At 35.1% G+C, this 72,089-nt stretch overlaps 1 protein-coding gene and 1 non-coding gene across 2 annotated transcripts; one reads left to right on the forward strand and one right to left on the reverse strand.

Moving 5' to 3' along the window:
• Positions 1–31,437: 31,437 nt before the first annotated feature.
• Positions 31,438–31,543, forward strand: LOC121217108 (small nucleolar RNA R71). The gene has a single exon (XR_005913313.1). It is a non-coding gene; the product is annotated as a small nucleolar RNA R71 (small nucleolar RNA).
• An 18,401-nt stretch (positions 31,544–49,944) lies between these two features.
• LOC107892532 (uncharacterized) lies at positions 49,945–52,418 on the reverse strand. Its single transcript, XM_016817605.2, has 5 exons — positions 52,154–52,418; positions 51,169–51,292; positions 50,700–50,796; positions 50,337–50,423; positions 49,945–50,210 (listed from the first exon to the last, which is right to left on the reverse strand). Exons 1-5 carry the CDS (start codon positions 52,215–52,217, stop codon positions 50,076–50,078), a joined length of 507 nt encoding a protein of 168 aa, XP_016673094.1. The 5' UTR covers positions 52,218–52,418; the 3' UTR covers positions 49,945–50,075.
• Positions 52,419–72,089: the final 19,671 nt, after the last annotated feature.

Consider the following 72,089-nt stretch of genomic DNA (forward strand, 5'->3'; position numbering starts at 1 on the left):
CTTTTACCCAAAAACCAAGATGGTGAAGTGAGATGATTAAAATCTTCTTTTGTTTTCTTTGACAGTGGTGCAAAAAAGGACTTAGAAAAGCTTCTTTTACTAAATTCCCGACCCTTCATTCCTCTCTATTTCTTGTGATTATAAATTTCATCCATCTTGAGCTCGATCAGATAAAATAACAAACTTCCGTATTTCTATCCCTTCAATTGACATTTTAATTTCATCATTTAATCCATCTTCGAAATGATTGAACATTTCTTCCTTGTTTGGCACAATTTCACGAGCATACTTGCTGATATGTACAAACTCTCTTTCATACTCAGCTACTGATTTGTTTCTCTGCTTCAACTCAAGAAATTCTTTCTTTATCCAATCCAGGCATCGTTTACTAACATATGTCTTTTTAAACTGCTGTTAACGTTGACCACCAATTGTAGACTTTTTCTTTAAGTAAAGATACGAAACATCTAAGATAATTATTAGGAGAACAAGCCATTTCATCGAAGACTTGCTGAATATTTTCGAGCCAATACTCAGCTTTAGCTGGATCATCTTCCGTTCTACCCTGAAACTCTTCAGCACCACATTTTATGACTTTATCAATGGGAATCCTGTGACTCGTTTCAATTGTTCGAGGAGGTGTAGGTAACATAGGAGGTATAATAGGGGGTGGAGGTTGTTGAGCCACAGGAGTGGTTCGTATAAATTCTATGAACCATTGATTCATTAAACTAAATAAAACATTTTTGACTTCATTTTTATACATTTTTGGAATCGATAAACTGTGACTTGCTTCTTGTTCATTAGTCAAAACATTACTATTTCCATATCAGTGTCAGCACAATCAGATTCAGCCGACATCTTTTAATTCTATAAGAAAAATAAGGGTTAGATCAGATCAATTATTATCACACTATCACATGTTTATATGACATGTAATTTCTAGACTTTAACACGCTACGTTCAGTCCAAGAATTGACTAAACCATAGCTATAATACCACTAAATGTAACACCCCAAACCTGTTTTCGCCATGAGATTAAGATTACGAAGTATTACGACACATATTGAAACATTTAACTTCATTAACCCATTTGTATATTAATTTAAATATCAATAATCAAAACTAAATATTATTCATAGCATAAATACATTTACGGGCCGAAAATCGAGTTTAAGGGGCCCTAAAAATAGTTTGGAAACAACCAGAGACTAATTTGAATCAAAACAGAAAAATATGAAAAATGTTGAAAATTTTGAAAATAGAGGTCACGCAGTAGTGAGAAAACGACCAGCCTGTGTGGCCTCGAACATGGTTGTGTGGCTACCCCACACGCTTGTGTGGCTACTCCACACGCTCGTGTTCTCAAGCCATGTAACTAACTATGACCATATAAAAAATCATGCAACTAAAATTAATAAGGCACATGGCTGTGTGACAGCTTGTGTCCCAGGCCATGTGCACCTTAAAAAGCTCCCAAAACAAGGCAAACTTTCATCCAAAAACTTAGGTACCAAGTAAAATCAAAATCAAACATTTCCATACTTTAAAAACACATTCAAACAAGCCTAAAACATTCCAAAACATTCAACCTAAGTGTCCAACCAATGTGTCCTCATTGACACCACAATTCAATTATCAACCTCAATTCATACGTTACACAAAACTAATTTGTATTCAAGTTCATAAGTTCATATATAAAACTCATGCCAAACTTACCATTTCTTTTTATTCATTCACATTCATTCATACCATGACTCAAACACTTACATAAGGTTTATATCAAATGTATAAAACAACTTTATATGAACATAGTCACACCAAGATTAAAGGCACGTATACCTGTAAGCTAATACCAAGCTTAAAAGAGAACATTTGTAATAAGTATCCAAACATATGCAAACACACCTATTACATGCTATATAACCCAAAATAAATGTATCAAAATCTACCAAAATGTATTTGGATAGTGTGACCTTCAAGTTGATTTGATTGCCTGACTCCCCAAAACGTTATCTTTAAGGAACAGGAAAGAACACGAGTAAGCCTCACTAGAGCTTAGTAAGTTCAATGGTTGAAACAATAAACTTATCGTATAAATATATTAATCACAACAATCATTTATAAATGATAATCCTATAAATCACAATCATTCAACAGGCGAGTCTTTATGTCTATACACATATTGTATAATTTGATCGATCATACTAGATCATTCAATATCAACTCACTTTATACCTTCAAAGGATCAAGTAAACATTTATAATATTTAATAACGAAACATATAATCATTAAAAACCTACTCGATGAATGATATAAATGAAAACAGATACATGGTTAACCATCCAGAACACACCAGAACGCTTAAAAGAGCTTAACCAACTGAGAACACACCTAGGCACCAAGTGCCAAGCCCATAGGCTGTACATCCACCCTCAGTAACATACCAGAATCATTGTAAATATAACACGATAGTCCGTAACAAATGCTAGACTTTGGTATATTCAGTGAATAGAAACATGTCAATAATCTTAATCTCATCACAAGTCAAAACCCATACCGTGCACACTAAAGCCTATTGGCATGCTAATTATATCTTATCCTACATTCATTCAGACTCGATAAATCATTGTATTAATAATATTTAAATCATTTACTTTCTCGACTCACAAAAAAATATAACAGTTCAATTATATCTAAAATATCCAATGAACATAACATGACATTTCAAATTAATTTAAACTAAACCGTACGAACGTACCAGGGCCAAACTGTAGTGATAGTAAAAGTTCAGAGACTAATCAACAACTTTCCCTTTTTCCTCAGTTATCTACTTGTTCTTGATCTATTAATAGTTTATTTCAACTTATTAGCCTCAATTTAGCATAATATTCAATTGAATGCATATGATTTCCTATTTATAAATTTTCACATTTATCCCAAACTTTTACATTTTATTCAATTTAATCCCTAATATTAAAACGAGCCTATTTTCGCAATTACTTCATATACCCTACTTTATCAAACCTTTAACCATACATAATCAACCCTTAAATTCTAAAGTTTCACAATAAAATCTTCCAAATTTCACATGTTATCTATTTAGTCCCTAAACTCAAAACTATTCAAATTTACTTTACAAAATAGTTCAAATTCATCATTAAGCTTCAAGCTCAAGCATAAACATTAAGAAAGCTTCAAAAACAACAATGGTGAATTTTTAAAACTTTGAAAATTTCACAAAATAGACCCTAAACCAGCTAGATATCAATACAACAATATTAAAAATGTAAAATTCATGAAAAAAAGATAACAAACACACTTACACGCAAAGGAAAATAACAAACCAAAGCTTCCTTCTTCTCCAACAATGCATTCAGTTTCAAGCCAAAATAAAATGAAGATGATGGCAATTTCTTACATTTTCTTTTGTTTTGATTTTACATTAATTACAAAAATGTCATTACTAACATATTTATAATCAATTTCTATTTACTTACCATCCACTAAATTATCAAATGGCTTAATTGTCATATTAAACCAGCCTATTTTATTTAAATACCCAATTGGCACTAAAACACTAATAACAATTAATTTTTATACTTTTTACGATTTAATCTTCTTTTCTTTAATTAAATATCTAAACATTAAAGTTTCTTAACCAAATTTTAATACTAATGACTTCGTAAATATTAAATAATTAAAATTTTTGGACTGACACGTCAAAATTGTGGTCCCAAAACCACTATTTTTGACACCATTGAGAAAAGGGTTGTTATAGAATAATTGAAAATTGAAATTAAATTATGAAATTGTCTCTGTCTCAATCTGAATATCATACTTGTGTTTATAAAGTGAATTATATAGTATAAACTTAAAGTACTAAGATGCCTTTTTTATTAATATTGCAATTAGGGTTTTTAAACTCTAAACTGCCCTTTTGACGTGTAGTATCACAACCCAAGAATTGTCATGATGTTGCGATGTGGAACACTTGCTCGTTGTGATGTCGCATCTTGTTTATGGGTTTTTCTTACTTCAAAATTTTGTGTCACGACGTCACAGCTTGGTGTCGCAACATTCACTTTTGTGTGTGGGTTTTTTGTTGGATTTGGTGCCCTAAGTGTAATATTTTCCCCTAAGTACACTTGTAATTTCTTGAAAAAATTGGTTAATAAAGTTATTAATGAATTATATTAATATTTGTTGTATTATCTTTACATGGTTTTTGCTTGTAAAGCAAAATGGAAGCAAATGTTGCTCATTGATTGTCTAATGTTTAACTAATATTAAGTGGTATTACATGGTCGAATCGTACTACAGAAATACATGTTGTAGTAGTAGACGAACTTAAACATTCCCTTAGTTTAATAAGAAATGAGAACCGAATGAAAGACTAATATGTTGTCTATAAAGTCCAATTAGGGAGATGCTTTGTCTTGGGCATCGGAGTGGATGACTCCCAGAAGATAGAGACATAAATGTGACTGAATAAACTGATAGTACATCAAACAAGACCCAAGATGAATAGATCTTAAATTCGTTTATGAATTTATTCACTTGTGACGCTCATAATGTGACATACCTAAATCCTGAGTGGATGATGGACTATGTATGTGCGACTCGTACACTTTGATGTAAGTAAAAGCCTGAGTTCGAATTGATAAGGAACCGAAATGTGGTGCATTGGGTGTACGACTTCTGCAGTACATGGCGTCATTTATTTTTGTGATGAATAACTTGATTACTAGTTAATAGTAATTGACTTTTCATGAAGGAAGATATAATGGTTATTATGGGATAAAATAAGATCATATTGGGAGACTGGATATTGTCCCAAAGAGATTAAGGATATCCTATGAGGGTAACACACTTATGACAAGATCATTGGACGAGCATTGAGCAGTTGCTTTTGTAATGGTATTCTGTTGGGGAGAGCTTAGTCATGAAAATAAACCATTCGATCATAGTGATCAAGTTAAGTTGTGAAATATTAAATATATTTTTAGAAATTTTACTAGGGGTAAAATCGTCATAATTTTATTAGAGGTAAAATTGGGATGAGAAAATTATTTAATATATAAATATTGAAGTTTATTTTGGGAAATAGAAAAATAAAATCGGGTTGGATCAAATTACAAAGTATTGGGTCAAAAAGTCTGGGAAGTACTCATAATTGGACTATAATAACAACTTTAAAATATTGTTACTCTACCAAAAAATAGAGAGAATTTTATTCTCAACTATTAATTATTTTTTGCTAAAATAACAATTCTACATGTTTCTATTTGAGAAGAAGGAATTGTTGTTTCCACCTCAAAAAGAAAAGAAAACTTTTTCTAGTTTTGTGTTTTGATTTAATTGATTCGGGCCCAGACTCGAAGTAGTTCGTGGTACGAGAATAGCGAAGAAGAGTGTTTGGTTGAAAGCCAAAAAACATCAAGGATCTACTTATCTAATAACACAAGTACGGTTTTAATTTATGGTTTATTGTTATAAATATCACAAATTAGGTCGATTTTCAAAATTTTGAATTTTCCATTACGCAAGAAAACCATTTTTAAGTCAGATTTTTTCCAACATTTTATTTGTTTTGATGTTTGGTGTCATGAATCAACAACCCGGTGTTGTGACATTCACTTCTAATGTAGCAACCCTTACTCGTGTTCGATGTCGAAACAGGGTACAAGTCATTACCAGACATACACATAAACAATCATACAAAACTAAGACATAAATTTTAGTCCTAATTTAAAACTTCTCATTCACTTGCATATTGTCCCTTATATGGGCCCACGAGGCCCGAAACATACATTGGAAGTGGTTCGGGACTAAATCGAGAACTTTTAGAATTTTTACAACACTTAGAAAATTTTCATGCTTTGGAGAGTCACAAGCCCGTGTGGGTAGACCATCTGGTCACACACACTGTGTGGCTTGGGACATGCCCGTGTTCTCAGCCTATAGAGCTCTTTGTTTATGACGTCATGCACAAAATGTGGTCACACGGCCTGGGCACACGCTCATGTCCTATGGCCATGTCTTTTACATGGTCGTGTCTCAGCCCGTGTTGCCAATTTGAAGCTAAAATTCAAGATGCTGGGGACAAACGGCTAGACTACACGCCTATGTGGGCTGGCCGTGTGTCACACACGGTCTAGACACATGCCCATGTGTCTACCTGTGTGGACAACTTTAAGGCTATTTTTCAAGTCATTTGCCACCCTTAATAACACATGCACACACACATATCTCAAAGGCATTCAACATGGCATTTTTGGATCATCAACTTCACAATTTATAATGCCAACCTTACATGTCGTAGTTTTCATTCACACAATTCCACATTTCAAACTTATGTTAATTTGTATCCATATGCCAATTAGGTCACAAATCAATTATCAAGCACTTGAATCCTATCTACATATCATTCCATATCAACCTACTTAATCATATCACATGAAACTTTAAATGCATGCATGTACATATAATTAGGAATTACAACCCAAATAACCAATATCTGACATATCTCATGGCCATATACAAAATGAATCAATATATCATCACAAGCCAATACATTTGGCTAATCAATATGACACATATACAAAAAGACCAAGTCCCTATACATGCCATACTCAAAATGTTGAGACTAACTATACCAAATAATCCAATCGATAGTGTGAACGTGCCTCTGACATCCTTTGGTCCCCGAGCTAGCGTGGCGATACTATAAGAAAATGGAAAAGAGAGGGAGTAAGCATAAAGGTTAGTAAGCAATAAAAAATATGCATTTTCATACACATGCATAATATAACTTAATTCATCTTATTCTTAATAATCATTGTAGTCATATCCTATCTCCTTCAACTTACATAATGTTCAATAGAACTCAAGATCATGATTCCTTCATTCTCATCTTACCGAAGTTTTATCATTTCGTAATCTCAATAGCTACAAGCTTGGCGTATATACCTGTACCCTTTCAACATGATCATACCTCGTCATTTCTTTGACAAATCCTTGACTACCTATTGAACCACTTAGAATACTAAGGATACTCAGGATTATCATAGACACAATAAGATGCCAATGCCATGTCCCAAATGTGGTCTTACATAGGATCTCAAATCGATGCCATGTCCCAGATATGGTCTTATACAAAAACTCATTTTGATGCCATGTCCCAAACGTAGTCTTACACGAAATCTCATAACAACGCCATATCCCAGATATGGTCTTACATGATAACACATACCGATGCCGATGGCATATCTCTGATATTGTCTTATACGGGATCTCATCAACCCAAATGTCATGATATTTGTACCCTAAGTATTCCTACGGTTCAACCGGCTTTCATCACCTCAATTATTTTTCAGACAACATCAATAATATTCACAAAGACAAATATACAATACATGCAACATTAAATGCTAAATGCATAATAAAATGCTGTAGAAACTTACCTTGGTGCAAAAATGTAGCTAACTATTCGATTTAGTCCACAATCTTGTTCTTTTCTCGGTTTAGGTCTGGACTTCATTTCTCTTGATCTATAATATCAAATTTCACATTATTTAGATCAGTCCATAAATCATACTTTGGAAAAATTACAATTTTGCCCTAAACTTTTATATATTTACACTTTTGCCCCTAAGTGCTTAAAATGAAATGTGTCCAATTTCTTTACTACCCAAGCCTAGCTAATTCATATTCCCTCTTATAACAGCCTACATTTTTCATCAAATCACATTTTTAACACCTATTTTTACATGTTTTACAAACAAGTCCTTTTAGGTGTTTTCATAAAAATCACTTAGAAAAAGGTTTTCATCTAACACCAAACTTCCATATTCCTCAGTTAATCATCAAAATACATGCATGACACATTTAGGTAAATTTTTGAACATGAACCCTAGTTCAAAATAATGGTAGAAATAGCTAGATCAGCTTCAAGGATCTCCAAAATATAAAAAAAAATCAAAAACTAACACCAAAATGACTTACATGTAGATAGTTTATTTTGCTTAAAATTTCAAGCTCCCATAAAGGTTTACTTCTCAAATTTTTGGTAGAGAAAAGATGGAGAAGAAAGATGGCAATCTGTTTTATTTTATTAAACTTTTTTTTTCATCAAATACCAACTTTCACCAAAATTTCACTTTTCATTTATTACACTCCATGTAACGCCCCTAACCCGTACCCGTCGCCGGAGGGTTAAAGAGTATTACCATATACAAAAGGGTCATATCAAGATAATTAGGTATAGTGATTCATTTCTTAAGTTCAATTCACATCAGAAATTTAAAACATTAATTAAATCTCAACCACACATTCACATTAACCATTTGGAACACATACAGTAACTTATCAAGCCATTTTCGCATGGCTAAACATATATACATCATCAAAAAGATAATTATTTAACAACAAAAAGTTAATCCCATACATGCCAATATCGAAATTTAACTACTAGAGTACCAAAAAGCTTAGATAGTGTGGACGACTTTGACTTTGAGATCCCCAAGACCGTAGCTGACGAAAAAAATCTACAAAATAGAGAATTAAGGCAACAAAGTAAGCATTACTATGCTTATTAAGTTTTAAGTCTTTCAACAATTAAAACATGTCACTTAAATCAAACAATGAATATTACCAAACTCTTATTCTAATTACAATCACTAGGCTGAATATTCACAAGTATACCACACATAAAGAGTATTAGCCGAATATAAATTCACAAAGAAATTTTCAGCACATGCTTCACTTTATTTTATGGCTCATACAACTAATTTAATTCACATATTTTCTTATAATGGCAGACATCGATCGAATAGGTCATTTCTCTTACTCATAGATATATTAATCATTCACATAATTTTATCGTTGTTTGATACTAATGACTCACTTTGCAATCAATTCACATATCAGTATATAATACGTACCTGGTCATTTCCATGTATCATACATATTTGATAATAGTTTGCTTTGATCATTTGAATTTGAAATCTCATTCGAATCACCGGCGTTAAGCCTGCTAGGTTTCAAAACCCGAATCCAGTTACTAGCACAAAGCCTGCGGGACTTTAGGCCCGGATATAGTACCAGCACTAAGCCTGCGGGATTTAACCCATATATACTTTACCACATTCTGAGTTTCACATATTTGATGAATCAATAATGGTTTGGCTTTTAATTCTGCTACTAACACATTATCGGTTGAAACGGACAAGTGAACATTCATCGCTCGCAAAGTAAATAGTGACTTGCTACTCAAAGCATCGGCAACCACGTTAGCCTTTCAAAGGTGATAGTCAATAACAAGATCATAATCTTTCAACAATTCAAGCCAACGTCTTTGTCGCAGATTCAAATCTTTTTGAGTCATTAAATATTTGAGGCTTTTATGATCCGAATATACATGACATCTCTCTCCGAATAAGTAATGTCGCCATTTTTCAAAGCAAATACTATGGCAGCTAATTCGAGATCATAAGTCAGATAGTTTTTCTCATGTGGCTTCAATTGCCTCAATGCGTAAGCTACAACTCAACCCTCTTGCATCAATACACAACCCAGCCCATGTAAGGACGCATCACTGTAAATAACAAACTCTTTACCGAATTCAGGCTGCATTAACACTGGGGCTTCCGTCAAAAGCATTTTCAGTTGATCGAAACTTTTCTAGCACTTTTTTGACCATTCGAACTTAATATCTTTCTGAAGTATTGGGGTGGCTATCATCGAGAAACCTTTTACAAATCGTCTGTAGTAACCAGCAAGTCCCAAAAAGCTCCAAACTTCAGTAATATTTCTCGGGGGCTTCCAATCAAGTATGGCTGAAATTTTGCTCGAATCAACTCGAATACCCGATGCAGATACTACATGTCCCAAAAAGCTAACTTCTCTCAACCAGAACTCACATTTACTGAACTTAGCGTATAACTGCTTATCTCGTAAAATCTGCAACACTAATCTCAGGTGCTCGGTGTGTTCAGTTTCATCACGTGAATAAATCAAGATGTCATCTATAAACACAACTACAAATAGGTCCAAATACTGCCTGAAAATTCGGTTCATCAAATCCATAAATACTGCAGAGGCATTAGTGAGCCCAAACGGCATCACTAAGAACTCGTAGTGATCGTATCTCGTTCTGAAAGTAGTTTTAGGTATATCTGAATCTCGAACTCGCAACTGATAATAACCCGATCTCAAATCTATCTTTGAAAAACTGAAGCTCCCTTCAGCTGATCAAACATATCATCAATATGCGGTAACGAATATTTATTCTTTATTGTCATTTTATTCAACTGACGATAGTCGATGCACAATCTCATGGTTCCGTCCTTCTTTTTCACGAACAATACTGGTGCACCCCAAGGTGAGAAACTCGGCCGAGCGAAACCTCTATCCGTCAACTCTTGCAACTGAGTTTTCAATTCCTTCAATTCCGTTGGTGCCATATGATATGGCGCTATCGAAATTGGTGTAGTCCCAGGTACAAGTTCAATACCAAGCTCTACCTCCCGAACAGGTGGTAACCCTAGCAATTACTCGGGTAAAACATCTGGATACTCACAAACCACTGATACTAATTCAAGCTTCTTTTCTGATTCTTTACTATCAAGTACGTACGCAAGATACGCCTCACACCCTTTTTGACATATTTCTGAGCCAACATCGAGGATATAACTGCTGGTAACCCGTTCATATCAGTAGACTCAACTTGAATTATCTCATCATTTGCACATCTCAAATCAATAGTCTTTCTTTTGCAATTCACAACTGCATCATGAATAGTCAACCAATCCATACCGAGAATAACATCAAATTCATTAAACAGTAAAAGCATCAAATCGGCCAGAAAACAGGAACCTCAGATTATCAGGGGACATTTCCTGCACACTTTGTCGACTAACACATATCGACCCAAGGGATTTGACACTCGGATTTCGAACTCAGTAGACTCAACAGGTAGAGTCTTACTGGATGCTAAAGTCTCACATACATATAAATGAGTAGAACCAGGGTCAATCAAAGCAATCACATCAGTATCAAAGAGAGTGAAAGTACCGGTAATAACATCAGGCGAAGAAGCATCCTCGTGTGCGCATATAGCATAAGCTCTAGCAGGAGCACGAACCTCGAATCTGGTTGTAGCATCTCATGACCCTCCCTGACCGCCACTAGTATTCCCCGTATTCCTAGGTGGTCTACCTCGTGCTGTAGTACTCGGTTTCCCACTCTGTTTCACATTTTGCTCGGATAATCTCGGGCAGTCTTTAATAAAATGGTCGGTTGATCCACATTTATAACAGGAGCGGTCATGAAATCTATAGCTCCCCGAATGCCATTTTCCACAATACTTGCACTCGGTCCTATCCCGTCGATCATTTCCAACACTGGCAACTGAAGTGGCTCGTGTACTCACAGGAGGTCGGTCGTGGTCTCGTCTGGAAAAACCTGAAGTATTCTTTGATTGGCCTGAACCATCTCGAAATTTCTTCGATGATTGTTGAAAAGACTTTCCTGAATATCTTTTACGAAATTCTCTAGTTTTGACATCAGTGGCCTAAACCATCTCGAAATTTCTTCAATGATTGTTGAAAAGACTTTCCTGAATATCTTTTACGAAATTCTCCAGTTTTGACATCAGCTTTCTTTTTTTCTTTACTAAGTTCTTCGGCTTTGTAAGCTCGCTCGACAAGTACTACGAACTCTCGTATTTCAAGAATGCCAACAAACATCATTATATCTTCATTCAGCCCATCTTCAAAACATTTACACATAATAGCCTCAGACGATACACATTCCCGAGCATATCTACTAAGTCTGACAAACTTCCGTTCATAATCAGTAACTGACATAGAACCTTGTTTAAGCTCAAGAAATTCTTTTCGTTTCTGATCGATGAACCTCTGACTGATATACTTTTTTCGAAATTCAGTTTGGAAGAACTCCCATGTCACCCACTCTCTGGGTACAACAGAAACCAATGTATTCCACCAATAATAGGCAGAATCACGTAGTAACGATATAGCACATTTCAGACATTCATCGGGTGTGCAAGATAGTTCATCGAATACCCAAATAGTGTTGTCCAACCAAAATTCAGCTTGCTGGGCATCATCACTATCTGTAGCTTTAAATTCAGTAGCCCCGTGCTTTCTGATTCTGTCAACTGGAGGCTTATTTAACCTCGTCTGATCAATTACCGGAGGTATTGTAGGTGCAGGGGACGTATTATTCGGGAGTGGGGGTTGTGGAATAGCTGTATTAGTTCGAATGTATTGGTTGAACCAATCATTCATCACACTATAAAAAGCCTGTCTAGCCTCGTCATTCTGATTTCTTGCAATAGGTTGAGAGTCCATCGGTGCGGGAGCAGGCGCTACACTCTCAACATCATCAGCTACCGCTCGATTGGGATCGATATCTATTACTATACGAAAACACATTTTTAACTGTCAGAAATCGTCACACTATCGTTTAACATTATATGGCATGTATAACTAGATGCATACACGCTACGTTAGTCCTAGAATCGACTAAATCATAGCTCTGATACCAATTAAATGTAACGCCCCTAACCCGTACCCGTTGCCGGAGGGTTAAAGAGTATTACCATATACAAAAAGGTCATAACAAGATAATTAGGTATAGTGATTCATTTCTTAAGTTCAATTCAAATCAGAAATTTAAAACATTAATTAAATCTCAACCACACATTCACATTAACCATTTGGAACACATACAGTAACTTATCAAGCCATTTTCGCATGGCTAAACATATATACATCATCAAAAAGATAATTATTTAACAACAAAAAGTTAAGCCTACACATGCCAATATCGAAATTTAACTACTAGAGTACCAAAAAGCTTAGATAGTGTGGACGACTTTGACTTTGAGATCCCCGAGACCGTAGCTAATGAACAAAATCTACAAAACAGAGAATTAAGGCAACAAAGTAAGCATTACTATGCTTAATAAGTTTTAAGTCTTTCAACAATTAAAACATGTCACTTAAATCGAACAATGAATATTACCAAACTCGTATTCTAATTACAATCACTAGGCTGAATATTCACAAGTATACCATACATAAAGACTATTAGCTGAATATAGATTCACAAAGAAATTTTCAGCACATGCTTCACTTTACTTTATGGCTCATACAACTAATTTAATTCACATATTTTCATATAATGGCAGACATCGATCGAATAGGTCATTTCTCTTACTCATAGATATATTAATCATTCACATAATTTTATCGTTGTTTGATACTAATGACTCACTTTGCAATCAATTCACATATCAGTATATAATACGTACCTGGTCATTTTCATGTATCATACATATTCGATAATAGTTTGCTTTGATCATTTGAATTTGAAATCTCATTCGAATCACCGGCGTTAAGCCTGCTAGGTTTCAAAACCCGAATCCAGTTACTAGCACAAAGCCTGCGGGACTTTAGGCCCGATATAGTACCAGCACTAAGCCTGCGAGATTTAACCTGGATATATTTTACCAGTACGAAGCCTGCGGGATTTAACCCGGATATACAATATATCGAGAGCTAAGCATATTTATCCACATGATAATTCGGTTCATATAACATATCACATTTGTACTTCACTTTCTTCATTCGAGTATAAGCATCCAACGAAAACACACTTTCAATATAACTTTCGGTTCAACACTTTTACGCAAGAACACATAACCATTTCACTATCTCAGCTTAACTCCTAATAACCATTCGATTACATTCCATATACTCAAGTTATTTATTAAACAACCTCATTCAAGTAGAGACAATAGATTGCAATTCATTTATCATGCCTATCTCATTACATCAATTATCTAATAATTATAATTACTCAAAAGTTACCTCGGATATTTTTGAACATTTGCAGATAGGCTATTCGATCACTTTCTCCTTTCCCTTATCTGGTCTAGTTCCTTTTTTCTCTTGAGCTTAATTTAAACAAATGAATTTGTTTAATCATTTCGAACATCAAAGGCCTTTTAAAGCACTTAACCCTTATACTCAATAATGAAACCAAACCATATACCTAATTATTTTATCACATCACCTTAAGCACACATATTAACTATCATACACCCATTTCACATACCAAGTTACAATGAATAAAAATACATACACACTAATAATTTAATTACTTATTTCGACCTTATAGGGTAACTTCAATACATCATGTTTATACAATTTGCCATACACGTACCACATATTTAACAAGCCGAAATTACTCTTACATATTATTTAAGCATGTATATCACCAATCGATTTCATCATATATATCTATAAATTCACTTAAACATAATATGAATACAACACATTCCATTTCGGCTAATACACATATAAACACTAGCCACTAAATATTAACATTTGCATTTCACCATAATAGCCAATTGCCATTAAGAAATTAAGCCACAATTATTCAATTTTACCAAGCTTCAATCTAATTCAACCTATAATAGTTCATTTTAAAGCACATACATTACTAAATTTTATTCAAGTCCACAATCGGCCATAGTACACCCAACATATTAGTCGATTTCCTACTTAGCATCTAATGCATATATATGCCTAATTTGTTTAGCTCAACTTCACCTATCTAACATTATTCATCAAAAGAACATGAAACAAAAACCATTTAACCATCCTTAAAAACAAGCCACAACATTTTAATTTCATCTTATTACTCCTAATAACCGAATACACATACCCATATATATAAAAAAACTCAAATAACACAAAAATCTTCTTTCCAAAGTGCATAAATACATATACATACGGCAACTTCCATTCTTACCTCCCAACAATGAATTCAACTTATTCAATTAAGCTACTTTAACATATAAAAACATCTTCCAAAAACTCATCAAATTAACACAAATTTATCTACTTGCCGAATGGTTTTATTTATTCAAGAATTCATGAATCTAAACTATGAGTTAACTAGACTATACACTTATCAACTTAATCTCATAATCAATTAAAATAAAATCACAATGCATACCTTTAAATTGGAATAGCCATGGTCGAATGCCTTGGTTTCTTTTTCAATCTTTTCTTTCTTAGTTTCGGCAATGAAGAAGAAAGATGAGCATTCTTTAATTTTATTTTCTTTACCTTATTTTACTAATTATTATTTTATTTCAAAATAATGCAAATTATTATAATATTTAATTAAACATATATTACACATCAACAATCATTATGGCCGGCCACCATAATCAAAAATTAGATATTTGACTTGCAAGTCCAAACTTTTTGTGACATGCATTAATAGACCCCTTTTAAATTTACCTATCACCTTTCACAATTATTTCACATAAGTCCTATTTAATAATTTCACATACAAATGACAAAATTAAAGCATGAAACTTTCACATATGCATGTACACATATAATAAGCATAGAATATAAAAATTACTTATTTTTATAACTCAATTTTTTGGTCCCGAAACCACTTCTCGACTAGGGTCAAATTAGGGCTGTCACACTCCATGTACAGCCATTCAGACATATAATGGTCTAATTACTCATTAAGGACCTCAACTTTTAAGTTTTATAGCTATTTAACAAATTTAGCTAATAGAACACAACTTTAGCACTTTATGCGATTTAGTCCTTTTTCACAAATTAAGCATTCAAATGGTAAAATTTCTTAACAAAATTTTTACACAATCATATTATCATGCTGTAGACCTTAGAAGAATATTAAAATAAATTTTATGACCTCATATTTGTGGTCCCAAAACCACTTCTGGCTAGGCCAAAAATCGGGATGTTATAACCCTCCCCCCTTTAGGGATTTTCGTCCCCGAAAATCTTACCGGTAAAAAGATTTGGGTATTGGCTTCTCATTGTTTCCTCAGGTTCCCATGTGGCCTCTTCAACCCCATTTCGTTTCCATAACACTTTTACAAGGGCAATACTTTTATTTCTTAATTGTTTGACCTCCCGAGCTAAAATTTTAACCGGTTCCTCACCATAAGTCATCTCCGGTCGTATCTCCACCTCTGTAGGTGAAATCACGTGTGAAGGGTCAGAACGGTAACAATGTAACATAGACACATAGAACACATTGTGAATCTTTTCTAACTCAGATGGCAAAGCCAACCGATATGCTACCTGCCAATCCTTTCGGTAATCTCATATGGTCCAATAAATCGCGGACTCAACTTGCCTTTCCTGGCAAATCTCAAAACTGTCTTCCGCAGAGACACTTTTAGGAATACTTTATCACCAACCTGAAACTCAATCTTTTTTCATTTCAAATCTGCGTAGGATTTCTGTCTATTCGAAGCGGCTTTCAAGCAATCACGAATTACCTTTACTTTTTCTTCAGTTTCCTTCACTAAATCGGCTCTATGAATCTAATTCTCTCTGAGTTCAGGCCAATACAAAGGCGTTCGACACTTACGCACATACAATGCCTCATAAGGCGCCATTTCAAACTCCATTGAAAACTATTGTTGTAGGCAAATTCCACCAACAGTAAATACTTTTTCCAACTACCTTGAAATTCTAGAGTACAACATCGAAGCATGCCTTCAAGAATTTGAATTACCCTTTCTGATTGACCGTCAGTTTGTGGATGGAAAGCGGTACTAAAATTCAATTTCGTACCCAAAGCTTTTTGTAACTTTTTCCAAAACCACGATGTGAATCTTGGGTCCCTATACGAAATAATCAACAAAGGTACTCTATGAAGTCTCACAATTTTAGAAACATACAACTCGTAGCTTATCGAGTGAGTAGTCAATACGTATTGAAATAAAGTGAGCTGATTTCATTAATCGATCAACTACGACCCAAACAACATCTTTCTTTCTCGATGACAACGGCAATCCCGTCACAAAATCCATAGTAGTCCAGTCCCATTTCCATTCGGGAACCATCACAGGCTGAAGAAAACCCGAAGGTTCTTGGTGCTCGGCTTTCACTTACTGAAAAATCAAGCATTTCGAAACAAACTTTGAGATGTCTCTTTTCATACCCAGCCACCAATACAATCTTTTCAAGTCATTATACATCTTGGTACTACCTGGATGGATTGACATATAACTACTATATGCCTCGTGAAGAATTTTCCCAATAAGCTTATCATCTCTAGGTACACAGACCCTATCCTGGAACGCCAAACAACCATTGGAACCAATTCGAAAATCTAATTCATCACCTGACTCACATTGAGCTCTCTTGGTTTACAAATCACTGTCACCTTTCTGAGCTTCACAGATCTCTTGGAGAAACATCGGTCTAGCTCTCAACTCCACTAGTATCGAACCATCATCAGACACGGTCAACTGAGTATTCATAGCTCTCAAGGAAAATAAGGATTTCCTACTCAAGGCATCAGCAACCACGTTCGCCTTACCCTGGTGATAGTCAATAACCAACTCATAATCTTTTATCAATTCTAGCCACCTCCGTTGCCGTAAATTCAAATCTTTTTGAGTCGTCAAGTACTTTAGACTTTTGTGATCGGTGAATACCCGAAACTTCTCACCATACAAGTGATGTCTCCAAATCTTTAACGCAAACACAATGGCAGCTAGCTCTAGATCATGTGCCGGATAATTTTTTTCGTGTGGTTTCAATTGCCTCGAAGCATAGGCTATCACTTTGCCTTTTGCATAAGCACACAACCCAATCCATTTAAGGATGCATCACTATAAACCACAAATTCTTTTCCCGACTTGAGTTGCACTAATATCGGAGCCTCAGTCAACAAAACTTTTAATTTCTCAAAACTCTGTTAGCACTTTTCTGACCATTCAAACTTGATATCTTTTTGCAATAATTTTGTCATCGGAGAGGCAATCATAGAAAATCCTTTAACGAACCTTCCGTAATAGCTGGCTAAGCCCAAAAAGCTTCTAACCTCGGATACATTCCTCGACGATTTCCATTCAGCAATGGCCAAAATCTTACTCGGATCAAGTCAGATTTAATGGCCAAAATCTTACTCGGATCAACTCAGATCCCATCACCCGACACAATATGCCCTAGAAATCTGACTTCTCTAAGCCATAACTCAATTTTTCTAAACTTAGCATACAACTTCTTATCTCTCAAAGTTTGCAAAACAGTCCTCAAATGACCGACATGTTCAGATTCATCACAAGAATAAATTAGGATATCATCAATAAAAACCACAAAAAATTTATCCAAATAAGGTCGAAAAATTTGATTCATTAAATCCATGAAAACCGCAGGAGCATTCATTAGACCAAAAGGCATTATCAAAAATTCATAGTGACCATACCTCGTCTGAAATGTTGTTTTTGACATGTCTGAGTCCTTAACACTCAACTGGTAATAATAGGACCTCAAATCTATCTTGGAAAATACTGTGGCTCCCTTCAGTTGATCAAATAAATCATATATCCTCAACAAAGAGTACTTATTCTTTATCATCACCTTGTTGAGTTATCGGTAATCAATGCATAGCCTCATCGAACCATCTTTCTTTTTCACAAATAAAATTGGTGCACCCCACGGTGAATAACTAGGTCTGGTAAAACCTTTATTCGTCAATTCTTGCAATTGAGTTTTCAACTCCTTTAACTCAGTCGGAGCCATCCTATACGGAGCAATAAAAATGGGTGTCGTACCCAGAAGTAGATTAATGCTAAATTCCACTTCTCTAATCGGAGGCAATCCAAGCAACTCTTCCGGAAAGACGTCTGTATACTCACATACTATCGGTACTGACTCAATCTTTAACTACGACTCTTTTGTATTCAACACAAAAGTAAGATAAGCTTCGTAAACCTTCCTTACAGACTTCTGGGCAGTCATAGAAGAAATCACTAGAGGCAAGCTATCAGACTCATCTGATTCAACTCGAAGAATATCACCATTTTCACATTTTAGTTCAATAATTTTTCTCCCACAGTTTACTACTACATCATGAGTAGTTAACCAATCCATACCAAGAGTTACGTCAAACTCATCAAACGGCAAAAGCATAAGGTTAGCTGAAAAACAGTGTTCTCTAATCATCAAAGGACAATTCTTGCATACTTTGTCAACTAACACACATTTACCTAATGGGTTTGACACTTTTATCATAAATTTGGTAGATTCAACAAGCATGCTCATACTAGACACCAATTTCATACAAATATAGGAATAGGTAGATCTCGGATCAATCAAAGCAATAACAGTAGCATCATAGATAGAAAATTTACTTATAATTACATTTAGAGATAAAGCCTTTTCGTGAGCGTGAATGGCGTACGTCCTTGTAGAAGCTCTGTCATCGAGTCTCACAGTAGACTCTTTAGGGGCACTCTTACTGCTCACTCCATTAACCGGATTTTTCTACGGTCTACCTCAACTAGCAGTGTTACCTGATCTTACACTTTGATATCTCTCCTTTTCTGCCATCTTAGGGCACTCTCCAATAAAGTGTCCTGGGGAACCACATTTGAAATAGGTCCTGTCACTCCCTCGACACTCACCGGGGTGATGTCTACCGCATTATGGACATTCCAGTCTACTTGGTCAAGCATTACCAACACTAGCAATCGAGGTGGTCTGGGCTTTAGTACCCGTATACTGTTTATCTCTATTTCTATTCAGAAACCCAACAGAAGCATGAGAGCGAGAATATAAATCCCTCGACTTCTTCGATGTGGACTGAAAGGACTTGCTCATAGGCCTTTTCCTTGAGTCCCTAGCCTCAGACTTGGCCTTTCTCTTCTCTTTGGCCAATTCCTCGGCCTTACAAGCTCTTTTAACGAGTAGAATTAACTCTTTCAGCTCAAGCATACCAAAAAAATCTGAATGTCTTCGTTTAATCCGTCCTTAGACCTTTTACACATAATGGCTTCGGTCGACACATATTCCCGAGCGTATTAGCTGACTCTCACAAACTCACACTCATATTCAGTTACAGTTATTCTATCTTACTTCAACTCAAGAAACTCTTTTCTTTTCTGATCCATAAATCTCTGACTGATATACTTTTACTGAAACTCCTCGTGGAAAAATTCCCATGTTACCCTCTCCCTCGATACATTCAAAACAAGTTTCTTTCACCGGTGGTAAGCCGAATCTCTAAGCAGTGATACAACACATTTCATGCATTCTTCTGGTGTGCGTGACAATTCCTCAAAAACCCAGATGGTGTTTTTGAGCCAAAACTCTGCTTGTTTCGGATCATCATCAATGCTAGCTCGGAACTCTTCAGCTCTTTGCTTTCGAAATTTATCCACTGGAAGTCTGTTTAGTCTCATAAAATCCATGCCACAGGGTACCACTAGGATAGGCGAGGAAATAGGTAGGGGTGGAGGGGGTTGAGCATTCGGGTTCACTCGAACGAACTTCGTGTACCAAGCATCCATCATGTGGAGAAACGCTTCCCGAGCCCCTTCTCCTCCTCCCTTGCTAACCGTGGGAGTCGGTTTTCAATTGGCATCACCCCTTTAGCGGGAGCCTACACGTTACTTTCTATTTCAGCTGCCATAGCTCGATCGGGATCTATTACTATATGAAAACACAATTTAAAAGGTCAGGAGTCGTCACACTATGATAATTCATTTATGGCATGTATAACTAGACTCGTACACCCACTACATTAGTACGAGAATTGACTAAACTGTATCTTTGATACCACTAAATATAACACCCCTTACCCGTGTTCGATGCTGAAACAAGGTACAAGGCATTATTGGACATACGCACAAACAATCATACAAAACCGAGATATGAATTTTAGTCCCAATTTAAAACTTTTCATTCACTTGCATATTGTCCCTTATATTGGCCCACAAGGCTCAAAACATAAATTGAAAGTGGTTCGGGACTAAATCGAGAACTTTCAAAATTTTTACAACATTTAGAAAATTTTCATGCTTTGGAGAGTCATACGCCCGTGTGGGTAGGCCATGTGGTCTCACATGCCCATGTGGCTTAGGACACGCCCGTGTCCTTAGCCTGTGGAGCTTTCTATTTATGACGTCATGCACAAAATGTGGTCACATAGCCAAGGCACACGTTGGTGTCCTTAGGCCGTATGGCGAATTAAATTCCAAAAATTAGGTGCAGACTTCACACGACCTGGGCACACGCCCATGTCCTATGGTCATGTCTTTTACACGGCCGAGACACACGGTCATGTCTTAGCCCGTGTGGCCAATTTGAAGCTAAAATTCAAGATATAGGGGATACACAGTCGGACTACACACCCATGTGGGCTGGCCGTGTGTGATACCTGCCCGTGTGTCTACCTATGTGGACAACTTTGAGGCTATTTTCCAAGCCATTCGCCACCCTCAATAACATATGCACACACACATATCTCAAAGGCATTCAACATGGCATTTTTGGATCAACAACTTCACAATTTAAAATGCCAACCTTACATGTTATAGTTTTCATTAACACAATTCCACATCTCATACTTATGTTAATTTGTATCCATATGCCAATTAAGTCACAAATCAATTATCAAACACTTGAATCCTATCTACACATCCATCCATATCAACCAACTTAATCATATCACATGAAACTTTAAATGCATGCATGCATGTATAATTAGGGATTACAACCCAAATAACCAATGTGAGTCATATCTCATGGCCATATACAAAGTGAATCAATATATCATCACAAGCCAATACATTTGGCTAATCAATTTGACACATATACAAAAATACCAAGTCCCTATACATGCCATACTCAAAATGTTGAGACTAATTGTACCTAAATAATCCAATCGATAGTGTGAACATGTCTCCGACGTCCTTTGATCCTCGAGCTAGCTTGGTGATACTATAAGAAAATGGAAAAGAGATGGAGTAAGCATAAAACTTAGTAAGCTTGCATATAAATAATAAGCAATAAAAAAATATGCATTTTCATACACATGCATTGTAACACCCCTTACCCATATCCGACGCTGGGACAGGGTTCAAGGTGTTACCAGATTTAAACATTCACAAACATGCAAAACCAGACCACAAAATTTTGTCTAAATTAAAACTTTTCATACACATGCATATCGTCCCTTATACGGGCCTTCGAGGCCTAAAACATACATCAGGGTGGTTTGGGACTAAACCGGGAACTTTCGATAAACTTTGGACAACTTAACAAATTTTCTTGCTTTGGAGAGTCACACACTCGTGTGGATTGGGCCGTGTGGTCACACACGTCTGTGTGGCTTGGGACACGCTCGTGTCCTCAGCCTGTGTAGCTCTCTGTTTGTGACTTCAGCAATGGTCGTGTCCTCCACACGGCTGAGACACAGGGCCATGTCTTTACCCGTATGGCTAACAGTTAGGCTATTTTCCAAACCTTCTATTACCATTAATACCTCACATACTTAAATACATTATAGACACATACATTCTAGCATCAAGTAGATAATTAAACATCCTCCATTAAGACTCAATTGTAATATTCATATGTCGTCATACATATGTTTTGCTTACTCATTTTATACCAAGTCTAAACATACCAATTTACAATCAATTGAACATGTCATTTTGATTATCACTTATACATTTATACCATGCTTGACATTATTTCATATTCACAAATGACATGCTTGCCTAAGTCATTCCACACCAATTTCGTTTTCTAGCATTATTGACTTATTGCCATATCACACTTTTATTCTTTGGTTATGACCACTTCCTTTGGTCATAAGACATTCATCAAGCATACATACCGTAACACTAACCATTCATATCAAACAAATATAATCACATGACCACATCGCAAGGCATCAATACATAGCTTGGATAAATAGGCTTACAAGCCATCACCCATATAAGCCACGTCTCATGGCTAAACACAACGAATCAATTTAAGCCAACATCTTGACCAAATCAGAAGAATATTCAACATAATAACTAAGTTCCTATACATGCCACTCACTCAAATACACCTAAGGTTTATCAATACCCCAACGGTAATAGCTTGATAGTGTGATACTGCCTCCGACGATCTCCAACCCCGAGCCGACCTGACAACATTAAAGAAATGAAAAGGAGAGAGTAAACTTTACGCTTAGTAAGTCCATATGAAAATAATAATCAATATGCCAACATGCTTCTCAAGGTAATACGACTATAATTACACGTTTACTTATTTTCTGGTCATGCTGTTTTTCTCGAGTTATAATTACTGATTTATTTATATCTAGAGCTACGGAACTCCAAATTAAGATCTGCTAATTTTCCCTGAAAATACTCTCATATATCTTTTTACCATAAAATTTTTAGAATTTTTTGTCTATCCAATAAGTACATTTTATTCTTTAAAGTTACCCCTTTTTCGTTGTCTGACAGTTCCGACCCCTCTTCACTAAAATTAATTATCTCATATTACTGGACTCAGATGACATTCCTGTCTATTTCTCTTGAAAATAGAATTATTAAGGATTTTAAGCATATAAATTATAACCTATAACTATTTTTTAAAAAAATTTCAATGATTTTCTCAAATCATAACAGGGGATTTCAAAATCATTCTAACTCTATCTCACAATAATTTAAATATCTCATAATCTGATATTCATTTTCTTACACCATTTCTTCTATGTGAAACTAGACTCAATAATATTTAATTTCATATTTTATTCAGCCTCAAATTCAATTTCCAAAATTTTTTGACGAATTTTCAAAGTTGGACTACAGCTACTGTCCAAAACAGTTTTAGTACAAAAATGATGATGACTAAGTTCATTACTCCGTCATTTCTTTTAAATTAGAAATCTATGCATTTATAAACATATATCTTAGTCCACCAAATTAATACAACATATTTTCACAATACTCATGGGCTTACAATTCGTGGATTTCATATTCAATTGAGTTTTTGTACATACCTGTACTCATTCGTAACATAACTCAAGTTCGTTCTCACCAATGAGATACCTCATTGGGACCATCATCGAATCCTTCCTTGAATTACCCGTTGAACACTAGGAACACTAATAGATACATGGAAACTTGCACATAGTGTCATATATGCAGCTAGAACCAACTCATAGCGCGTAACGTATGTAGCTAAAGCTACCACATATTATGTAATGCTAATATTTGAGCTACTCATGGGTCTGTACACAAAGTCAGCACTTGGACCCCAAAGCATTAACATGATATGCTCGCTCAGTGAGTTACTCACGGGTCTGATCACATAGTCAGCACCCGGACCCAGAATCGTTTATCTCATGAACTCAGACACAACTTATGAGTTCAGACCACATTATTTCTCATGACATATCTCGTGTATCCTATACTATTCCTGAGGTTCAAACGGAGTTTCTTGTCTAATTCAATGTTGTCGCACTTGCTCATAGTGTCATTTATTCTTCCATCATACATTTCATACTTTCATGATAGTAATAAAACATTTAAATGTACATATTATCAAAGCATTAAAATACGCTAGAACATCACATTATTTGCTTATGTACTTACTTGTCGAATCTTCATCAAGAATATCCGTATAATCAATCAGACAATTTATATAATAATAACAATAAACCATTTAATATTCAATTATAACCTTGTATTATTCTTATCACACGAACTTACCTCGAATGAAAATTTCGGCCAATTATTCCATTTTAGTCCATAACCTTGTGCTTTCCAATTTAAGCTCGAATCTCGGTTTTCTTGATCTATAATGATAGAATCCACTATTTTAATCATCATATTAACCAATACATTTCATAATTTATACTTTGGAAAAATGACCATTTTGCCCCTAGACTTTCACAAATTTACGATTTTACCCCTAGACTCGTAAATTAATTTTTGTCAAATTTCCTCACTACCCAAGCCTAGCCGAATTCTTATTATACTAGGAGTAGCCCACAATTCTAATTATTACTCATGCTTATTACTCATTTTGCCATCTTTACAAAATGGTCCATTTTAGGTGTTTTCATGAAAATCCTTTCACAAAAGTTGTTTATTACACAGTCATGACTCATTTTCTTCCATAAAAATTTAGCAAACAACATAAAGATTCACATGGAAAAACCCTATACTTTCAACCATTTTTCATAATAATCCCCCCATTAGCTAGCTCATGCCACAAGGGTCTCAAAAACACAAAAATAAAAAAAATGACCATCAAAATGACTTACTGGTAAGATTTGAAACTGGCTGAAAATTTCAAGCTTCCATGGAATATTTCGGCAGAGAAAGGAAATGGAGAAGAGAAATGACCACTTGTTTTATTTTATTAGTATTTGCTTTTTTCATCAAATACCAAACCATTACCAACTTTGACTATTTTGTCAATTCTTGTCCCCTATGGCCGGCTACCACTAATTTAAAGGTCTATTTTCACTTTAAAGACCCCTATTTATGGCTCTCTAGCTATTTAACACAATTGGCTAGCAAAACAAAAACTTTTGACCCTTATGCAATTTAGTCTTTTTTAGTAATTAAGCTCACAATCGCAAAAATTAATTAACTAAAATTTTCATGCACTTGTATAATCATGCTATGACACATAAAATAATATTAAAAATAATTTCTTCAGCCTCAGAATAGTGGTTCTGAAAACACTGTCCCGACTAGGCCCAAAATCAGGCTGCTACATGCATAATATAACTTAATTCATCTTATTCACAATAATCATTGTAGTCATATCCTATCTCCTTCAACTTACATAATGTTCAATAGAACTCAAGATCATGATTCCTTCATTCTCATCTTACCAAAGTTTTATCATTTTGTAATCACAATAGCTACGAGCTTGGCATACATACTTGTACCCTTTCAACGTGATCATACTGATACGTGACATTCGCGACAAGTTTTAAAAATTTATAATTGATCGTTCTTGAAACTAACTATTATCACGATGAAGGCAAGTGTACCTATCGAACAGTAGTATAGCTTTAGCAAGATCGAATTGCCGAACCTAAAGGAACCAAGAGTACTAGTAATTACTTTCTTTTTATTATCTAGCCTAAAAATTAAGGGATTTGTTTATCTAAACTAATTAACTAAACTAAGGGTGCACAGAGAGAAAATTGGGGAAAAGCTTTTGGGAAAACTCAATTGATTAAGACAATACCCAAGGAAAAATCCACCTAGACTTCGCTTGTTATTTAACTTTGAATCAGACGATTTATTCATTTGACTTGATCAGTAGAAATCCCTAAGTTATATTATTATCTCTCTCGAGACTAATAATGTCTAACCCTAGGTTGATTAATTGAAATCTCTTTCTAATTAACACCCTAGTGTTGCATTAACTAGATCTATAGATTCCCTTATTAGGTTTCACCCTAATCCGGCAAAATCTTGTCACCCTATCTCTAGACGTGCAATCAACCCCGTTTAATTACGACAAATTTACTCTTAGACAGGGACTTTTGCTCCTCTGAATAATCGCATTAACTTGAATCAATATCCTAGAATATTAAAACAAGAATTAAGAACACATAACTAAAAACAAGTCAAATATTTATCATATAATTCAGATAATAATAGCAAGATCCGTCTTAGGTTTCATTCCCCTTAGGTATTTAGGGGGTTTAGTTCATAATTATGAAAGAAAATATCTCAAAAGAATAAAGATAGAAAAACAGAAAACCCAAAAACTCTTGAAGGAAATTGAAGGGAGATCTTCAGTCTTGACAATGAATCCGGCTTCTGAGATGGATCAATCGGCTTTCTTTGAGTAATTCCTTACCTCCTACTCCGTCTCTCCTTTTCTAAGTGCCTCCTCAGGTGTTTAAATAGGCTTTAGAATGCCTAAGAGCCCTCCAAAGTGGCCTTTTTCTGAATAGGACTATACTTGGGCTCGACAGGGACACGCCTGTGTGACACGCCCGTGTGCGATTGCTTCAGACCGTGGTCAAGGCTATTAAATAGGCACGGGCGTGTGGTCTACCCGTGTGAGTCGTGCTTCGATTCTACCAAATGGACACGACTGTGTGGCCTACCAATGTGAGGAGGTTCAGGCCGTGTTGATTTCCCATGTTGACCCATTTTCTCCATTTTTGGTCTGTTTCTCACTCTTTTTAGTCTCCTATGCTCACCTAAGTATAAAACATGAAATTAAAGCATTAGGAGCATCGAATTCACCAAATCTAAGGAGAAATCATCCAAAAATGTGCTAAGCATGGGATAAAAATATGTATAAATTATGGTTTATCAAATACCCCCATACTTAAGCGTTTGCTTATCCTCAAGCAAAATCCTCAACTCACAATCAAAATAAATTCTTCTCAACTTATAATCCCTATCGATAATATCTCAAAATAAACCATAAGTAATCATACATTGAGAATTCAACTAGAAGAACATCAAAGTTTCAAACATTCCAAGTTGAGCACTTTATCACGAAAACATAGGTGTCTCCCCTCATTTAAGTGATTACCTTTGATTCAAAATATTACAAAGTTTAACATCCTCACTAAAGATTCACTCAAATCACTCAAGGTGTTTTAAGGACAATAAATAAAGCACTCATTAGTCAATATGAAAAGTTATTTCCATAGGCTTGCATGAAAATCAAATCTCCACCACTATATATTGAGATGATACGTCAATCAAAAGGTCTTTAGAGGGTTGTAATGTGGCTTTGGTTAGGGGGTGTGGTCACAAGCTGAAAGAAAAGGTTAGAATTGAGATTGAATTGAAAAATTACCTAACCAGAAAAATAACTAATCATCAATTGAATACAAGTGAGCTTCTTCTTAGAATATGGAATTAACACTTAAGCTAAAAAAATGACGAATTACTACTAATATATATGTATTTTTTTTAAGAACAAGTCAAATAACATAGGCTATCGATCAAAAATAAAACATAGCTAAGAAATTTATTCAAATCAGATCTCGACAAAATAGGGATCAAATTAATTTAGGGGATTTTAATAATAATAGGTTAAGGGTTAATGTTGAGGGTAAATCAATGAATGGGTTGTTAGGCTCAAGGGGGTTCACTAAGGGTTAATTGTGAAGGTAGGCTTTTATAGAGTGAGTGGATTAAACCTAAGTGCCTTTATCATCTCGACAAATCAAATCAAATGGTGTGGTCTTAACATGCATAATCAAGCAAGTTCTAGAATAACAATTCAATATTGACGCACTCAAAGCAACAATAAAAGTGAGCATGAAAGAAATAATAGATGCTCTAAAGGCTCAAGATCTCACAAAAATTATGGCTTTTTGATGTTTAATCCTGCGGATTTTAACTCAAGATAATACCTAAACTTGGGGAAACAACCTAAAAAAATTTTAATTCCAAAAAATCAACTTATCATGCTTGATTCTCTAATTTCTTAAAGTTTAAACAATCAATGCTTGAATTCCTATGTTTTAATTCAAGACATATCAATAAAAATCATAAATTAATCAAAATTCATTTTAATAATGATATGAGAAGATCACATGAAAATAAGATAGAATTCAGGGATTTTTCTGATAATGAAATAAATACCCCCCACATTTAAGATGTACATTGTCCTCAATGTACAAAGTTAGATTTAATGAAAAATATAAATATAAGATCATAAGATAGGGATAGAAGTGAAACTTCCTGAATGATGAATGGACTCCTTGAATTGGCGTTATGGAGAATAATCGACCAAGGCAATGATAATATTGGAGAAAGATACTCCGGTGGTGGTAGAGGTTGGGTTCCACAACCATAGTGTCCAGCGAAGAGGTTATCTTGGTGGTCGGGCAGGACATGGTAGTTGTAGAGAACCTTTTCCAGCTTTGGAGCTCTTTACAACTGTGATAGAATCAGGAACTACTTTTAGAAAATATAAAGAAGCATGATTACTCGTAAAGAGATAGGCAAATAAAAATTATAAAATCTCAAGATAAAATAAAAATAGTATTAAAGGGAAATAAAAAGTAATTTCAACATATAAATAAAGATAAAAGTAAAATAAAAAATAAAAATAATAGGTGTTTATAAAGAAATTAGGGCACACGGCCGTGGGGCACGCTCGTGTGCCCTCATTTCAGCCCGTGCGTTTCGTGGCTTTCGAAATTGGGCACATTGCTGCACACGGCCATGTTGGACTGCTGTGTCATTCTTCATTCGCTTCTCCCATGCCCGTGTTGTTTTGACAGGCTCGACCACGGTCGGTGGGCACGGGCATGTCGCACGCCCATGTTAATTTGGCAGGATTGCCCACGTCCATTCGCACGGCCATGGAAACTTATCGAATTCCGTGTTGGGGAAACATTTTTGCTCTGTTTTCACACGGTCGTATCGCACGGTCGTGTCTCCGCTCGTGGTGTGAGCACGGCCTAAGGCACGCCTGTGTGCCTGGCCTGTATAATAGAACACATGTGTTTCAAAAACTCAGTTAGTGATTAGATGTTAGAAACTAAAATTTTAAAGAAGTTAACACTGTTAGTGCTCGGGTTGCCTCCCGAGAAACGCTTATTTATAGTCTAAGCTCGACTTACCTTTCTGCTGCGTGGTCATGGTGGTGTGAGGAGTTTACACTCCTCCTCCCTGTTATCAAGTTTATCAAAATAAGGTTTTAAACGAGTATTATTTACCTTAAAAGTGTCAAATTTAGGATGAAGTACCTCAACTGTACCGTATGGAAAAATATTGAGTACCGTGAGACGAATTTCTTCATTAGATTCAGAAGTGGCAATACGAGGATCTGCTGCATCCAGTAGTACTTTGTCTCCAACCTTAAGTTGATTTGGTGGAATATTGAGCTCATTAAGGTGTGGTTTTGGTTTATGCATCCGCCATTCATCTAGTTCCTCAACTCGTAGCCTTTGTTCTTCATAGATAGGTCCTTCGTTATTGCTTGAACAAGGGTCATATGCGCTCTTCGAACCTGTTTTCTGCACAGAGGATTTCACCACATGATCAGTACAAGTAGTATGATTTATGCAATCACCCTCAATTTTTGAGGTGTTACTCAAATTACGAGCTTGAAGAGCAATTGTTTCATCACCCACATGAAGTGTGAGTTCACCTGTATCAACATCAATTATCATTCTAGCAGTTGCTAAAAAGGGCCTCCCTAAAATTAAAGGCATGTTACTATCCTCCTCTATGTCTAAAACAACGAAATCAACTGGGAATATAAATTTGTCAATTTTAACGAGTACATCTTCAATAATACCCTAGGAAATCTAATTGTTTTATCTGCTAATTGAATGCTCATCCTAGTTTGTTTGGGTTCCCCAAGACCTAGTTGCTTAAACATTGTGTAAGGCATGACATTAATACTAGCCCCTAAATCAGCCAAAACATTTTTAACATTTAAGCTAACAATTAAACAAGGAATCGTAAAACTCCCTGGATCTTTCAATTTGTTGGCTAGCTTGTTCTGTAGAATGGCTGAGCAAATTGCATTTAACTCTACATGCGACGCTTCATCCAACTTTCATTTATTTGCTAAAAGCTCCTTTAAGAATTTGACTGCTTTTGGCATCTGCGAAAGAGCTTCAATAAACGGTAAGTTAATATGAAATTTCTTTAAAAGTTTAAGGAATTTTCCGAATTGTCCGTCTGAGTGGTCTTTCCTTGTCGCATTGGGGCATGGTACACATGGTTTGTACTTTTTACTTACCTGTTTTCGGTCATTGTGGTCGACCTCGCCTTTACCTTTACTTACCATAGTTTCTTGCCTCGGTTCTGGTTCAGGTGCAACTAACCCTTCCTCATCTTGAATGGTAATCGCATTGAGCTGCTCTCTTGGGTTAGATTTAGTGTTACTCGGTAGGCTACCTTGTGGTCGTTCAGATATCAATTTAGTGAGCTGGCCTATCTAAGTTTCGAGACCTTGGATCGACACTAGTTGATTCTTAAGTGTTGTCTCAGTATTCTAAAAATAAGTTTCTGACACCAAGATGAATTTTGTTAGCATCTCCTCAAGGTTCCATTTTTTCTCTTATTGGTAAGGTAGTTGTTGGAAGCCTGGAGGTGGTGGTGGTCTCTGATTCCCTTGGCCTCCCCATGAGAAATTTGGGTGGTTCCTCTATCCTACATTGTAAGTGTTGCTATAGGGATTATTTTGAGGTCGATGATCATTACCCATATAATTTAATTGTTCGTTTTCCATGTTGTGGCCAGAAGGTGGGTATTTTGAATTGCTCATCCCTCCTCCACTTGCATTGCATTGCATTACTGGGTGAACGTGTGAAGAACCAAGAAAACCATCAATTTTTCTACTCAAAAGTTCTACCTGATTAGAGAGCATGGTGACCGAATCGACGTTAAAAATGCCGACTGCTTTCGTTGGCTTTGTCTTCATGACTTGCCACTGATAATTATTCAGTGACATCTCTTCTATAAATTCATAAGCATCCTCAGGTGTCTTATTATTGATAGTTTCACTAGCAGTTACGTCAATCATCTGTCTAGTCGAAGGATTCAGGCCATTTTGAAACGTTTGAACCTGTAGCCAGAGTAGAAACCTATGGTGAGGGCATCTTCTCAAAAGGTCCTTGTATCTCTCCCATGCATCATAGAGTGTTTCGAAATCCATCTGCACAAACGAAGAGATATCATTCTGCAATTTAGCTATTTTAGCCAGCGGAAAATATTTAAATAAAAACTTTCGGTCATTTATTCCCAAGTAGTGATTGACCCTCGTGGTAATGAGTTCAACCACTGTTTAGCTTTGTTCCCCAATGAAAAAGGGAATAACCGAAGGCGAATGGCATCATCAGAAATGCCATTAATTTTAAAAGTGGCACAAAGTTACAAAAACTTCGCCAAGTAAGCGTTGGGATCCTCGTCCTACAAAGCATCAAACTAAACAAATTGTTGTATCATTTGAATTATGTTAGGTTTTAGTTCAAAATTATTTGCAGCAACAACAGGCCTAACTATGCTTAATTCAGTTCCTGTTAAAGAAGGTTTAGCATAATCATACATAGTATGCGGAGCAAGATTCTGATTAGCAGTAATTGCAGGAGGTACTGGATTTTCTTGGTTTTCAGCCATCTCCTTGGTTGTGGTGTGAATATCGCCCTCTTGCTCTTCCTCTGTGTATCTTAAGCATCGCCTTATTTCTCTTCGGTTTCTGCGACCTATGCGATCGATCTCACTATCGAAAAGTAATGGTCCTGACAGGTAAAATTAAACTAAAAAATAAAAGAAAAGTTAGAAAAGTAAAATTAAACTAAAAAATAAATTGCAACAAAAGTAAAAAATGGCTAAAGTAATAAAAATCGAGTGTTCCTAATATCTTAGTTCCCCGACAACGGTGCCAAAAACTTGATACGTGATATTCGCGACAGGTTTTAAAAATTTATAATTGATCGTTCTTGAAACTAACTATTATCACGATGAAGGCAAGTGTACCTATCGAACAGTAGTATAGCTTTAGCAAGACCGGATTTTCGAACAAAAAAGAAACCAAGAGTACTAGTAATTACTTTCTTTTTATTATCTAGCCAAAAAATTAAGGGATTTGTTTATCTAAACTAATTAACTAAACTAAGGGTGCACAGAGAGAAAATTGGGGAAAAGCTTTTGGGAAAACTCGATTGATTAAGATAATACCCAAGGAAAAATCCACCTAGACTTCACTTGTTATTTAACTCTGAATCAGACGATTTATTCATTTGACTTGATCAGTAGAAATCCCTAAGTTCTATTATTATCTTTCTCAAGACTAATAACGTCTAACCCTAGGTTGATTAATTGAAATCTCTTTCTAATTAACACTCTAGTGTTGCATTAACTCGATCTATGGATTCCCTTATTAGGTTTCACCCTAATTCGAAAAAAATCTTGTCACTCTATCTCTAGGCATGCAATCAACTCCACTTAATTACGACAAATTTACTCTTAGACAGGGACTTTTTCTCCTCTGAATAAGCGCATTAACTTGAATCAATATCCTGGAATATTAAAACAAGAATTAAGAATACATAATTAAGAACAAGTTAAATATTTATCATACAATTCAGATAATAACAATAACAAGATCCGTCTTAGGTTTCATTCCCCTTAGGTATTTAAGGGGTTTAGTTCATAATTATGAAAGAAAACATCTCAAAAGAATAAAGATAGCAAAACATAAAGAAAACCCAAAAACTCCTAAAGGAAATTAAAGGGAGATCTTTAGTCTTGACAATGAATCCGGCTTCTGAGATGGATCAATCAGCTTTCTTTGAGTAATTTCTTGCCTCGTACTCCGTCTCTCCTTTTCTAAGTGTCTCCTCAGGTGTTTAAATAGGCTTTAAAATGCCTAAGAGCCCTCCAAAGTGGCCTTTTCCGAATAGGACTATACTTGGGCTCAACAGGGACACGCCCGTATGACATGCTCATGTGCGATTGCTTCAGATTGTGGTCAAGACTATTAAATAGTCATGGGCGTGTGGTCTACCCGTGTGAATCGTGCTTCGATTCTGCCAAATGGACACGGTCGTGTGGCCTACCCGTGTGAGGACGTCCAAGCTGTGTTGATTTCTCATGTTGGCCCATTTTCTCCGTTTTTGGCCCTTTTCTCACTCTTTTTACTCTCCTATGCTCACCTAAGTATAAAACATGAAATTAAAGGATTAGAAGCATCGAATTACCAAATCTAAGGAGAAATCATCCATAAATGTGCTAAGCATGGGATAAAAATATGTATAAATTATGGTTTATCACATACCCCGTCATTTCTTTAACAAATCCTTGGACTACCCGTTGAACCACTTGGAATACTAAGGATACTCGGGATTACCATACACATAATAAGATGCCAATTCCATGTGTCAGACGTGGTCTTACATGGGATCTCACATCGATGTCATATCCCAGATATGGTCTTATACGAAATATCATTTCGATGCCATGTGCTAGACGTGGTCTTACACGAAATCTCATATCAACGCCATATCCCAGATATGGTCTTACATGATAACACTTACTGATGCTGATGCCATATTCCAGATATGATCTTTTACGAGATATCATCAACCCAAATGTCATGATATTTGTACCCTAAGTACTCCTAAGGTTCAACCGGCTTTCATCACCTTAATTCTTTGTCGGACAACATCAATAATATTCACAAAGACAAATATACAATTCATGCAACATTAAATGCTAAATACATAATAAAATGTTGTATCAATTACACACAAACTTACCTCGGTACAAAAATGTAGCTAACTATTCGATTTAGTCAACAACCTTATTCTTTCCTCGGTTTAGGTCCGGACTTCATTTTTCTTGATCTATAAAAGTAAATTTCATTTATTTAATGATCACATTATTAAGATCATACCATAAATCATACTTTAGAAAAATTACAATTTGGCCCCTAAACTTTCACATTTTTACACTTTTTCCCCTAAGCTCGTAAAATGAAATGTGTTTGATTTCTTTATTACCCAAACCTAGCTGATTCACATTCCCTCTTATAACAGCCCACATTTTTCATCAAATAACACTTTTAACACTGTTTTTTACATGTTTTACAAACATGTCCTTTTAGATGTTTTCATGAAAAATCACTTAGAAAAAAATGTTCATCTAACACCAAACTTCCATATTCCTCCATTAATCATCAAAATACATGCATGACACACTTAGGTAAATTTTTTAACATGAACCCTAGCTCAAAATAATGGTAGAAATAGTTAGATCATGCTTCAAGGATCTCAAAAACAAAATATATATATATACATATATCAAAATCTATCACCAAAATGACTTACATGTAGAGGGTTTATTTTGCTGAAAATTTCAAGCTCCCATGGAGGTTTACTTCTCAAATTTTCAGTGGAGAAAAGATGGAGAAGAAAGATGGTCATTTGTTTTATTTTATTAATCTTTGCTTTTTTCATCAAATATCAACTTTCACCAAATTTTGAATTTTCATTTATTACACTCCATTTACAGCCATTCACACATATAATGGCCTAATTACTCATTAAGGATCTCAACTTTTAAGTTCTGTAGCTATTTAACACATTTAGCTAATAGAACACAACTTTAGCACTTTACGCGATTTAGTCTTTTTTCACAAATTAAGCATTCAAAAGGTAAAATTTCTTAACAAAATTTTTACACAATCATATTATCATGCTGTAGACCTCAAAAGAATATTAAAATAAATTTTATGACCTCGGATTTATGGTCCCAAAACCATTGTTCCGACCAGGCCCAAAATTGGGATGTTACATCTGAGTCATTTCCACGGCTGTTTTCAGCTCTATCTTTGATGTTGTGACTTCCATGCTTTATTGTCGCAACATTGGCAGCAAATTCAGGCCTAAGTTACATCTTGAGCTCCCAAATCAACCTACATAACCACATAATCTTATTAAGTATCAAAACATCATAGAAACTATATTTAAAAGCATAGAATACGACTTGAACTAGAAGACATAAATAAATACTTAAAAGGACTTAATTCAACTATTAAACAAGCTCAAATTATGTGAAAAGGGATGTAAATAATAGTGTAATTCGAGGAAAATCAACATCACACGTGAATGCATCCATAAATAGATCTAGGATTTATTTTACTTGGATCTTGCCGATATACTATTAGCCTAGACAAACACATCCATGTCTCTATCTTCTGGGAGTCGCCCACTCCGATATGTAGGACAATGTATCTCTCATTTGGACTTGATAGACGACATAATAGTTTTTTAATCGACTTGGTCAATTTTTGATTAGGCTATGGACCATTCAGATGATCTACTAATATAAGTTGTTTTCTTGCATTATGATCCAACAACATAATGCAGGTTACTATTAGTTAAATGTTAGATAATCAATGAACTAATATTTGGTTTCATTTTGTTTTGCATGCAAAACTGTTGATGACATTATACAAAAAATATTAATAAGAACGATGAAATTTTATTAAATCAATCTGTTCGAAAAATTAAAAATATATTTGACGATATCACTACACTAAGGGCATTCGATCCTAACATTTCCATTTGACTTCAGGAAGTTTCAATTATGTCAAATACAAACAATTCGACCTCTTTTTTATTCAAAATATCATAAAATTAATATTTAATTTCTCAATCTTAAAACATTTTCATGCCAACAAGTTGAACAAACTAGTGGTTAAAACTCTGTGTTGGCACCTTAAGGTTCAGGGTTTAAGTCTTAATTATTTCATCCCCTACCCCAATTTGTAAGCTTGTAATGGTACGAACATTTTCATAATAACAAAATGAAAAAATTGAGTAAGAAATTTTACCACATTGGCAACATGGTAAACTAGAAACCTTAAAGCATCCGTTTTTTGTTTTAAAAGAAGTAGAATATATCATTATATTAAATGAGTTGGTTATATTTAAATAATGTATTTAAAGAAATTGTTTTTTTAGATATAATATAAAGTTGATTTACTAAAGAAAAAAATAAAAAGATATTGATTTATGGTTTATTTTTAGTTTTTTAATTCAAAATTTTAAATAATATATTTAAAGCATTGATATGTATATTAATTTGGACTCAATTTGTATGATAAAATTTTATTTATTATATATTTGAATAATAAATTTATAGTTGATTCACAAAATAACTTACCAGTTAATTTAAAGATTAAAGAAACAAAGTAAAAAAAATAATTTTATTAATTATTGTAATTTTAATTGTAAATGGAGTCATTTGCATGTTAGATTAAAAACTATTAAATCATAACACATCCTTAATGTGGGTAAAAAAATTCACATAGCAAATATATAAAAATTTGATTTAAAAATTAAATATGATTTTGGTTAAAATGGTAAAACTCATATAATAAAGATAATGATGTCTTGAGTCCAAATCTCATCATGTACAAGTATTTTCTAAATCTTATATATGAATAAAAAAACAAAATACTCTCAAAATAATAGTTGTTGATTTGTAAAAGTGATATTTTTTTTGTAATTTTACAACGGTTTGATATTCAGTTGGAGGGTGAAGCCAACTCAGTCACACTTTAAATTAATAGTATAGATACTCAATCTACTTTTTTTAAAAAAAAATTCTATGACACTTTACTGCCAATCATCGGATCTCGGAGTATGACGTCACAATACATTGGCAGAGCAATTCATACTACTTATGAATATACAATTGGATATTATAAATTAATAAAAAAATTATCAATAATTTATTAAATTGAGAAAATATCATAAAGATTAGTAATGCATATACATCTAGCTAACAAATTTTGGTTCGACTCATACCCAAAAAAGTATTCATGAAAGATCAGAGGTGATTCAAAACTAAGTACTAAATAGTGAGTGTCATCGCGACTTGGAAACAAGAGACATCGCGAAGGCCCCACAAGCTTAGCATAATTGCGACGAGGTGAAGTCAAGTCACGAAGTTGGGCAGCAACATCGCGACAATAGTATCATGATATTGTGATGAGACTCCCTATTTGGCACATACTCCAATTTCACTTGTTTTGATTTCAAACTATGCCAAATTCTTACCATGACCTAAAACACCCAAATAATTCACTTACCAACCTCATTAAACCACATAAATATAAAACTTGAATCTAGTTTAAATTTCGACACCTTATATATCCAAAATACCTTGATGAATTCAATAATTTGGCCACTTAAACAAACTAATGAGAACTAACTAATGAAGCAATTGAACATTTATTTTTTTCTACCTCATTTAAGCTAGAAAACATGGAATACATTCAAATGACACCACAAGGACTCAACTAGTCATATTATGATCAAAAGTGACTTAAACTTGTACCAACTTATTGCCATACACTTATACATCAAGTTAACCACCTAATCATGATCCTGGCCAATTCAAACATATCACTCAATATACCACAATCTAAAAAAGCTAAGTTCATGAAAGATCACTCATAAACATGAATATTAACTTACTAATTCACGTATGAAATGTAACACCCCTAAACCATCTCTATAACAGCCAGATTTGGGGGCTAGTCAAAATAGTGGTCTTGGGACCACAAATCCAAAGTCATAGAATTTATTTTATTATTATTTTGGATTCATAGCTTATAATAGTACATGAAAATTTTGGTGAGCTAATTTTGACGTTTGTGAGCCCAATTGCGAAAAAGGACTAAATCGCATAAAGTGCAAAAGTTCTATTTTGATAGCTAAAGGTGTTATTTTATTAGAGAAGCAAAATTTGAGGATTTTAAAGGGTAATTATACCCCTATAAATAGAGTGCCCGGCCATAGGAGACATATGTTGTCAAAATTTTCAAAATTTGTTGGGTTAGGTGACCAATTTTGACTAAAATAGAAATAAAATAAAGAAGGATGATATCATCCCTTACTCATCTCTTTTCTCCACCAAAAATTAGCCATTGAAGGAGGTTTGAGAGCTTAAAATTTTCAGCAACTTGAAACACTCACAAGTAAGTGATTCCATGTCCTTTGTTGATGATTTCTATATTTTTGAGACCCTTGAAGCATGAGCTTTCAAATGAAGGGTATATCTTGCAAAATGGTTGAAGGTCTAGGGTTTTGCCATGAGAGAATTTAGGGTGCTTTCTGAAATTTTATGGAAGAATATGAGTCTTAGTTGTGTAATAGACAACTTTTGTAAAATGTGTTATCATGAAAACACCTAAAGGGACCATTTTGCACAAGTTGTAAAATGAGTAATAAATGTGTGAAATAGAAAGAATTTGGGGTTGCTGTAAGAGTAAAAAGAGTTCAACTAAGTTTAATATGCAAATAAATTCAATAAAAATCAATTTTCGAGCTTAGGGATAAAATGGTCATTTTGCCAAAGTGTAGAGGCAAAATGGTCATTTTACCGAAGATGTGAATTTTTAATTGCTTAAGCTTACTTAGTGATTAAATGAGTGTGTTTTGCTATTATAGATCAAGAAATACCAAATTCGAGCCTAGACCGGGGGAAAGCCAAGCAAATCGACTAAATTGACTAGTCGCCATATTTTGTAATTCAAGGTAAGTTGTATGTAAATAATACAACTACATTACTAATGTATATGTTGAATTGTATTTGAATTAATATAGCATGAATTGCTTGATTGTGGAATTGAGATGGTATGATGATAATAGAGATGATAGAGTTCCTGTTTGAACCTAGGAAATAAATCGGATATTCATGCCGTGACATATGGGTTATTGTTGGCTAGTGTAAGACATGTCCGGGACATGCATCGGCCACATTATGAGAACCAGTGTAAGACCATGTCTGGGACATGGCATCGGCATTGAGACGAAAGCTAGTGTAAGACATGTCTAGGACATGTATCGGCCTCGAGACGTAAGCCAGTGTAAGACATGTCTGGGACATGCATTGACTATGAGATGATAGTCAGTGTAAGACCATGTCTAGGACATGGCATCGACTTGAGATGTGAGCCAGTGTAAGACCATGCCTGGGACATGGCATCGGCACCTTACCCACATTTGAGGCTTAATGAATATCCAATAGTGTTCCAAAAAGTTCAACGGTGAACGTTATGTTCTTAAGCTAATAAGGAAAGTATAACCGTATTGTGAGTGGTACAGGTACCTAATTGGTACGTATGAGATATGAGCTCATTGTACAATATGTGACTAGTATGGATGGTAATAAGTAAGTTATGCTTATGCCCACCTTGGTATCATGAGCATGTGGATCATTGATAAAATGTTGTTGTTGTGTACTTACTTATATGTAACTTACTAAGCTTTATGCTTACTCACTTTCCTTTCCATTTCTTTTCAGTGACGCCTAACTAGCTCAAGGATCACTGGAAGTCAGAGATATCGATCACACTATCAATCGAAGTATTCGGTATAGTTGGATTTATAATTTTGAATATGGCATGTATAGGACTTAGACTTTGTTATTTTGTGTCTTTGAGAATTTGCCAAATGTGTTGGCTTGGGTTGGAAACCCTTTAATTTGTATTAAGCTTTGAATGATAGTTAATATTCATTTTGAGTTTATGAAAGATGCATTCTCATGGTTGAATGAATGTTTATTTTGGCTTATTTAGTTATAGGAGATATACTTGTTTCGATATTGGTTGGTATTTGTATGGAACTATATATGTAAGAGTGACAATGAGGCTTGGTAATAGCCTTCTATTGTCCACACGGGTAGACACACGGACGTGTGTCTAGGCCGTGTGTGACACACGGTCTACCCCATGGGCGTGTAGTCCAGCTGTGTGTCCCTTGCACGTAAAATTTCAAGTCAGTATGCTTGGTAATAAACACACGGGTAAAGACACAGCCGTGTGTCTCAGCCGTGTGGAGGACACGGCCCAGCACACGGGCGTGTGCCTTGGCCGTGTGACATTATAAGCATGCTGACGTTAAAAACAGAATGTCCATGTTTTTGCACAAGGGCTAGGACACAAGCGTGTCGTGGCCTTGTGAGGGACACGGGCCAATGACAGGGGCGTGTGTCTGGCCGTGTGAAAACCCCTATAAGTGTGAATTAGAAATTAATTCTACACAGGTGTGGGACACGGGCATGTCCCAGGGTGCTTAGGCCGTGTGAGCCACACAGCCCATCAGCACGACCATGTTGAAATGGTCACACGGGCGTGTGCCCTATTTTAAAGGCAAATTTCTTAAGGCTGGTTTAAGGACTCGAATTGGCTCCAAATAGCTTTCAATGATCAATTTGGGGCTCGTAAATCCATAATAAGAAGTTTAAGGTAGATATTGAAAAAATTTTAAGTTTGAACCCAGTCTCAGTGATTTGAGATTGGTTGTATGCAAGAGATCAAGTTAGGTAATGCCTTGTACTCTTCCCCGGCCTGGGTTACGGTATAGAGTGTTACAGTCTTCGTCTCCAGATTAGGGTTATAGAGTATTACAATGAGATATTAAACCTTTAGCATTACATAGAAACAATATTAAAGATTAATTATAAATAAAACACATTCAATTTATATATAACATATACTTATGGGCCTTAAATTGGGTTTACAGGGTTCTAAAAATTTGGAGTATTCTAGGATCAATTTTAAACAAAAAAAAACAATTTAAGAATAAGTTAAAATTTTTAAAAATAGGGGTCACATGGCCGTGTGACAAAGCCGAGACCATGTGACTCCAAACATGGCCGTGTATGTAGACCGTGTAACTTACTGTGCTCATGTAACACAAAATCACACGGACGTGTAACTAGACTGTGTAACTCACTGTGACCTTGTAGCTCAGGGTCACACGATCATGTTGCTAGGCTGTGTAACTTTCTGTGCCCGTGTGGACCAACCTACACTGAAAACAAATAAGACATATGGTCGTGTGGATAGGCTGTGTGTCCGTGAGATAGGTCGTGTGCATCAAAATTTTCTTCCAAAACAAGACACATTTTACACCTATCTTGGGTATCAAGCCAAGCCTAAAACCAACCTTTAAACATCATAAAAAAAGAACACCTTCAAGCAAGTCAAAACAAGTCAATACCATAAAACCTAGGTGCCTAACCAATGTGTCCTCATTGACACCATAATTTAACCACAACCAAATCATACATTCATCTTATTCAAATATTACGAACCATAAATTTTAATTACCATATCATACCAAGCATAGTGACTTAAATCATTCACCTCCAAAAGAGCCAATTCAAGGTAATTTATAACATACTCTTCCAATGGAAATCAATTTCATTTAGCATACTCGTTCATACATATATGTCATCAACTATATTCACAAGCATTTACAACTAATATAAACATATCCGTATTCACATACCCAACATATTATAAACATAACTTTCTCAAAAATTAATTAATACACAAAATGACCATTTCTAAGACTTATAATGACCTAGGTACATGCCAAGACACAAAAAGAATACATCACCGATGTTGAGTTCGAGATTATCGTCGGATGTTGAGTCGACAATCAAAAATAGATACCTAACCTGCACATAGAGGAATAATCAAATACCGAATAAATTTCATTAACTCCAAGAGCGAAACTTATATAATAACAAGGAATATATTTAACCATTCTCAACTCATTCCATTATATAACTCTTTAGTTAAACTCATTCATTGGATTGATTTTACGTAAGATTTTACGTAATCAACAATCATACCATTATTGGCACCTAGCGCCTAACGACTATGCCGTAGTAAGATTTTGCGCCAAAAAACTAGTCAGATGTACCGACAAAGTTGTGCCTGTGCTGGTTAGTTAAACCGACAATGTTTTGTGCCCAGCGCTGGTTGGATAAACCGACAATTGTTGTGCCCTACACTGATCGAATAAACCTACAATGTTTTGCACCCAGCGCTGGTTGAATAAACTGACAATAGTTGTGCCCTTCAATGGTTGGTTATACCAACATTACAAATGTTTCAGTGTGCCTAGCACTATTAGATAAAACTGACAAATACATACATAATTATTATATTTCCACAATCTCTCATTTCATATTTCAACCATTTGCATCAAATGACTATAATTAATTTCCTTGATTTATTCTCTAACCTTATATGTATAACTTCAAATTTTCAACTACCAATCCATTAAATATATCAATATAATTATTTATTAAAATAAAAATTAAATTAATTAAAGTAAATAACAGAGTTCGAGTTCAAGGACTACGAACTTACCGAAATTACATTAGTTTTCGATGATCGAGGTTGATGATCGTTTTACTCATTTCTTGATCTAAATAAGATAATTAAATTAAATTAACTAACTCAAACCACAATAATTCAACTTAAGCAATCATTATAAAAATTTCTATAATGTAAAATTGCTATTTCGGCCCTTGATATTTTTAAAAAATTTTAAATTAGTAAAGGTAAAATTGCACTTTGGCCCCCCTAAAATTATAAAAATTTAACTTAATCCTTTAAAAATTATAAAGATATAGACTATAAAAAATTAAAATTTCATCCGACCCCCTACAAAATTATTTTGGCTTCGCCCTTGCACTTACATGCAAGGCATTAAACAACCAAAGCTTAAGTTTCCCCCTCTTATGGTGTTTTTTTTTTTTTTTTGGTGAAGAAGAGAGCATTAGAGAAGATGACCACTTAAGTTTTATTTTATCAAAGTTTTCTCTAATTTCCTAATTACAATTTTACAATTTAAACATATTTAATTTACAACTAAACCAATCCATGTACATCCACTATCTTGGTATTTGGTATTATTTCCCACTAAATCCTTTAAACTTCCTTTTTACATCAATTTGTCACATTTACTAATAACTCTCCACTTTCGCATCTATTACACTTTGATCTTTTTACTTAATTAACTTTTTGAACCTTAAAACTTCACCACCAAAATTTTATACGACATCCGTAATACCATATAAATTCTACATAATTAATATATTTTGACCCACTAGCTGGAATTGTGGTCCCAAAACCTTTATTCCCGATACCACTAAAAATGTGTCGTTACATCAAATCCATCCCAAAATATTCCCAACCAACAAGATGGACATTTAATCATGCCATAAACTATATACATTCAAAATGAGAACATACTTGGTTATGAGTGGAGGTGATGAGTTGGATTCTTTACTAACTTTCGATCTACACAATAACTTATTCAAAACTTGTGTAGGGAAACAAAAATAATTGTATGTTGAGTAGTGTATACTTAGTGGCGTTAACATAATTAATATTCAATTATAAACATAATATTAATCAAATACACAAGCTAAGTACATGAATACAATTGAAATCAAGAATCATTTCATCATCAATATTCATATAAACATGTATTCAAAAGAACTATTAAACTCTCGAAGTATTCCATAGTCATACATCACATAACCATGTTCATATCAATGCAATGCTTGCTTGCACATATCGAAATCTTGATGCACCCTCAGAATAATTGCATATATTTATTCGTACCAAAGTCATTTCATATTATCATTATAATCATATTTCAACAACACATATACTTAGTATATAATTTCACATTTCAATTCTTATTAATAGAATCGAACTCAATGACCGATACTTGGATAAATCCACCAACACACCAGTATACACATCGAAGTGCTAGACGAGCATAAATGCACCAATCTCAAAAACCACACCAAAATCTGCTCGTACCCTTAGAAATTTTAGTTGGTGATACGTTCTCACCCCCAGGGCATTATAGAACTATCACAACATAATACGCACTCAACATTAGATGTGTCACCTATAAAAATGGATACTATAACAAGCCAACTATACTTGTAACCCAACCCGGAAATGTTAATATGAAAATTTTCCATTATCATAGAACATGTTTCCAACAAAATAACAATCAAATAGTACGTAGCATGTAACAACCCATTTTCAATGCAATCAGAATAGTGGTTTTGGGACCAAAAATCTGACATAAAAATATTTATTTTATTATTATTTTAATGTCTATACCATGTTGGTAGTGTCATATAGAAAATTCATTAGGAAATTTAATCGTTTGTATGCTTAATTTGATAAAAAAAAGGGGACTAAATTGTATAAGGTGCAAAATTAGAGTTCTATAAAAAGGTGTCAAATTGCTATGAACTTTGAATATGAGTGGCCTTAAATGGTAATTAGACCATTAATATTATAGTGGAAAAAGATGGGCATCGTTTAAGTGATTTTAAAAGGTTTAATTAAAGGTTATTTAAGTAAATTAATAATTAAAGTTAGTAAAATGATAAAACAAAGGCTACCATCTTTGTTTTTCTTCCTTAGCCGATTTTCAACCTAAGAAAACACCATTGTTGTGCATTCAAACATTCAAACATCTCTCTCCTTTGCATGTAAGTGTATTTTTGTTCCATTTTTAATGATTTCTATGTTTTTGGAGTCGTTGTAGCTTAATCTAGCTAGCACAGGGACTAATTTGCAAAATTGTTAAAAGTTTAGGGTTTTACCATGAATGTATATTGATTTTTTGTGATGTTTGATAGAATGAAATGAATGGTTGTTGTTAGTTAAACAACTTTTGTAAAGTGAATTTTGATAAAAATGTAAAATTAGGGGTTAAATTGAAAATTGTGTAATATTCATGGTATGATGTGAAATTAATGAAAAATATGAGCTAATAAGGACTTAACTGAAATTCGACTAGTTTAGGTTAGCCGTAAATTTGCATGGATTTTCATTTTATAAGCTTAGGGACTCAATTATAATGAAATCAAAATTTTAGAGGCAAAAGCATAATTTTGCTAAAATATGATTTTTAGAGTGAATTGAATTGAATGGTTATTGAATGGGCTAAATTTGATTATTTAGATCAAGATAAGTATCGTACGGATTTAGATCGGGGAAAAGAAAAAGTGTCGGATTGGTTGAACTTATCTCTTCGTTTAATAAAGGTAAGCTCGTACGTTTAAATAACGTTTTAATATATATTTAATTTAAATGTTATTTTGTTGTATTATTATATTATGTCTTTATGGAAAAATCCAACAATGTTTTGGTGACTTTCGAATCCCGTTTGAACCTTAGGAATATATAGGATACAAATGACATGTCATTAGGGTTGTTGTGTTTCGAGTGTTGGTCCTGAACGTCCTACCGATGGCTTAGTTCCAACATGTGTTGCGGATACTTGACAGCTTATGTGAGCAGCACCGTGTAACTACATTACGACCGAAAGCTTATGTGAGCAGACCCACTTGTGGCTCGAGAGAGAGCATCTATATGAGAAAAAGAAAGAAATGGTTTTGACCATATGTTAGCATATAGTGTGTGAGATTCCTCCGTATCCGATATTATTCTAAGTGCTTCAACGGGTATACAAAGGGAAGGAATGATAGATGTTTCGATTTGAAATGCTATGAAAGCAGTAAAAAGGTATGAGTTGTTGATGTTTAAAGTGTGCATAGTCATGTTCATGAAAGCATGAATGCTTATATGCTATGTACCTAAAAGCTAGTATGTTATATGATGAATTTGCTAAGTTATGTGTTTATCACTAACTTAAATTGTTCTTGTTGCTTAGGCTTGAGCCAAGCTATGTTGGATTAGTTCATTAACTGTTCTTAAGCTTATATATTGAAATGGTTAACATTGTTTATTATTTACGAACTTACTAAGCATTATATGCTTACTTGGTGTATCTCTCTCATGTTTTAGATAATCGGAAGCTCGTTCGGGTTGGAAGCTTATTGGAGATACATTATACTATCCATCAGCCATTTTGGTAGATTTTGATGATTTTTTAGCTATGGTTATAATGGCATGGATAGGTGTTTTTGTTTGATGAAATAGCCATTATGTTTGGCTAGTAAAGTTGGTATTTTGGGTGATGAAATTGTTGTTATGTTAACATGTATGTATGGTATTTTAATGGTTGCTATTTTGGCATTTTGGTGCTTAAATGATGGTAGTTGGAAAGATGAATAAAAATACATGTTATGAAATGTTGTTTTGGTGCGCTTGAATGTTGTCATAATAGTGTTTTCAGTATGGAACCGGTGTGTGAACATTATGGTAAATGTTGGTATGGAATTCAATTGGTTGATTGATATATGGCTAGCTTAGCAAATGTTTAGTCAAGTTTGATTGTTGTGATTGATGTGCCTTTTAGGATATTGGTTGTATGGTTAAATACTGTGATGATCTAGCTTGAATATGCATATGCTAAGTGCAATTTGGATGCATGAAATTAGGTGCATTAGGTTTGTGTAAGTGACTAAACTTTGGGTGAGAAAAATGGTTATTTTTCGTCAACACGGCCAAAGACACGGACGTGTGTCTCAATCGTTTGTGATATACGGCCATGCGACACAGTCGTGCGTCCCCTGTAGGTTTCAAAGGGTTGCAAGTCAGGCAGTTACATGGCCTAGCACACAGCCTGTCACACAAGTGTGTGAGGCCATTTCGAGAGGTACACGGCCTAGCATATAGGCGTGTGGCTTGGCCATGTGACCCAAGTCAGAGAGTTACACGAGCACAAACACGGGCTGGGACACGGCCATGTGTCCCTACTTCGAATGCCCACACGGCCTAACCATATGCCCGTGTGACCCCTGCAGTAGGAAAATTTTGTAATTTTCCCAAAAATTCAGTATGTTTCTGACTTAGTCTCGATTCGTTTCTAATGTGTTTTTAGGGCCTCAAGGGCTCGTATAAGGGACATATATGTGTTTGAATAATATTGCTATGATTTATGTTACGTTTTGAATATGTTGAATAATTGTTCGTTGTGAGATGTAAACTTCCAGTAATGATTCGTAGCCCTATTTCGGCGACGAATATGGGCTAAGGGTGTTACATAGCAAGCATATATATGCTCAATTAACATATCCTAAGCATATAATATAAATGCATGTATTCATTTGCATGTACAGTATTAATATCTTTTCATTTCCATTTAATTATTGAATTATGCATATATGTATATATTGAAAGCGAATTATGAAAGCACAAATTGAAATAGATTATCCGTTTATGCTTTAGCTTTTCATTTAGCTTGCTACATCTTGACGTCGTCTTTAGTTACGTAGATAAATTCAATTACAAAAAATCATTAGCTTCACACACCAACCATAAATAAATATTAATTAAACATGAAATGCATACTATTTAATTTAGTTCCTCAAGACCCTAATATCTGAAACACTCGTATCTCATGATTTACCCAATCAAATCTAATTTCAACCTCATAAATATAGCACAAGACCTCTTATTATCATTATTCACTATCAAACCTCAAAGTTTTTATCTCTTACAATTAAGTCTCTAACCACACATAATTAACCAAATAATTCAAACTTGATTCAAGCTTAACTTAATATTTCCTACACAGTTCTAACATGTTCTTTCCATAAACTAACATCACACATGTATAAATTTGAGCCCTTATCATCCAAGTTCTTAAAAACTATTAACGATGGAATTTGAAGCAAAACTTCATCAATTGAATAACCTAACAAATGGACTTCTAATATCTATTATTCCTTATCTAATTTCCAACAAAAAATAAGAGGAAAACCTTACCAATACTTGGGTGAAAGCTACGACAATGGAAGGAAAATTCATGCAAGCTTCTTTTTTCTTTCTTTCTATTGTTTTCTTGTTTTTCCCGTGTATTGAAGATGGAAGAATGAAAACACTCATTCTCTTTCTTCATTTCGTATTTCTTTATGACTATAATAAACCTTAATCTATGGCGGTATGACCATAATTAAATCATGGAATAAGTAGTGGGATTTGATGGCCATGATCACTTCATGCCACCAACTCCCTACAAATTTGGTCAAATTGCTACAAGGTCTTTGGTAAGTTCCCTCTTTTAAGGCTTGTTCATTTTATAATCAATTCTTTTTCCTTTAATCAATTCACAATTTAGTCCTCATACTATAGTTAATAACTAATTTAATTTAATGCCACTTTATAATTTGACTTAGAGGTGTGCATGGGCCAGGCCGGGCCGGCCCGCCTGTGGGAGGGTTTGGGCAAAAATATAGGCCCGAAAAATAGGCTTGGGCAAAAAAATAAGGCCTGTTTAAAAAACAGGCCGGGCCTCAGGTAAGGCTTTTTTGCCCGGGCCCGGCCCAGCCCGAATTCACTACATGACAATTTTTTTTAATATTTTTTTCTTATTGTTTTCTCCCTATTTTGCTACTATTTTACTATTATATTACTACTATTTTGTTGTTATTATTTAGATATTGTATAAAACTTATTTTATTGTTAACTTTTTAATTATTTAAAGGCATTTGTTAATTTTGTTATTATTTTAGAAACATTTGCTTGTTAAGTTGCATCTATTTTAGTGTTATTTAAGTATACATATTTTTTAAAATTTATTTTCAATTTGTTGATAAATATTTATTTGACGTTTTTAGAATTTTTGATGGTTTATATATATTTTAAAATTATATAAAAATTAATATGGGCGAGCCGGGTCGGGCCTGGATTTTAACATTTTTATTTGGGTTAAGCTTAGGCAAAATTTTAAGCCCATTTTACGGGCCAAGCCGGGCTCGAGCCTCGTAAACGAACCTAAATTTTTAGTTGAGCCTGACCCAAACCCAGCCCGGCCATGCACACTTCTAATTTGACTCTACGATTTTCGTATTTGACTGTACCTATTTGATTTTAAGTCAATTTAAAAAATTCAATCTTAAAATCAAATTTTCCGACCCTGTTAAAAATCGGATAATTACTTTTTTTTTTCCACGAGTTGATCTATATGATTGCTCGAATACCGAATTTAAGATTTATTGCAAGAAATTAAACCACATGTCGATTCCCTAATAATTTAAAAGTAAAACGTGGATAACTAGTATTCTCTGTTTCTGAAAAAAGAATAACTCTAGTACTGAAATAAATGAACGGGGGCTTTAATGCTAGTTATTGCACAAATTTTAGGTTTCAATATTAAGTAAATTGAATATTAGACTAATTTGATCTTTGAAATTTTTGAGAGGACTCATAACGATTATGTTTTTAATCAATTGTACATTTTTTATTTAGCTTATAAAATATACACATATTATCAATTTAGTCATGATTTATTAAATTTAATTTTTAAAATTTTTACAATCTATTAGCATTCATACAAGATACGTAAACATCAAATATTAAATTTATTATTAAATTAATCAAAATCAGGTACAATTGACAGAAAATATTAATATGGAGATTAATTATTTAAAAAAGAAAACCAATTTTCCCAATTGATAGAGACTTAAAGGTGTTTTTAGCTAAGTTTTACTAACAGTGAACTGAAGGGACGTTTTGTGGCAAATATACGAGATAAGAATGTGTTTTTAGATCTAAAACTCGGCTCATGAATAGATTTGAGCCACAGCTCCTCCATCCGTTCTTTTTTCCTTTAGTGCCCTTGCATTATTTTCAATTTTCCAGAACGACCACACCGCAAAGAAATTGTTGGGAATAATAAAAGAATAATTATATTAAAAAAAAAAGAACAAGCAAATTTGTGGGTAAGTTTGAGATCATCTTTTATGGTGGTGAAGAACTGAAGATCATATTAGGAAATTGAATATCTAATGTGAAGTATAGTATGCATTTGTGCAACAACCACCCCGTAACATAGTGAAGAGACAGACACTGTTTACTTGAAAACAGGGAAAATTACAATAAATTCACATATTATTTCATACCGAGGATAACAATATCAGATAAGTGTTAAAACAGCATCTGAATAATAACAAGGTAGCCCATTCATATGGCAGTTTCAATTTCATCAGAGTTCACCGCAACTCCATTCGGAGCATCTTCGGATCGAAGCTGAGCAGAAACATCATCAATAGCAGAGTTCAACTGAGCAATCTTCTCGGTCAGTATCTTTCGTGTTTTCTGCAACACAAACCCCACTCATTACCATTTAGAGGACGCATGTTTAATCCGTAATCACTGGTCCTTCAGACGCCAATAATTATAGACAAAAAAGGTGTGGGCGGGGGGGGGGTGGGGGGGAGTTACCTCCAAAGCTTTTTCTTCATCATATATGAATTTAGGTAGTCTCTTCATTAGATCCTTTCTATCAGCTCCAGCTACTGCCTTGCTGATCTATTGAAGAATAACAAGAAAACCCAAATTGAACATCGTATAAGCCATGAAAATAAATAGTGCAGGTTATACAAAAAGCCAAACACAAATAATATTTCCCAGAGTTCTGCAGGTCTGAATCATCTAAATAGAAAAATCAGAAACTATAAAACCAGAACGAATTGATGAATCAATGGAGGTGTTTTATTTCACTCGAACAGATAACAAATATACATAATGGAGAAACAAGGAGATATTTTAGTGCAATTTTGCATCCATTTGCAATGCTAATATCACCTGGGGAGCAAATACACATCCAAGTGCACCAACCACAAGTCCTCCCAAAATAAAACCTCCAACAAAGATGCTTGCACTGCTTGGTCTTTCACCATCACTAAGGACACAAGAAGAGAGACTCCCACTGAGTATTTCTATAATATTAATGTCCACAACAGAACATCCAAAAACAACATAACAAACTTAAGGTATGTTACTCAAGACTTAGATATGAACGTCTGTTACATGTATGTCTTTGACATGGGTATATTCAAAATTTTCTAAGTATTTGGATGGTCTTTGGAGTGTCATCTCTCCATATCCAATCCAAATGTGTCTGAAACATACACTTGAAGAAAAATAAAAAGTTAGACCAACATAGAACTTAAGTATTTAGTTGATAATGCTTTCATTAGTAGGTGCCAGTTACAGGACTACTTGTACGTACTATTATGCATTCTTGTGCTCCGAACGTGATCAGTGATGATACCTGTAGGAAGCTTGAACTGTTACTACTGGCCTTCTAGAGGAAGAAAGATGCAGTTTTCCTAAGCCATTAGAATTGAATGACGAGTTTGTGGGACTAGCACCCCCTGCTGTCTTTAAATGTGAGCCTAAACACACACACAAAAAAAAGTAAGGAACAAAACAATGATACAGCTTTGGTGTAGACATATAATAGAAAATAGAATTAATATTAGTTTAGTTTTGCGTTTGTATAAAGAGCAAAGACAACCAATTTTCTGATTTCAAAGAATGGACATGAACATGATGACGATAATGATGATATAATCTAAAAATCTGAATCAACACTAAAACCCAGATTCTTGTTGTAAAAGATCTGAACGGCTGAACTAAAATAAACAAACAATCATGAGCGTCATGTCAAACAATCAATTCCAACCAAGCTATTACCTTTAGCGAATCCAATCGTTATCTTTCATCTTTAGCTTATAGCATTTGCAGTCGGTTATTGCCCCAGGGTTTAAGGGTACACCAAGTCAAATATTTTACAAGTATGCTAACATATTTAAAGAATGAATAAGGCCTATTGTAATTATTCTACTACCCTCCCACAGCTTCAATATTGAAAATTTAATCAAAGTCCACAAATACAGCGATGATGGATCATATTCCTTCAAAATTTTTTTCTGCATTACTATCTTATTTCACTGAATAAAAAATAAAAAATAACAAGTACAGTTTAGGGAAATCAAAATTAAGCAGGGTCTTGAACCCAAAAAAAATCATGGAAATGACTAGTGTAGAACTAAATGCAGCTAAAAGTTTTCAGCTAGTGCAATAAATCCGACGGCCTAAGCAAGAAAGAAGAGGAGAGTATTAATTTATTATGCATTAGAACTTAGAAGTTGAATTATATTCCATTTAAAATAAAGTTGATTAGAACGAATGAACAGAAAAAAAGAAGATCAGAAGGAAAAAAGAAGAGAGATGAAGTAAAGGAATTATATTACCAGAAGAAGATAATTGGAATGGAAGACTTGTGGGTAAAACCAAAGAATTAGAGAGGATAGTCATAATTTAAGAGAGAGAGAGAGAGAGAGAGAGAGAGAGAGAGAAATACAAAGGAAAGGAAGCTGGTGAGAATTGAAAGCAGGGAAGTTGATTTTGACTTTGATAAGCCCTGCGGTGGAAGTTGTTGGGCCAGGCCTAACTTCTTCAATGGCGCCCGTTGTTTACTTATATTTCTGAAATATAGATATTTATCAGTTCTGGGACATCATGAGGGTTTGTGTGCTGGTTCAGAATTTGTAGTCCAATACTCCAATTCTGTCATGCAGTGTTACAAGTTATTTTAATATTAATTTAATAAATATATATATTTAATCGAAAAAATTATAAATTTAATTTAAAATATTTTTAAAAAATTATAAATATTATTATAATATTTTATTTTTTATTTTTATATAAATTAAAAAAATTTAAAACACTAAAAAATAATAGAGGTCAAAGAATCAAACTGGAATTGACGAAAATTTGTATATAAAATCTTTACCCCTCTACCTATAGCTCATTTATTATTAACATTTTTATAAACATATTTTTACATAAAGATTTTACTTTTACACACGTGAGTGTGATATAATCCAACGTTCTAAAATCAAATTAATTCAACTAAAACATGATACAACTCCCATTGTATGCTTGCAAATTGATTTTAACCGAGCAAAGTGAATGGCTTTTGGCAGAGAATCCACTTAAAATTGTTAAATCAACCTAGACAATCGATAGTGTACCAACTTGACATATTTATGTGCTTTATTCAATTTGGCGTTGTGCCTTTCTACTGTTTTTCTTTTCTTTTCTTTTTCTATTTTATTTTTTTTCGCTTTATTCAATTATATTTCCTTTGTTATTTTTTTTATTATGAGCAACTAAATCAATTTCTAACCAAAGGTAAACCAAAATTTGGTATTTGAGTTGTGAGATCCGAAATCGTGTTTAACCCTTCTCGTTAAGGTATTTGTTTTTTCTCCAAGTCAAGAGATAGAAAGGATCGTCTCATAGTATTGTTTTTAGCTCTGTGTCAAGAAGGATCCTTTATACAGTGTTGGGAACAATACACAGTTGGTACAATTAATTTGGTGCCGAATTACTTTACCGAAGAACAAGTTGGTGAGGTTCGATTGGTAGTGCAGTTGGGTGACGTCGTGGGATTAAGTGATCTAATTTAAATGATTCACGCGGTTGAGATCGTTAACTAGAGTATGATTCTTCTAGCTTGTAAGGCCGCTGATGGATTAAGTCGTGAAAGCATCTTTTGGGGTTATTCATTCGATAAGGGTTAATCATTGGGTGGTTCCCACGATTATTTACGATTAAGGAAGAATTGGTTGTTGAGGTGTCCTTAATCACTATATATGTAACTGCCCACCCAACGAAGTTCTAGTATTCTGTTACTATTTATAGAGATATGGTATTTGAAGTAAAATTTGAATGAGTAAGGTATTAGTTTTAACTAAGTATAAGACTCTGTGAATGCATCAACTGGCGAATCTTGTGTTTGGCGAGCTCAGTAGTTTGGTAAACTCTCCTGTGGAGTATACGCCACCCCAGTTGTTTAGGCGTTTAAGTTAAGTTCGTAATTTGATAAAATTAGTTATTATTTTTGGGTGTGACGATTTAGTTAGTCTAATGAGAACTAGTTAGAATGGAACTAAGTTACTATAGTTGATAAGACTAAAATTATGGTGGAGTACTTAGTCACGATTATCGAGGGAGGGTTAGTGGGATAATTTGACTTTTCCACTAAACCTTACTTTATAAAGTTAGTAGTGACTTCTATAAAGTTAGTAGTGACTTCTAGGGCAAGTTTCATGTCTTCTTCGCATTTATTTTGCTTCTAGATTTTTCTCTACTCTCACTCTTTCTGAAACTTAAGACCAGAAACCTACTTGAAGTTGGGTTTGCTGTATTTAGCCAACTTATTCGTTCATTTTAGCACCCTGACAACTATTGATGAACTTTAGGTTATTTTCTTGGTTATTTACGTGATCTCACCAATGCATGCTTTAGTGTTAGATTTGTATGTAAGGAAGGAAACTTCCTAAATCTGGGTTTTATGATTATGTTTCTTGCAAGCATATTTAATTTATGGTATAGCGATATGATAAGTTTAACTATCTATATTATAGCTCAAGATACTCTTGAAGGTTCTTGTGATAAGGGTAAAGGTCCTACTATTTAGACTTATTGCACTTTCTGGTGAGTTCCATCTTACATCCATGTGTGTATTGTCTTTGTTAATATTTTGCTTAAGGTAAGCATTCATACCCTATAAAGATGAAATGTCTGTATATGAATGATGGTTGTTCGGAGTTGGCGTATCTGTGTTAAAGAGTAAAGACTATTCTTCATGTTTAAACCATTACCTTTTACTTTGGCAACCATTACCTTTTACTCTGGCAAGAATGATTTGAACTGAATCATAGATATGATGGTTAAGGAAAATATATTCATGGCATTGTCTTGAATGGACTGGACATTGAACTAGTAGACCGCGATACATGAAAAATGTTATGTAGCCTCTAGTAGGGCAATTTTACGTTGCAAACCAGATTGTCAAATCACAACAAAAGAAATAAATGATATGGCTCTAACTGAAGGATCTGAGTACATAGTTAACATGAAGAAAGTTTGTCTAAATGGTGTCATGGGTGTACTGTATACGCCAAAGGAAAGGTAACAAGCATATAGATTGTCTGTGTACGGTACTCGCCATCTAGCATATAGTGTGATTGTTTGACTCTTTGAAATGGTGCATTTGGGTGTATTAGTAAATATTTGATATGTTTTCTTTAGGAACTCACTAAGTTCTTTGAACTTGGTTAATTACCTCTCATTCTCAGGTTTGTTGTAGAAGTAAAAGAAGTGTTGTTGGACTATGCCAGAAGACAATTTGTGTTGTGAGATTTCTAGTGTTTTGTATTATGCATGACATAGCGGGGTGATGTCAAGATGTTTAATTTTGAAGAATGAATCTTGTATTTAAACTTATGTTCACGAAAGTGTGATTCTAATGAATTTACAATTAAGTATTTATAGTGATACAATGTGCTCTTTTAATTAGTTTTGTACGTCAAATGGTTTATACTTCATATCACCGTAAACTATAGTTTAAGTTAGTTGCACCAAAAACATTTTTTATGATAATGGTTTAAAGTAGTGACATAATATTATTGGGTCCTCCTTAAGGATTGAGTTTGAAGTGTTTCAAGTTTTGGAATCAGAGCTAAGGTTTAGCTAGTTCTCAAAAAAACTGAAGGCAATGTCACACTCCTATCATACATATTACACCTCTAGCTTAGTCCTTAATGCTTTGTACTATGATAAATCTTCTTTTGTATTGAGATAAGAAAATGTCTGATAGCTCTAAATAAGTCGTTATGAGGAAACGAAAAGTCATGTGCCTACCTAAGAACAAGCTACTACTGCCAACAACTTGGGTAATACAAAAAATGCATTTAGAAATGTGTTTTTCGCGATGATGACTTAGTTGTTTGATCAATTCATTGTAAACAACTAATAACCTAAACCACAACAACCTTATCAGCCACAACCTAAAGTGGTTCTTACTCCACCTTTACCTACTACAACTCAACCTAAGATTGATTCTATAAGAGAGATTCGAAAAATAGGTGCCAAAGAGTTCCTTAGTGATAAGTGAAATGTAACAGCCTGTTTCAGTGAAATCAAAATAGTGGTCTTGGGACCACAAATGTGAAGTCAAAAAATTTATTTTATTACTTTTTTATGGTCTACAACATTATAGTACTATCGTATAAAAATTTTGTTAAGAAATTTTACCGTTTACACGCTCACTTTGATAAAAAGAACCAAATCGCGTAAAATGCAAAAGTTGAGTTCTAATAGCTAAAGGTATTAAATAGCTATGGAACTTTAAAGTGGAGGTCTTTATATGGTAATTGGACTGTTATTATGTTAGTGGATGATAATGGCTTGGAAAATTTGAAATTTGGCTTAGTTATTAAGGTTAATTTTGGAAATTAGTAAATAAAGATTAAATAAATAAAACAATTAAAGCCTTCATCTTTTAATTTCTTCTTCAACCGAATATCAATAAAAAAGAAGCTATTTTTGCACTTCACATTCAGCCAAGCTTGTAAGCTCAATTAGGGATGCATTTTTGTCCTGTTTTTGAAAATTTCTATGTTTCCGGGATCGTTGTAGCTTAATCTAGCTAGCCTGGGGACTAATTTGCAAAACTGTTAAACTATTAGGGTTTTTCCATTGATGAGTATGCTTGGATTTTGATGTTTAATGATAGAAAATGAATGGTTGTTGTTAGATAATAACTTTTGTAAAGGATTTTTTGATGAAATTATCAATTAGGGGTTAAATTAAAAAATGAAAAATATTTTATGGTAAAATTATGAATTTGTGAAATATATGGGCTGCTATTAGTATGTATAGAAATCAGCTAGGCTTGGGTAAGGGATAAATTGCATGAATTTCATTTTCTGAGCCTAGGTACTAAAGACTAAATTGCAAAGAAATTAAAAGTATAGGGGAAAATGGTAATTTTTCCAAAAATATGTTTTGGATTAAATTAAATTAATTATATGTTGAAATTAGTTAAATTTATCTGTATAGATCTAGTTAGACCTCATACAGAGTTAGATCGAGGCAAAGAGAAAGTCTCGAAATAATCACCTCTATATCTACATATACTCGTCGAGGTACGTTCATGTAATTAAATTGTGTATTTATATGCTTTAATTGAATTATATGTATGTGAATTGCATCATTGCCATGTATGAATATCGATTGCATATTCAACAACGTACGACGATTATTAAGTCCCGTTTAAACCTTAGGAATTCGTAAGATACAAATGACATGTCATTAGGGTTACCGATTTCAGCTCGAGAGAGCTTACCGTTATTTAGCTCACATGAGCTTACCGTTACTCAACTCGTATGAGCTTACTGATTACAGCTTGTAAGAGCATACCGATTCTTAGCATGTACAGGAATTGACAGATTACAGTTTAGCACACCATGTGTGAGCTACCCGAGTATCCAACAATATTCTAAATGGTTCAATGGGCATAATTTTGTTACAAGACTATATGAGTTCGATACGAACTATTACGGGTATATACAGGAAATATATGGAAAGGTTATTACATGATATATAGTTGAATGTAATGGATGATACATGAATATGGAAATTTTATTATTTATTGAGCTCATCCTTGAATTGGTATATATATATGTGATTTTACATGGCTAACATGTTGGTGAATATGTGTTTAGGCACTTGGCCAAATTGTTGGGATATGTATTGTTTACTTATCTTATATGTGAATAAATGGTAAGTTAAATTCTATGTTATATGAACTAACTAAGCTTAAATGCTTACTTTGTATTATTTTTCGTGTTTAATAGTGAATAGGAAGCCCGTTCGGGTTGGAAGCTTGTTGGAGTTATATCACACTATCTTTTGGCTCCTTTGGTACATTTGGTTTAATTTTGGTTTTAATGGCATGTATAGGTTATTTTGGCTAATGTTGGCCTATATGTTTTTGTTGTGATTATAGCTATTTGATTTGGCTTGTGTTTTGGTATATTTTGGTATGTACATAAAATGCCTTATAAGGTTGATGTGTAAATTGACTTGTGGTTGAATGATGAAAGATAAAATAGTAGTTGATTATACATATGAGGTATGTATTATAACTTGGTGTGATTTGGTGCTATGCTATGGTAAGCATATATGTATTTGATGCTATTGATTATCTGTACAATTGGTACCAATGGTAAGTTTTGGTAAATGAATTACATGTTGTGTATTGATGCAATTATACACGAGTTGGTTGATCACTTGGTTACATGGACCACATGGTTGTACATAATTATACTTGTCATTTGAGGTGCCTAAGGGCATATTGGTTGTATGTGAATATACCACATGTTTAAAGCTTATTCATGCTTGTTTTGGATACTTGATTATAGCTAGTGTATGTGTGCATTTTTTGGTGTAGGTTGGTGTCAAATTGGGTGAGAAATATGGCTTGTAAAATGGCCTATTTTCGTCCACACGGTAGAGACAAGGGCGTGTGTCTCAGCCGTGTGTGACACATGGCCAAGTGACACGGCTGTGTGTCCCCTATATCTTTCAAGGGGTTATAAGTTAGGCTGTTACACGGCCTAGCACGCGACCTGGTACACGGGCGTGTGAGGATATTTCAAAGGGTACACGGCTTAGCATATAAGCGTGTGGTTTGGCCGTGTGACCTAAGTCAGTGAGTTACACGGGTAAGGACACGGGCTGGGACACAGCCGTGTGTCCCTATTTCGAATGTCCACACGGCCTAAGACACGAGTGTGTCTCTTGGTCGCATGACCCCTACAGCTTTGAAGATTTGCAATGTTTTCTGAAAAATTCATCGAGTTTCTGATTTAGTCTTGACTTGTTTCTAACGCATATTTAGGGCCTTGATGGCTCGTATACAGTATGTATGATTTGGATTGGTTTTATTATGAATATTGATAAGTTATGAAATTATCAAAATTCTGTTTGTTTGTATTGTAAACTTTGGTAATATTTTGTAACCCTGTTCCGGCGACAGTTACGGGTTAGGGGTGTTACAGAAAATGACCCCACTGTGGCAACAATATTTATGCTTTGATTGACCTACGGTCTATTCATTATTACATTTATACTAAGGTTATAGAGCGTCTTAACCTTGAGATAGAGTGTAACACCCCTTACCCGTATTCGACGCTGGAACAGGGTACGAGGCATTACCGAGCTCACATCACAAGCAAATGTACAATTCCGAACCATGAGTTTTCGTCCAAATTAAAACCATTTGCAAACAATCATAAATTCCCTAATACGAGCATACGAGGCTCAAAATGTGCTTTGGAAGTAGTTCGGGACTAAACCAAGAACTTTTAGAAATTTTACAAAACTTAGAAAATTTTCCACTATATATGGGTCACACGCCCGTGTGAATATAGGACACGCCCGTGTGGGCAGGCTGTGTGGTCACACACGCTCTTGTTCCGACCTTGTGTAACTCTCTAACTTGTAACTCATGAACAAATTGAAATCACACGGCCAAGTCACACACCCGTGTGCTAGGCCGTTTGGTTAATTAATTTAATTCGAATTAGATGCAGGTTTCACACGGCCGTGTAACACACCTGTGTCCAAGGTTGTGTCAACCCCAAGACTGAGACACACACCCGTGTCTCTGCCCGTGTACCTATTTCTGAGCATTCTATTTTGCATTTTTAAGATGCAGGGGACATACGGCCGGACCACACGCCCATGGGATAGGCTGTGTGTCACACACGACCAAGACATACGTCCGTGTGTCTGCCCATATGGAAAAAATGAGGCCATTTCCTAGCCTCATTTGTCACCCAAATTTACCATTTTCTTGCACTAAAACACACAAACATACATCCACCAATCAGACATCATATTCACAAGAAATTTGACATCAATCATATAGTATTATCTCATGCATCAATAGATATAACTTATTCATGTCATAAACTCAAATGCTAACACAATCTCATCAAACCAACACATAATAAGCACTTTTATAATTATCAAAACATCACTTTAAAATAGCCAAACTTAGACCATCACTAGCCACTCCAATGGCTAGGTTACAAAACAAACATTACAAGCCATCATTGGCCAATTAAGCTTATACATTCTATTATACCTAAATGAGATAGTGGATAGTGTGATGACTGCTCCGACCGACTTCCAACCTTTGCGAGCTTTGAGCACTAAAAAATAGGGAAAAATAAATGGAGTAAGCATTTTATGCTTAGTAAGTTCGTATAACAGAAAATAAACTTACCGGTCTTATTTATTAACACAAGCACACATACATACGTATTCCATAAAATTTTGGGTAAGTTACCTAACAACATGCACTTATTCAAACAAGTTAGTCACATAATTTCATATGAATATCAAATAAACATAGATGAGCTCATCACTTTACAAGCTTCCATTAATTTCACCTTTCCACTTCTTCAAGAGTCTTTACCGTTGAACTATTGAAATCTCGATGAGTGTTCAGGTAATATACACATGTGCAAAAGTACCCATTGGGGTACATAATAAAATGGCACACCCTTGAGTCGTACATTTTACCGTAGGATTACCAGTACAGGCTAAATCCTATTCATAGCATATGCTCTAAAGAGCTTAATATGGATTACTTGTCCGGGCTAAATCCAATTTATAACCTAACTCAATAGGGCGTATATTAGAATTACCCGTTCGAGCTAAATTCTATTTGCAACATATGTACTATTATTTTCAACCCATCAAAATTCAACATTCTACCGGAACTAGATAATTTGTCCATATTACACAACTTAAAATTATATCAATATGTATATATATCATCTCATACATAACAGCAAAATCATACGATTCAATTGAAAGATATTAATGTACATTTTTAAGTTACACGAACTTACCTTGAAAATGGTTCGTTTTTGAGTTTCTAGTAATCTGAAACCTTTAGCTTTCCTTGATCTGGTTCTGCAGTTGGTCTTTCTGGATCTTATTGAGCTTGAAAAGTTTTCATCCTCTCTTCTAGGGTTTCCATAGAAATTTTGGGGATGAAGATGAATAGAAAAGATGATAATTCTTTTTAATTATTTATCATCTTTTTAATTTTAGTGATTTCCAATTTAGTCCCTAGCTATTTCTAATTTTTCCATAAATGAGTCATTAAAATATCTACTAACTACCCTTCAATGGTCTAATTACCATATAAAGACCTTAAGTTTTGAGTTACATAGTTATTTGATACCTATAGCTACTAGAACCCAACTTTTGCATTTTATGCAATTTAGTCCTTTACCTAATTAACCACACAATCAATAAAATTTTCGCATCAAATTTTTCATGTGACCTTCCTATCCTAATGCCAACCATAAAATAAAATAAAATAAAACTTTAAATTTTTTGCTCGGATTTGTGGTCCCGAAATCACTGTTCTGATCTCACCGAAAATAGGCTGTTACATAGAGTACTCTAAAATGAATGTGCTTGTAGCAAACCCTTTGGGTCAAAGTACTGTTGTGAATAAGTTGATCAGAAATTGTCCATTAGATTTTGGCTAGCATGTATTTTTGGTTGATTTGTTGTTGCTAAGTTTTCATGAGTTTGATGCCATTATGGGATTAGATTAGTTGACCAGACATAATGGCATGGTTGATTGTCGAATTAGAAGTGTACGCTCAGTAAGTGTTGAGGGTAAACAAATAGTGATATCTTGTAAACAAATTGGATTGGCGAACACAATTTTTTCTAAGAGTGTCCGCTAAGAAAATTATTTTTCAAGGTGCAGATGCTTATCTGACTTACATCATGGACAAACTTGAATCTAAGTGTGAGATTAGTCAAGTTCCTATGCTTAGAGAGGTTGTAAATGTGTTTCATGGGGAGCTTCCTAGAATGCCTTCTAAGAGAGGGAAAGAGAGAATTTTCGATTGATCTAGAGCATAAAGTAGCTCCTATATTGTGTACTCCCTACAGAACGGCGTCGTTAGAGCTTAAAGAGTTAAAAGAACAATTGCAAGATATATTAAGTAAGGGTTTTATTAGCCCTAGTGTGTCACCTTGGGGTGTAATAATTTTATTTGAACAGAAGAAAGATGGAGCTATGCGCCTATGTATAGATTGCCCAACTGAACAAGGTTACGATTGTAACACCCCCTACTCGTATTTAACACCCGAATAGGATAAGAGGCATTACCAGACTTACATCACAAGCAAACATACAATTCTGAGTCATAAATTTTCATCCAAATTAAAACCATTTGTATTCAACCATAAAGTCCCTAATACGAGCTTATGAGGCCCAAAACATGCTTCGAAAGTGGTTCGGGACTAAATCGATAACTTAGGGAATTTTTGCAAAACTTAGAAAAATTTTGCTATAAACAGAGGTCACATGCCCGTGTGGTTTGGGACACACCCGCATGGGCAGGCCATGTGGTCACACACGCCCGTGTCCCTAACCCTTGTAACTCTCTATTTTGCAAAGCATGAACAAATTGAGGTCACACGGCCAAGTCACACGCCCATGTGCTAGGCCATGTGGTTAATTAAATTTTCATAAAATAGGTGCAGACTTCACATGGTCGGGACATACGCCTGTGCTTGAATCCGTGTCCCTCACACGGCTGAGCCAGGTGCTTGTGTCTCTGCCCGTGTGCTCAATTCTAAGCATTCTATTTCTCAAAATTAAGGTACAGGGGACACACGACCAAAACTCATGCCTATGGGACAGGCCATGTGTCACACACGGTTTAGACACACGCCCGTGTGTCTACTCATGTGAACAAAATAAAGGCAATTTATCAAGCCATTTGTCACCCTCATTTACACCTATTCACACACAAGTTCAATGGCATAAATCATCGTATACCTAGGCAACTGAAACATCCATAATCAAGGTTAGAACATATCATTTCATTATCACACATAACATACTTACAACATCATTTTCTACCAAACTAAATCATACAAACTCACATCCACAAGTACCAACACAAATACTTTTATCATGGATAATTCTTCTAGATTTCCTAGCATACCAATGATCAAATCTCAACCATTCAACAACAAAACCATTAAGTCACATTCAATCATTCAACAATCATATATAGACCACATCACAAAGGAGATATTTGCACATGTACGAATATACTTAAGCTTACAACTAATTTAACCAAAATGAGCCAATTTACATGGCCAAATTCCAAATCAAGCCTTTGACAATTACAAGCCAATACATTTGGCTAAAATCATGATGACACATATAAAAAAATGACCAAGTCCCTATACATGCCACATACTCAAAATATTAAGATCATCGATACCCAAAATGACAGATTTATAGTGTGATGCGATCTCCAACGATCTCCAATCCGAGCTAGCTTGGTGACACTATAAAACATGGAAAGTAAAATAGAGTAAGCTATATAGCTTAGTAAGCTCGTATGAAAGAAATAAGCAAATCTTACCATACATTTAACATTCAAATAATGTAATATAAGATAATGTAATTCACCATAGTCTCATAACCATAATTCGCTCCATCACAAACTTACCTTGAAATCATTATTTCACGAATTTAATAATCATAAGGTTTATGTACATACCTGTACCATCTCGTAATAATTCATACTTATTCTCATCGTTGACATACCCAATGAACCGCTCGAAATAATAATGTCAGATACTTGGGAAATCTTATATACAAGGTGTCACATATGTATCCATTGCTACCTCTATTTCATAACACATATATGCTCGTTCTCGAGCCATCAACGGGCCTGCTCATAGAAGTTGTCAGTGAAGACATAGCTACCTGATGCTGCTCACACAAGCTGTCAAGTAACCGCAACATATGTTGGTATACTCAGCCCCTGGTAGGACATACAAGACCAGTACCTGGATCACATAACATAAAACCCTAGTGACATGCCACTTGTACCCTAATCTATTCCTAAGGTTCGATTAGGATTTCTCGCTTGCTAAAACTGTAACACCCTTAACCAGTATTCAATGTTGGAATAGGGTTACGAAGCCTTACCAGACTTATAACACATAACCGTACTTTTCTCATACATTCAATCAATTCATACAATCATCATTCATTTTCAATCAAATTGTCCCTTATAATAGACTACGAGGCCTTAAGCATGCTTCAGAGTAGGTCGGGACTAAACCGATAACTTATAAAACTTTTACGAAACTTTGAAAATTTTTCTAAAAACATAGGACACGCTCCCGTGTGGGTAGGCCGTGTGTCTCACACGACCACTAGACACGCTAGTGACACCGACTATGTGAAAATAGGCGGTACATACTGACTTGGGTAACACGGCTGACCACACACACGCGTGTCTAGCACGTGAGCTCTTCGATCTGGCCACACACGTCCGTGTCTCAGGCCGTGCCAAACCTGTAGGGTATACTGACTTATACAACACGGCCAAGTCACACGCCCGTGTGCTAGGCTGTGTACCAATTAAGGGGTATACTGATTTATACCACATGGCCAGTCACACGCCCATGTGTGAGACCGTGTGGAGCATACTGACTTCACTTTAATTTCAACACTAGGGGACACACGCCGGTGTAACATGACTGTGTGTCACACGCGGTTGAGACACACGCCCATGTCTTTTCCCGTGTGGACAAAAATAGGCTATTTACAAATCCATTTTCCACCCTATTTTTTACATACCTACACAAGCATAATTTGCAACATTTATAACTCAATAGGCAGCCAATCCACAACATCTCATACACATTTTATACCAATTCAACATAGTATTCAAATACCGAATTAAAATCATGCATTTTACATTTATATGCCTATCACATTTCAAGACAACATTGCATATTTCTATTCCATCTACTACTTGCCAAAATATACCATATTTTAATACTTATACACAACCAAAGCATTATACCAAGCTAAGCCAAATCACATGGCTTTATCATATATCACAACATGTACCAAAATCCCATGCAGCTTCCTCGATCCTGTGTTTGTACCAAAGAACTTTCACTAGGGCTATGCATTTATTTCTCAATTTTTTGATTTCACGAGCTAAAATCCTTATTGGTTCTTTGCTATACGTCAAATCAGTCTATAACTCAACATCTACTGAAGAAATCACATGTGGTGGATTGGATCTATATCGACGTAGCATAGAAACGTGAATGGCATTATGAATCTTTTTAGGTTCTGACGGTAAAGCTAGTCAGTACCTTACAGGCCCTATTCTTTTGGCAATCTCATACGGTCTGATAAATTGCGGACTCAACTTTCCTTTATAGTTGAATCGAAGAACCTTTTTCCACGGTAACATCTTTAAAGACACTCAGTCCCCAACCTGAAACTCAATTTCATTATGTTTCAAATTCGTGTATGATTTCTATCGATCTGAAGCTGCTTTTATATTGTCACGAATTTTTTTCACTTTTTCTTCAATTTCTCTGATCAATTCAACCCCGTGTATAACATCCCGAATGAGGGCCTAGACCGAGTAGTGGTTTCGGGACCACAAATCCGATGTTAAAATAATTTTTCATGATTATTATGAGGTCTAGGGTATGAAAATCAGCATGTGTCAAAGTTTTATGAAGAAATTCTACGTGTAAGGTGTCCTACTGGAAATTAGGGACCAAATTGAATAAATTGTAAAACTTATATTCTAGGAGCAATTTGTATGAAATTACTTTGGAATGTTAATTAGGGGTCCTTAAAGAGTAATTTTCCAATTTCTAAGTTTTTGGACAAAAATGGGCATGCATGGAAAATTTTGGAAGTTTAGTAATGAAGGGCATTTTGGTCATTTAGTTAATTAAAGAATAAAAAGGGAAAAAATCAAGCTAAAACCAGCTCATTTTCTTCTCCATGCTGCCGAAGTTCCAAGGGTCTCCATAGCTAGGGTTTTCAATATTTTTAAGCTTAATAGTAAGTGCTCCCTAGCCCCGTTTTTAATGTTTTTCGTATTTTTGAGATCCTCGTAACATGCTCTCTCTATTTCTACCCATATTTTAAGCTAGGGTTCATGTTCGAAAATTTAACCATGCATGGGGTGTTTGTGTTTTGATGATTTATGGAAGGACATGAGAGTTTAAATGATGGTAAACAACTTTTACTAAGTAGTTTTTCATGGAAATGGCTTAAAAGACTAAATTGTAAAAGTTGTGGAAATGGGTAGGAAAATATAGAATGAAGGGAAAACATGGGCTGCTATAATGCAGCTAGGCTTGGGTAGCCAAGGAATTTCATGCGTTTTATTATACGAGCCCTAGGACTAAATTGTAAATATTGTGAAAGGCTAGGGGCAAAATGGTCATTTTTCTCGGTTTAAGCCTAAAACGAATAATGTTATGTATTAATAATCTAATTTTATTGACATAGACCTCGAGGAAAAAATTTCAGAGGTCGACCGTGGAAAATGAATGGTTTTGAAATAATCAAGACACAAAACCGAAGCGATTATCAGGTAAGTTCGTATAACCCGAAGTAAACTCTTAATATACTTAAACATGCATGGTCTTGAATTTATGAAAATTTAGATATTCATTGCATGATAATTCATGAAATGGGCTTATGTGAACGAAAGATGTTAAATGTCCTGGTTGAAATAGAAAGGGAAAAATCCGATGGATAAATTATAGCTTGCATGATACGAGATCCTGCATGTGTTGTAGAAAAAGATTTAGCCCAGATGGGTAATCCGATAATCTCAAAATAGAAAGGATCTAGCCCGGACGGTTGTTCCTTGAGTGATCGAGCCTTTCGAAGAATATGGTGTGTTAAGGATTTTACCCAGACGGGTAATTCGATTGAGGACTGAATTTAGCCTGGACTGGCAATTCAGATCCAAGCCTAGAAGAGCAATTGTTGTTAAAAAGAGATATGGACTGGTAATCCTGACATTGTTCTATGAGTTATTACTATAGAGGATTTAGCGTGGACTGGTAATCCTGCCATAAGATGTAGGGCTCGCGGGAGTGCATACTTGATATGATCACTTGTATGATTTGACGGTAAATGGTTATCCATCAAGATTTCCTAGAAATTCAACGGGAATTAACATGATAAAATAAAGAATGAGAATATTGAATTGATGAGCTCATCTAAGACTAATGACATGATGTATTGTTATGAGACTAACTTGATGATTGAGTGCATGTGATAGGGAAACTATTTCATACTTGTTGGAATTATTGCTTAATATGGTTGTATGCTAATTAACCAGTAAGTTTGCTTTCTAGTTATCCGAACTTACTAAGCGTATAAATGCTTACCCCCTTCTCTTTTCCCGTCTTACAGAGCTCTAGGACTCATTAAGATTGGAAGACGATTGGAGTGTCAACACACTAATGACTTGTCCCGCTTTGGTATATAGATACTTTCATTTTGTTTATTGGCATGTATAGGGTTTTTGGTTATTTTTTTATATGTGTCATAAGGCTAGCCAATGTAAGGGCCTAAATGGTATACTCATTCTTTTGTACACGATCATGAGATATGGCTCATATTGATGTAGGTTGTAAACCTACTATTGATGCATGTTTATGTTTAAATGTTTCATGAGATATGATGACGAGGTTTATCATGAATGGATGCTTGATATGGAACCTAATAATTTGAGAGTGGACATAGTTTACAATGATATATGGCTATAATATGGCCTAAGTATAAAATGTGCTATGTTAATCTCTAATGTGAAAAGGATAATTTAGCATGCACTAATCTGATGAGATGAGGTTAGCATGTAATGAGTCATTTTAAGGTTGTTCAAGAGTATAATTAGGCCAGTTTACATACCATTGAAATCTCTAAGTGTGTATGGATGATAGAGGACGACCAAAGGCTTGGAAAATAGCCCTAAAAAGATCCACACGGGTAGACACACGAGAATTTGTCTAGGCTGTGTGTGACATATGGACAGCCCCATGGGCATGTTGCTTGGCCTTGTGTCCCCTACACCTGAAATATTAGGTCAGTTTGCATGGTAGTAAACACATGGGTAGAGACACGGGACATGGCCTAGTACACGGGCGTGTGCCTTGGCCATGTGCCTCAAAATGAATGATGACGTCATAAATAGAATGTCTAGGTTTTTGGACAAGGGCGTGTCTAGGCTATGTGAGGGACACAGATCAAGGACATGGGCATGTGCTTGGCAGTGTGAAAACCCCTGTAAGTTCGAAGTGAAAAAATAAATCCAAATAATTCAACATGAGTGGGACACACGGGCGTGTCCCTAAGCACACGGGCGGGTCCCTAAGCACACGGGCGTGTGCTTTGCCTCCACATGGGCATGTGAGACATAAGCCTAGAAATTTTACTAAAATTTTCTATAGTTCTCAGTTTAGTCTTGTATTGCTTCTAATGTATGTTTAGGGCCTCGTAGGCCTATAATAGAGACACTATGATGCTACTTGATAGGTTTTAAATTAAAATGAAATTTTATAACTCGTATTTTCTGAAAGTGTCCGAATATATGTCTCGTAATGCCTCGTACCTTGTCTCGGTCTAGGGCATAGGTAAGGGGTGTTACATTTAGTGGTATCAGAGCTACAGTTTAGTGGGTTCTAGGACTAACATAGCATGTTTGAGTATATCTATACATGCCATTATACAAGTTATGATAGTTTGACATCTCCTAACCATTTTTAATTGTATTTGAATATAGTAAATGTCTTCCAATCAAGCTCCAGATGAGTCTGAGGGAGCTGAGAGCCATGGTCCAAGTTTCGTTCAGCGAGCTATTGCTAGTAGTAGTAGACGACCTATGTTTAAAGGCATGGAATTTGCAAGAGCTGCCTTCTTTGAGATGATGGATGAATGGTTTAGGGATTATTTAAGAAACCGCCCCAATATACAACGACCTCCTCTGCCCCCTACTTGGCTTGAAGGAGAAGTGCCACAAGGCATGGCACCCATAAGGCCCCACTGGATAAACTTAGGAAATACGGGCCTGAAGAGTTTAGAGCTAAGGTTGATGGTGATACTGAACGAGCTGAGTTCTGGCTTGAAAACACTACGCGAGTTTTGGACGAGTTGTGATGTACTCCTGAGGAGTGTTTAAAGTGTGCTGCATCTCTTCTAAAAGATATTGCATACCATTGGTAGAAGATGGTATCCTCAGTGGTACCAAAGGAAGACATTACATGGGAGTTCTTCCAAGCTGAGTTTAAAAAGAAATACATAAGTCAAAGGTTTTTGGACTCAAAGCGAAAGGAGTTCCTAGAACTCAAGTAAGGAAATAAGACTGTGTCAGAGTACGAAAGAGTGGGTCCAATCAGATACAGAAATAAGTAAGCGCTTCGAGGAAGGCTTGAATGAGGAAATTAAATTGCTGATTGGAATCATTGAGATAGGAGAATTTATCGTATTAGCTGACCAGGCCAAGAAGGCTAAATAGCTAAATAATGAAAGAAAGCAAGCTAAGAGAGAAGCTCGAGTTTCAAGTAAGAGGTCTAGCGGTAGAGCACACTCTTTCCCCACAAGAAAATCCAGAAGTCATCAAGAACGTTCCACTTCATTAGTAGGATATTCGGGTAGAGAAAGAAGCTCCAAGCGACATAACCCGAAGTCTTCTTCCCCTATGGTAACTAGTGTGGGAAGCGTAGATGATCAAAAGCCAAAGTGTAAAAGCTGCAACAAATTTCACTTTGCAGAGTGCCGAATGAAGAGTGGTGCATGTTTTAGATGTGGGTCTCTTGACCATTTTCTCAGATACTATCCAGAGCGAGCTAATAAAGAGGTTGAATTAGCTCCTCAGCCAAATGCTCCTATTTCTCGAGGTAGACCTCTGAGACATCTAGGAAGTGCAAGTGGCTGTTGAACTACTGTCAAGGATGCTACTGCAAAATCAGAGGCCCAAGCCTCGGTAAAAACTTTTGCAATACGCACTCGAGAGGAAGCCTCTGCTCCCGATGTCATCACGGGTACATTTTCTATTTATAATACTCGTGTTATTACCTTAATTGATCCAGGATCAACCCATTCATACATTTGCATGAAATTGGCTTCTAGCATGGACATGTCTGTAGAGCCTACGAAATTTATGATTAAGGTGTCAAACTTTCTAGGCAAGTCAGTTCTAGTTGATAAAGTTTGTAAGAATTGTCCCTTAACGATTCAAGGTTATTGTTTCCCGGCTAACCTTATGTTATTTCCATTTGGTGAGTTTAATGTAATACTTGGCATGGATTGGCTAGTTGTGCATGATGTGATTGTAAATTGTGGTAGCAAGTATATTGAATTCAAATGCTTGGATAGTGAGATTCTCCGGATTGATTCAAGCGAGTTGGATACTTCGCCAGTTGTGATTACCTCAACAATGGCTCAAAGGTACATAAGAAAAAGATATGAAGCCTACCTTGCTTTCGTGTTGAATACTAAGGAATCTGAGTTGAAGTTGGAATCCATACCGATAGTATGTGAGTATCCAGATGTGCTTCCGGAAGAGCTATCCAGATTAACTCCCGTTAGAGAAGTAGAGTTTGGTATTGAAATGGTGCCTGAGACAACTCCAATTTCTATTGCTCTGTATAGGATGGCACCAACCGAGCTGAAAGAGTTGAAAGCTCTGTTACAAGAACTGACGAATAAAGGTTTTACAAGATCGAGTTTTTCTCCTTGGGGTGCTTCAGTATTATTTGTAAAGAAGAAAGATGGATCTATGAGGCTATGCATAGGCTACCGACGGCTCAACAAGGTAACCATCAAGAACAAGTATCCATTGCCAATAATCGATGACTTGTTTGATCAATTAAAGGGAGCCACTGTGTTTTCTAAAATAGATCTAAGATCTGGCCTCTATCAGTTGCGAGTAAAAGAGTCAGATGTACCTAAGACTACTTTCAGGACAAGATATTGTCATTTCGAGTTCCTGGTCATGCCTTTTGGTCTAACGAATGCCCCAGCTACGTTTATGGACTTAATGAATCGTGTTTTCAACCATACTTAGACAGGTTTGTTATTGTGTTTATTGATGATATCCTGATTTATTCCAAGGATGAGATTGAGCATGCGAAACATTTGAGAATGGTTTTACAGGTCTTACGGGACAAACAGTTGTATGCTAAATTTAGCAAGAGTGAGTTCTAGCTCCGAGAGGTTGGATTCCTTGGTCACATTGTGTCGGGTGATGGCATCTAAGTTGATCCAAATAAGGTATCTGCTATTGTTGAGTGGAAGCCGCCGAAGAACGTAACCGAGGTTATAAGCTTTTTAGGCTTAGCTGGTTACTATCGATGCTTCGTAAAAGACTTTTTGATGATTGAAACTCCTTTGACGAGGTTGCTGCAAAAGGATGTTAAATTTGGTTGTTAGAGAAGTGTCAGCAGAGTCGAGAAATTAAAGACATTGCTAACCGAAGCTCCAGTTTTAGTGCAACCAGAGCCGGGAAAGGAATTTGTGGTCTATAGTGACGCATCCTTAAATGGACTGGGTTGCGTACTTATGCAAGAGGGTAAAGTAATAGCATATGCTTTGAGGCAACTAAAGCCGCACGGGAAAAATTATCCAACACACGACTTAGAGCTAGTTGCCATTGTATTTGCCTTGAAGATTTGGAGACACCAATTGTATGGTGAAACTTGCCGTATATTCATAGATCGTAAGAGTTTGAAATATCTGATGACTAAAAAAAAAATTAAATTTGAGACAACAGAGATGGTTAGAGTTGATTAAAGATTATGAACTGATCATTGACTACCACCTGGGAAAGGCGAATGTAGTCGCAGATGCACTAAGCAAAAAATCCTTGTTTGCTTTGAAAGCCTTGAACATGCAGTTGGCCTTGTTAGATAATGGTTTGGTTTTGGTAGGTTTAAGATCCAGACCCACATTTCTACAGGAAATATGTGCAGCTCAGATCAATGATAATGATTTACAAGCCAAGAGAACTCAATACGAGTCAGGCACCGAATCAGATTTTCAGATTGGTCCCAACGGTTGCTTGATGTTTAGAGATAGGGTCTGTGTACCGAGAGACGACGAGATGACTCAAAATTTTTTGCAAGAAGCACATGATAACCGTTTGTCTATCCATCCGGGAAGTACTAAGATGTACAATGATTTGAAGAAAATGTACTGGTGAAGTACCTTCAGGTTTGTTACAGCCTATGATGGTTCCTGAATGGAAATGGGATAGGATTAATATAGATTTTGTGACTGGATTGTCGTTAACACTGAAGAAAAAAGATGCCATTTGGGTTATTGTTGATAGACTAACGAAGTCGACTCACTTTATTCCAGTACGAACTAACTACTCACTTGACAAATTGGATGACTTGTATGTATCTGAGATTTTGAGATTACACGGG

Source organism: Gossypium hirsutum, chromosome A02 (genome assembly GCF_007990345.1).
Source record: "Gossypium hirsutum isolate 1008001.06 chromosome A02, Gossypium_hirsutum_v2.1, whole genome shotgun sequence".
Lineage (NCBI taxonomy): Eukaryota > Viridiplantae > Streptophyta > Magnoliopsida > Malvales > Malvaceae > Gossypium > Gossypium hirsutum.

Coding starts and splice junctions, on each gene's coding strand:
- LOC107892532 (XM_016817605.2), bottom strand. CDS start 52,217: ATGACTATCCTCTCTAATTCTTTGGTTTTACCCACAAGTCTTCCATTC. Junction 50,797..51,168: donor ACAGTTCAAGCTTCCTACAG/GTATCATCACTG, acceptor TTGTGTCCTTAG/TGATGGTGAAAGACCAAGCA. Junction 50,211..50,336: donor ATGAAGAAAAAGCTTTGGAG/GTAACTCCCCCC, acceptor TTTGTGTTGCAG/AAAACACGAAAGATACTGAC.